This window comes from Micromys minutus, assembly GCF_963924665.1.
Source record: "Micromys minutus genome assembly, chromosome: 10".
Classification (NCBI taxonomy): Eukaryota; Metazoa; Chordata; class Mammalia; order Rodentia; family Muridae; genus Micromys; species Micromys minutus.
In genome coordinates this window covers 50,775,085-50,847,173 of record NC_137979.1, presented here as the reverse complement: position 1 = coordinate 50,847,173, position 72,089 = coordinate 50,775,085, and the positions used below count along the sequence as shown (strand labels likewise).

General features: G+C 41.5%; 2 protein-coding genes across 4 annotated transcripts in view; one reads left to right on the top strand and one right to left on the bottom strand.

Moving 5' to 3' along the window:
* Nucleotides 1-4,166, bottom strand: part of MYL4 (myosin light chain 4) — a 9,210-nt gene extending 5,044 nt beyond the window's left edge. The window contains exons 1-2 of the mRNA XM_080922218.1: nt 3,998-4,166; nt 1,159-1,186 (exon numbers count right to left, since the gene is read on the bottom strand). Of these exons, the coding sequence (XP_080778344.1) occupies nt 1,159-1,186; nt 3,998-4,120 (151 nt within the window). The 5' untranslated portion in view covers nt 4,121-4,166. The remainder of the gene's footprint in view (nt 1-1,158; nt 1,187-3,997) is intronic.
* Nucleotides 4,167-30,076: 25,910 nt separating this feature from the next.
* Nucleotides 30,077-71,805, top strand: CDC27 (cell division cycle 27). 3 transcript variants are annotated; one of them, XM_080924590.1, is made up of 19 exons: nt 30,077-30,187; nt 39,453-39,528; nt 40,759-40,906; nt 44,153-44,278; nt 46,307-46,404; nt 46,984-47,138; nt 47,242-47,453; nt 48,565-48,679; nt 49,348-49,463; nt 52,962-53,061; nt 54,202-54,409; nt 54,933-55,102; nt 57,653-57,805; nt 59,512-59,720; nt 61,820-61,937; nt 64,610-64,738; nt 66,483-66,557; nt 67,513-67,669; nt 68,884-71,805. In XM_080924590.1, the coding sequence occupies exons 1-19, from the start codon at nt 30,161-30,163 to the stop codon at nt 68,964-68,966; spliced, it is 2,475 nt and encodes an 824-aa protein (XP_080780716.1). In that variant the 5' UTR covers nt 30,077-30,160; the 3' UTR covers nt 68,967-71,805. The 3 variants fall into 3 exon arrangements, with proteins under 3 accessions (XP_080780716.1, XP_080780715.1, XP_080780717.1); XM_080924589.1 differs by having other exon boundaries at nt 54,930-55,102; XM_080924591.1 differs by lacking the exon at nt 40,759-40,906 and having other exon boundaries at nt 30,083-30,187; nt 54,930-55,102.
* The last annotated feature ends 284 nt before the right edge of the window (nt 71,806-72,089 follow it).

Genomic DNA, 72,089 nt, shown 5'->3' with positions numbered 1-72,089 from the left:
GGGTGATGTAGGAATCTGATTGTTAACTGAGTTCCCGGTCCTCACTCCTGCCACGGATTCGGCATCGCCGCAGCTGCACGTGTTTAACTAGGAAGCTCTAAGAAATCCATGGCCTCTCCAATGAATGCCTGGAAGCAATGGAGCCACGACATCTCCACAGCGTAGGACAGAAGCAGAAACCAGCTCCATAGCATGTGGGGCAGTTCTTAGGCCGTGTAAACAGATCCACTCTCTTAGAGAGGTGACTGACAGTTACCACTATTAACCTTACACAGTAAATACAGGCATCCTTTCACCCAGGGCCAGAAAGACCACACGTTAATGTCCTCCAAACATCAAAGTCTCTCTGATTGTTGAAGTACGGCCATGTGTGAGAAGTCTGAAGTTTCTCTTTTTTAAGACTTATTTCATTTTTAATTATGTGTAGATTTCGGGGACGGGGGGGGGGGGGGGCCGGGCCAGCACAGGAGCCAAAGTTACAGGTAGTTGTGAACTGCTAGACATGGGTGCTGGGAACTGAACTCAAATCCTCTGCAAAAATAGTACACACTACTAACCACTGAGCCATCCCTCCAGCCCTTGAGATTTACCCTAAAGTTGCATCTACTAACACTTTGTATAAGATTGAGAAATTGTCTCTGTTGAAAACGAGGATGGAGACCACAGAAGAAATAGTGTGCTTGCAAGCCACCTCTGGCCCTACCACCAGGACAAATGGACTTGTCGCAGACTTACTTCATCATGAAGGAATGAATGCCCATGAGCTAAAGAGGGTTTCCCGTATCAGAAACAGAGAGAAGGATTTCCAGATATTTGACAGATTAGTGGCATGATGGGGCAGTAAAGGGACCACCATTTGCTGAGCATCAACTATATCTCAAGCACTCGGAAAGTGCAGCTGAAAGTAAGGTACCTGCATCTGGGTTCTGGATCCCCCTCTGCGGGCCTGTGACAATGGACCCCTAACTTCTCTTAGCCTCAGTTTTGCCACCTTCTATATGGGAACAGTGAGAGCTACCATACCTCAGCAGGCCATTTGAAGAATAAAGTGACCCGATCTGTGTAAAGTGCCTAGGATTGTGCCTAACAGGTCTGATGGAATGATAATCTCTATGACCAAAAGTTACACAGAACATGCATGAGGTTGTTCACACGCACCTTCGATCTGGTCAGCACTGAAGTCTATCTGTAAGGAAAGAAACACAAGAGTGAGGACAGGGACTGCTAATGACTTCCGAAGGGAAGTCTGGACACCTCCAGAAGGCCACTTAGCAACAGAGAAAAGCTCTGAGCCGGGCTGAGGGTGAACCAGTCTCCTGATCAAGTCCCCCAGTGTCTATGAAACAATGTAGCCATCAAAGCTCAATGAGAGCAAATGAACCGTTCAGCAGTTAAGTTCACTTGTTGCTCTGGAAGAGCAGCCAGGTCCAGTTCCTAGTACTTACCTGGCAGATCACAACCATCTTTCCGTACCTCCAGTTCCAGGGGCACCCAGACACACACATGGTACACACACATACATGCAGACAAAACACCGCACACATAAAATAAACACGTCTTTAAAGAACAAAATAAACACCATCAAGAGGAAAAGAGAAATAAGTTATCTATGCCGTTCTAAAGTCTACAGTGGCCCACATTACAATCCCTTTGGATCTATAGTAAATCCCTTTCATCCTAGCCATGGATAAGCTGGTCTTACTGGAACCCCAAAGGTCTCCCCAGTTTCTAATCCCCTGACAAGATGTACCTCCTCTGGCTTTGGGTGCTCACCATTGCTCGCCCTGAGACTCCCTCTTCTGCCTGATGCTGCCTGTCCACCCATCTCACTGTATGAAGCTGCCAGTTGCACTGTCTACAGCACCCTCCTCCTAGGTCCTCAGGTGACTTACTTGTGTCTGGACTCTCGTCACTGCTGACCTGTACCTGTCTCATTCAAACCAGGTTGGGGATCGGGGGAAGGGGGTAAATTTTTATGTTTATCGATAAAGTGTTCCATGCATAATAGGTACTCAAAAATTTCATGTTACATGAATGAATAGATTTGGGGTGCCCCCCCAACACACACATGTTGCACAATGTTGAGCACAAAGCATCCGAGTTAAAAGTTCTGGAAATGAGCAGAAATAACCAAGGCATCACTTTAATAGGTTTTCAACTATGTCACTTCGATGTCCTCCTCTGCTCCACTTGACCCCGGCCCTCCTTTCCCTGACGGTAGTGGGTGCCACCCCCTGGCGCATGTCATGTGCCACCATTCCATGCCCACCCCACCTCTTCTCCCGGAACTGACACCACAGTGGCTTAGCCAGGAAACTATGCAGAAGTGGTTAGGCCAAGTGTGGAGGTAAATGAGGAACAGAAGTGACCCCTGACCTCGGGTGGGGAAGGCCTTGCTACTCTATCTTGCTGCGCTATGCTGACCCTCTGAGGCAAAGGTAACACTGCCCTGCTTTGCAATGCTTTGTGCCCCAGGAGCAGGCACGTAAAAGAAACCAGGACAGAAAGCTGCGCAGCCTGAGCACAAAGTCATCATGACACTGACAAGCTGGCTCTGTCCCTCCCTCCCCTCCCTCTCTCTCTTTTAAAGGATGGGCTAAGAGAAGAACAATGGTGTAAGGAAGTGGCAGGTGAAATGGGAGAGTGCTCCTTTGATGCCACTGGGCAGCTCTGGTCCAGACAGCAGGAGCCTAGCTAGGCGTGGTGTTTATTCAGACAAGTCAGAAATCAAGGCAGGTGGGGCTCCTGGGCTTTTAGGAGAGACAGGTGGTGCAGAAAGTCTCCACGTACTCTGGGGTTTCCACTATTCTCAGTTCCTCCAAGAGGGGCAGTAAAATTGCCTTTGTCTATCTTACAAGCCAAGCCTGCTAAGCCCCTAGGGTCTTATGGTATTGTGTGGAGTTTCTCATGTGGGCTGTGATCTGGAGAACAGTGGCCTCTGCCTGCATGATACAAAACCTTATCTGCATTTCTAATCTCCCCAGCCTTGTCTTGAGGCTGAGATCCCCCAGGGGCCCAGCACACCAGCCCTGATATTAATAGCTCTTCATAGCAGTAGCCACTTGACCTCTCTCAATCTGGGGCCTCTCTCCAGAGGCTTCAGAACCCCTCCCTCCCAGGCCCAGTCCTTCCCAGTTCATTCCTTCAACAGCTGGGCCAGATTGCTGGAGGCCTAAAATGACTGCGTCAGTCCACAGGGGCCCACACCAGCCCGAGGGAGAGGAGTGTTACCCAGACAAGTGGGGCCGGGGGAACATGATGAAGCAGGGCCTAAAACTGGGAGGCTGAGGAAAGCAGGCCCAGCTCCCCCACCAAGCTAGAGAGGGCCCAGCCAGGAGCTGACTAGTCAGGCTGGGGCCACAAAAGAGTGGCCCATCATTGTATGGAAAGGGAAAGAGAAGCCCACAGGCTCCCCTGGCCTTCTCTACCCCTCTTGCCTAAAGAGTATCTGTGAGTGAAGTCTCTCATACCCCAACACAGAACAGCATCATCCCTGACCCCTCTCCCCCATTCCCAACCTTACAATCTGTAACTACAGTTCCAGGGGGATCCGATACCCTCTTCTGTCCTCCATGGGCACTGCACACATGTGATATGCAGACATACATGTAGGCAAAATACCCATACAGAGAAAATAAAGTGATGATATGTAAAATACGCATCCATACCCTTACTTCGGGAGAACTCCAATCTTTCCGTCACTATGGTTACCAGGCACTAGGCTTCACAAAAGCTAGTTGGTTGGTTGCACCTGCCACCATTTCTGATTCTGCTGGACTAATCAGGAGTGGCCCGGCTACGCCCCTTTGCACATAGCAGCAACCTATTGTTAAAACAGAAAGCCTCTGACCCCAATCTCCTACTGGTTCTACTGGCCCTCGGGGTCATGATCTAAGGCTTACAGGCCGTGGTTCTCACCTGTCTGGCCTGGGAGAAAGAGAGCTCTCAGCAACAGGGAAAACAGGCTCCTGCTGTCCCTGTGCTGGACTTCACTTACCTTCACACTCTTGGGGTCAAAGGCAGAGTCCTTGTGGGGCTCAGCAGCTGGGGCAGCAGCTGGAGCGGGGGCTGCAGCTGGCTTGGCAGCCTCCTTCTTAGGTTCGGGCTTCTTGGGAGGCATGATGCCTGAGGATCTCTAGTGGAGGTGGGACCTAAAAAGGAACCAAACTCGGAAAGGTGGCTCCTGAGAGAGAAGATGGGAGACTGGGAGGCCTCCCCTGCTTTTATTCTGGGTAGGAGCCCCCACAGAGGGGCTGGTGAGAGCAGGAGCAACTGCTCCTGACTATAAAAGGAAGAGACACCAGCAGGGTGCAGCTGACATCTCAGTATTGTCACCAGTTCGTTCTCCCCCACCCCCACCCAGCCCCCACCCCCATGCACACACCTCACTCCTCAGCGATTGCACCTCTGGGTCAGATTGGTGCTTTCCTGCCAATTGGTGGAAACCCAGAGAGGGGCAGGAAAACAGACGCTCTCCAAAGTACCAGAGGAGCCAGAGAGGGATGAGCAGACTTTAGCTGTTGATAACCCTCACACTAAGCCCAGGGAAGGTTGAGGCTTTTTTTAGTCCCTCCTGATCAGGGGCAGCCCACCACACATTCCTTTTAAGCCAAGAGCCTTTAAGCTAGCCCGAGGCCCTGCCCTGAGGCTCAACACGCCAGGCTTGGAGCCCTGAAGCAACAGCTGGCTGAGCCCTGCATTGTCCAGGGCAGGCATCCCAAGAACTCCACAGACTTCAGCTCCCGAGATCCACCCTCTGCCCGCAGCTGCTCTGTAACAAGTATTGCACATGTGTGCCAAGGGCAGGAATCTGGTAAGAAACAGAGATAATGAAAAAAGCTGGGAGGCTGGAGGTCAGGAAACTCAAGGTCTCTCTGCTGCTTACTATGCTCCAGGTACTACTAGACACCATTCCTATAAAATATTACACCTTCCTTAATTCTATAAAACATGCCATTATTACTTGGGTAACACAAACAGCACACACATTAAAACAACTTGGCAAAGGTCACTTAAATGATTATGAGTTGGGACTGGAAGACCGGTAGGAAGGACTGATCCTAATGTGTATAGCTGAATAATTTATACTACAGTCTCATTTATACGAGAAAGAAAAGTGGGGTGGAGAGGGTGGAGCTGTCATCAGGAAGGGCAGGATGGAAATAGGGCAGGATGAGGGCTGGGGTCAGCCCAACTCTCAGGAGAAGAGACAGAGGCCAGTCTGGGTTCTGTAAGCAAGATCCTAATTCAATTTAAAAAAACAAAACAAAACAAAACAAAAAAAAAAACAGAGAAAAAGAGGAAAGGAGAGAAAGAAGGCTGGAAGGAAGGGCATAGGAGGTGAGGAGAATCAACTGTTCACAGGCCACACCCCTAGGGACCTGGGGCTTGAGGAGGGCATGAGGGGTGCAGGGAGGATAAATAACAAAAACTTCTTTTTCTTTTTTTCACTTCCCATACTAATGAAAATTTTTATAATATGTGATATTTTGGAAAGAAAAAAAAACAAAAGTCAACAATAATTCAGAAAAAAAAAACCAAAAGAAAAAAAAATGTGTCTAACACACAAACCTACTCTGAGCTGAGTGTTGAGGGTATAGCACAGTCGGTAGTGTGCTTACCTAACATGCACACGGCCCTGGGTTAGATCCCCAGCACCTCGTAAAACCAGACATGGTAGTGACCCATACTTAAAATCCAGAACACAGGAAGTGGAGGCGGGACAATCAGAGACTGGAGGTCATCCTCTGCTATGTAATATGCCTGAGGCCAGCCTGGGCTACATAAATTAAAAAAGATTGCTAGTTGGGAGTAGTAAAACATGTCTATAACCCAGCACTCAAGAGTTGACATAAAAGGACTAAGATTTCTGGCCTGGGCCACCTAAGGAGATTCTGCCTCAAACAAGAAACTCAAATTAGTAGACTTGACTACCACACTGAGCACCTAAATCTACAATTCCAGGCACCCTGGAGGCAAACATCTGCCTTTCCCCGAGTTCCCTAAGCACAACCCCAGATCATTGCTAGTAAAGCCTAAAGTACCCTTGGGCTAAGACTACCTTGTGCTGTACAGACTTCCTGGTGAGGACTCTTAGGTACAGAGAGGCCTTTGAGTTTCTTGAGCTGTCAGCTGTCGGTGCACGCTTGGCTAAATCCATCTTACAGCATTCTGCCCCTTCCCATGGCCTGTCTACATCTATGCTAAGTGCTGGGATATGTAGAAGCCTTCAAAGGAAACAGAAGCAGGAAAAGGGGGACTGAACCTCAATCTGGGTCAGTCTCCTCATATTGCCTCTTCCCCTTCCTTTGCCTCACCCCCCTCTCTTCTTACTCATCAACCCCGACCCCTTGAAGCCATCGGGTCAGTGCCCAAGGGAAAGGCATCTGCTGCTAACGCTGACAAATGGAGGGACAACTGCGTTCCTCAAGTTGTCCTCTGACAGCCACACAACTCCCACAGATACAAAGTAATCTATTAATTAATTTTGCAAACCTAACCCCTTGCCCACTCTTGATTTGCATCCTTTCGTATTCCCTGCGAGTCCCCTTCCTGACCCACTTCTCTGAGACTGAAGTTAGGTGGATGGAGATGAGGAAGGAAAATCTAAAACACAGCCCCTTCCATCTCTGCCTCTGCCTGCCTCTGGCAGCACACACCAGCTGATATGAAGCCCCCAACACTTATACACAAAGGACTGCGGGGTCTGAGTTCAGTCAGAGAAGATTTACCTAACCCTCAAGAGACTGGAGGCCCCAGGGAACAGAGAGGTCTGGCCAACTGAGTGACACACTTCCTCCAACAAAACCACACCTCCTAATCCTTCTAATCCTTTCAAACAGTTCAAGTCACTAGTGACTAAGCATTCAGATAAATGAGTCTATGGAGGCCAGTCTCATTCAAACCACCACACCCTATGGGCTCTTTACCCACTGAGCCATCCATCTCCTTCCTGTGTTTTACATACCATTTCTCACAACCATTTTCAAAGAAATGGTTCAGCTATTTTAAAGTCTTTACATTACTAATGAATGAAATACTCTCACCTGCTGAGCAATTTAAACACCAACCATTCTTGCGCTTCTGGAAAGAAATGTAGTAACGTGGTCCTCAAAAGACAGGGCTGGGTAGGGCTGTAGCTCAGAGGTAGAGTGCCTGCCTAGCATTTATGAAGCCCTAACTTCCATTCCAGCACCATAAAAGTAAATAAATAAGTAATCCAGAGGGGCTAGAGAGATGGCTCTGCAGTTAAGAGCAGTTGTTGCTCTTCCAGAGAACTGGAGTTTGGTTCTCAACACTCACGTCAAGAAGCTCACAACTGTTTATGACTCTGACTCCAGGGAATCCAATGCTCTCTACTGCACATGATCCAAACAGACAGACACATCTACACATAATTTAAAATGATACAAATAAATTAAAATATTTAATATTTCTATTAAAAATAGAAGTCTAGAGAGGAATAGAACATTAGGCCTGCAGGACTCTCTGGAGTAGACCGTGCTATCTCTGAAGCCTGTTTTTACCTTTTCCAGTACAGAGTCATGACCTTTTAACAAGCGACTGTGAGATTTGTAAGAAATGACAATCATCTCAGCAAGGGATCTTCCTTTCTGGTGGATTCTCCTGGCAGAGGAAGCCAGACTTCTCAGTTTTCCCAGGGGAACTCTAGGAGAGAGGCGCAAAGGGTGGAGGGACAGCATAAGGTGGCTAAAGGGATTGTGAGGTGTGGGTTTAAGAATTCTGACGGACAGACAGACAGACAGACGGGGCAGAAAGGGATGGAAGGGGACAAGGCGGCAGCTAGGAAAACAGCCTGTGGGATATTTTGGCCCAGAAAGCAGGTTGTGAGTCTCTAGGTCCAGGGAGCCTGCCTCCTCAGAAGAAAAGCCAGACTATCTGAGATCTCTGGCCATGGGGTACCCCAACGGGGCTTAGATGCCGTGAGAGTCCTTTACATCCTTTGACTCTCCCTAACAACCACAGGAAAAGAGTGCCTGGTATTTCTGAAGGAAGAGAGCTGTGGTTTCTGGGAAGGAGCCGTGGATATGGTTATGAGTTGAGACAGAGAGATGAACCTCATTACCTAAACTTGCTGTCTCGAGAGGGGACGCCAGTCGCTGGAGTCAGCCGTTCCACTTTCTGATCACTGATGTTGACTTTTAAGCCCCCCACAGGGACTCGCTCTTCAGCATACATTGGCCACTGTAAGAAAGGAAAGCAAGAGGTCCCAGAGAGTGGGCATTTGACAGCCTAAACTCGACCTCTGTGGGAGTTACTCTGCCACCTCAGCGCTCCTGCTGGAAAGACATCAAATTCAGTGGGTTGAAAATAAGATAGAATTTCACACCAGCCAGTGGATGTCAGAGATCAGCCCATAAAGGAGCTGGAGAACAGGCTGAAGCCCGCTCAGGAGCCAGACCACCTGGATTGAAACCCTGACTTGGCACTGTGGGCTAACCTATCAATTTCTCTGTTTTTGGCTTTGTTGTTGTTGCTGCTGCTGCTGTTTTGAGACAGGTTTTTCTCTGTGTAGCTCTGGCTGCCCTGAATTGTGTGCTGTAGACCAGGCAGTCCTCGAACTCACAGCACCCACCTCTGCTTCACAACTGCTGAGATTAAAGGTGTGACCCACCATCACCCAGCACCAGTTAAGTTCTTTGTGCCACAGTTTTCCTCTCCGGAAACGGAAAACTTTAATGACATAACTAGGACGTGTGTGAGTTTTCCTGGGGATTCGTGTGTGTGTGTGTGTGTGTGTGTGTGTGTGTGTGTGTGTGTACATTGGTGTTCCTGTAGAAGCCAGAGATTGACATCAAGTGTCTTCCTCTATTGCTCTCTATCTTATTGTATTTGTGTCTGTGTGTATGTATGCGTGTGAATGTGTGTGTGTGTGTGTGTGTGTGTGTGTTTGTGTGTAAAATGTGCTGGTGCCCAGGGAGGCCAGAAAAAGGAGTTAGACACCCCAAAATTTAGCACTGCATGCAGTTGTAAATACCTGATTTTGGCGCTGAAAGCTGACCTTCACAAAGATTGCTGAGCCAGCTCTCAGCCCCATCTCCACTTTATTTTACTTGTTGATGTTTGTTAGTTAGCTTGGTTGGCTGATTGGTTGGTTGGTTGGTTGGTTTTCAAGACAGAGTTTCTCTTGGTAGCCCCAACTGTCCTGGAGCTGGCTCTGCAGACCAAGCTAGCCTTGAATTCACAGAGATCCCCTTCCTCTGCCTCCTGAGTGCTGGGATTAAAGGTGTGCACCACCACACTTGACTCCACTCTTGTGAGACAGGTCTCTCACCAAACCTGGAGCTTACCATTTTGGCTACACTGGGAGTCCAGTCAGATGCCAGAATCTTCTAGTCTCTGCTCCCACAGCCAAGCACTGGAGTTATGAGCATACCCCATCACACCCAGCTTTTACATGAGGGCTGAGAAGTCCATTCAGGTCCTCATACTTTACTGAGAAAGCCATTTCCATGCACCCCAGATAGAGCAGGCAAGGATAGGAGAAGAAAGAAAACTGGGTCCACAGAGCTCATCTCTGACCTCCAAACACGTAGGTGCACGTATACACGTGCAACCACACAAAGTTGCTGTTGCCTTTGCTTCAGCTGTTCTAAAATACAAACCAAGAAATGGAACGTCTCACAACCACTTGTTAAGATGGTCACATTTTAACCCTCTGGTGAAAGATTTGCCACTGTTGACCGAAAGACTGGACCAGAAGTCCACAAACTGTATAAAGACAAAGTGCCTCCTGTGGAGACTGAGAAGTTATTAAGGTATCTGGAAACTGTAGGAAAATGGAAATGCAAAAATGAACTGGAAGGCTTTGGTCTAATAGTGACACATGGGCCACTTAGCCACATCCAACAAAACACTTCGAGGAAAGCTGAGCTGTAAGGAATGTCTGTGACAGCATCACTGAGGAATCTGGAAGAGATGAGCTAAACTGGTGCTTGAACCAGGAAGTACTGAAATATCTTCAGCATGTGATACACAGAGCAAAGGAAGCTCAGGCTATGGTGGCATGCTTGTAATCTCAATGCTGGGGGGTGGAACAGGCAGACCCCTGGGGCTCACTGGCCAACCAGCAAAGTCTACACACAAGGTGAATTCCAGGCCAATAAGAACTGTTGTCTCAAAAATTAATTAATTAAGTTAAGAAGTTGGACAGTGCCTGAGGAAAGATAACGTGCATCCTCGTATCAGCCCAGCATGCACATGCGTACAAGCGCTTATGAAATCTTTTTTATGAATGAATAAACATACACAATGAAAACCCTTTTTAAAGACCTTATACATATCTATGTCACATTTAATTGCATCAAAAACTAGTAAAACAGGTCTTGGACTCAGAATAAAACTGTAGTGGCCCTGGTGGATAAATTATAAAAATATTGGGCTCTCTCTGTAAAAACATTTAAGACTGAGCCCCTGGAAAGCATCTCCGGCTGTTGACAGCCCAGCCTCTGGGAACCAGAGTTGTGAGTACATGTGAAGCTAGTGCAGTTGCTCCAGAAGAATGCGCGGTGGTCACATGAACAGAAAATGATTCACTGCTTTTTCAGATGAACTAGTACCACGTCCCGTGATAAGATGTGACCTTAAAACAGGCTTTACTGACTATGAATCAAATCCCAGCAGGTGCAACTGATTCCTTTCTTCCATTGATCTGGGGCTCAGAAGTCAAACACAGCTGCTTGGGTGTTCGTTGTGGTAACTGCTGAGACCTTGGTTGAAGAAGTCTGACCGGCCTCTGTTCCAAGGGCATATCAGAAGAAAACAGACATTCCAACTAGTCAGGACAACATGGGATGTCTTCACTGCTTCAGACTCAGGTGACATATGCGTGTTGGGCATGTGTGGCTTTGGCACTGGAACTCATGATGTAACCTGAACTTCTCACATCACATGTGATGTTTCATAACATCTGCCTGATGTAAGAGGTCCTCAGCAACACATGATCTCACTGGAGACACAGGAGACATTCAGCAACTTCCCAGCTAACCATCACACAGTAAGAGATGATAGTATAGTATGTACATGATGAAGGGAGAAGGGAAAGGAGGGAGGGAGGAAAAGAGGGAAGGGAGGAGGGAGAGGAGGGAAGGGAGGAAGGAGAGGAGGGAAGGGAGGAGGGAGAGGAGGAAAGGGAGAAGGGAGAGAGGAGGGAAGGGAGGAGGGAGGGAGGAGAGGAGGAAAGGGAGAAGGGAGGAGGGAGAGGAGGAAAGGGGGAGGGAGGAAGGAGAGGAGGAAAGGGAGGAGGGAGGAAAGGGAGGAGGAAGGGAAGGGAAGAGGGAGGGAAGGGAAGGGAGAAGGAAAGGGAGGGGGAAAGGAGGAGGGAAGGGAGGATGGAAGGGCCAGGGCAGGGAGGAGAGGAGGGAAGGGAGGTGGGAGAGGAGGAAAGGGAAGAGGGAGGGAGGAGAGAAGGGAAGGAAAGGGAGAGAGGAGAGGAGGGAAGGGAAAAGGGAGGGAGGAAAGGAGGGAAGGAAAGGGAGGGAGGAGAAGAGGGAAGGAAAGGGAGGAAGGAGAGGAGGGAAGGGAGGAGGGAGGGAGGAGAGGAGGGAGGAGAGGAAGGAAGGGAGGAGAGGAAGGAAGGGAAGGGAGGGAAGAGAGGAGAGAAGGGAGGAGGGAAGGGAGGAGGGAAGGGAGGGAGGAAAGGAGGAAAGGGAGGAGGGAAGGGAGGATGGAAGGGACAGGGCAGGGAGAAGAGGGACAGGGAAAGGAAGGAGCCCAGAGTTGCTCTAACTCTTGAGGGAGCTTCTCCAGACTAACAGGCTGGGTCCTCCCAATGGACTGTAAAAAGAGTCAATAGCTGCATTGGTGAATAGGACGTTTGTGCTTAAAGGAAATGAAATCCAAAAGTGTGGCGGAGCCCACTTCACTCTGCCCGCCTGAGCAGTGCATAGTATTTGTTTCAATGTTTTCACAGGAAAAGGATAGTTTTGAGAACGTCCAGATACCCCCAAATGCACCAGACATGTAACCTTCATGGAACTCAACACACATTTACATTAAGAGGGTTTTAAAAAAAATAAAACCTTTTATTAAATTATTGATGAGTTTTTCCAGTGAATTTCATGTTAATGCTGAGCTGACACAAGGATTGGTTTCCTAACTTGGACAGAGATGGTTGTCATTTGTTTGGCTGGTTTAGTTTTTTGAGACAGGGTTTTACCATGTAACCCAAGCTGGCTTTGAAGTCAGGATCAACCTTGAGAGGGCTGGAATTAGGCATGTCCATCATGCCTGGCTGGATGGATATAGTTTTGAAAGTGATGTACTTCACATAAAACTCAATCTCTCCAAAATGAGTGAGGTCAATTCCCGTGTATATTTCAGCACTTGATTCAGTTATCACAAGACTTAAGTGTTCCTGGGAGAACTTAAGCAGGTGGACTTACTTTTCCAACTATGAATTTCATGAAATTCAAACACATATTAAATATTTCATATGAAAATATAAAATCTAGACTGAGATATGGCTTTAGAGTATGATATACAACTGTACTGGCTGGTTTTGTGTCAACTTGACACAGGCTGGAGTTAATCACAGAGAAAGAAGCCGCAGTTGAGAAAATGTCTCCATGAGATCAGCTGTTAGGCATTTTCTCAACTAGTGATCATGCCGGGAGGGCCCAGCCCATTGTGGGTGGTGCCATCCCTGGGCTGGTAGACCTGGGTTCTATAAGAAAGCAGGCTGAGCAAGCCAGGGGAAGCAAGCCAGTAAGTAACATCCCTCCATGGCTTCTGCATCAGCTCCTGCTTCCTGATCCGCTTGGGTTCCAGTCCTGACTTCCTCTGGTGATGAACAGCAATGTGGAAGTGTAAGCTGAATAAACCCTTTCCTCCCTAACTTGCTTCTTGGTCGTGATGTTTTGTGCAGGAATAGAAACCCTGACTAAGACAGCAGCTAAGCTTGATTCCCAGAATCCATGGAGGGAAAGAACTGACCCCTGAAAGTGATCTTTGGACTAACACACATGTCATTATTACACATGAACACACACACACCATATATCAGAATGACTAAGTCAATCCATGAATATAAAATTTCCACCCACCAAAGGAGGAGGGGGAAATGAGGGGGGGAAGTGAAGGTTTGGAGATATGTGTAAGGCCCTGGCTTTGAAGCCGAAGATGGAGAAAAAGAAAAGAGGGAATGTTGGGGGTTGGCTCTAATGCTTTGAATTAACCCGGACCCCAAAATCAGGAATCAGCATGTCCAAACGCTGAAGGTCCCTGTTCTCAATTAGTTTTTAATTGATCAATAAAGAGTCAACAGGCAATGGTTGGGCAGGTAGACTGAGGCAGGACCTTTGGATATTCCGGGGCTACGGACTGGAAGAGAGAAGGAAGGGGGTCATCATGACTCAATGGAGAAGGATGGGACGTATGAGCTGCAGGAGAGAAAGCCAACCAGCCATGTAAGAATAGGCTAGCAGGGGAAGATTTAGCAGTGCCTGTCCTTTGCTAGACACCGCTTGTAAAAAATTAGCTGATGCATGTGTGCATGTGTGTGTGTGTGTGTGTGTGTGTGTGCGTGCGTGCGTGCCTGCCTACCTGCCGGGAGCCAGAGCGGTATAGCTAAACTTGCCCTACAGAGGAATGTGCATGGAATTGAATATCTACTACTATTCTGAGAGGCTGTGCTCCAGCAGCTCAGGCTAACCTGCAAGGGTGACCTTGAACTTCTGATCTTCCTGTCTCTACATCCTCAGGCACCAGGATTACAGGCATTTGCTGCCTTGCCTAGTCTGGGTGTTGCTGGGGATTGAACTCGGGGCTTTTGCATGTTAGGAAAGCAGTCTACCAATCGGGCTATACACCCAGCTCCTAAAATCAGATTTCAAAGAGCGCGCAGTAGCACTGGCTCAGAACACTGACATTATGGCACCTGGCCTTTTGGCACAATCACTCAACACTGCCGCCTAGTGATGTGACTGTGAACTGCATCCTCTGAGGACGCCCCTGGGAGACCAAGGGACAGGTTGGATGAGACTCTCTCATAGGAGTTAAAAGCAGTGAACAGAGAGGCAGGACAGCTGGTTTTGAGCAGCAATCTAGTTAGCCAGACTTCACTGGCCCAGATGCGCTGCTAGCTACAGGGGACTACAAAGGTCCAAAGGAGAGGGGGGAGGGGGAGGTGACTTGTGCATGGTCACAGTTGGGTTGTATCTGCCAGAGACTAAAACCCAAAGAGTAGGCAGAGCTGAAGCTCCGTGAGGGGTGGTCCTGACACCCACTGCAGGGATAGATCTTGAGGAAAGACAGGAGATGGCTGAGCAGGCATCTTTTCTAGATGTTCTATTCTAGGAGTGGGCTGTTAATGCTAGGAGATGCTCCCCTCCACACCAGCTTCCTCTTTGGCTCCAGGAACTCTGCCCCGCCCCCCCAGCAGACTGCCAGTGGCTTCCCTAAGGCCAGTGTCAATGCTGTTGCCTCTGAGCCTTCTTCTGAGGCACCTGAAGAGCCAAAGTTCTCCCATTCCCCTTCTTGCCTTTATCTCCTGTATCTACTCCACAAACATTTATTTGTTCAACCAACAGGTACTGAGTACCCACAATGCATCAGTAACGTTGCTAAGGTGAATGAGAGGCCTCGGGAAGCACAGGAAGTGATCATGCATAGCTTATCATGCTAATACATACGTTCATAAAGATTTTATAAGGAATTGGTCCTGCCTGGGGATAGGGGAAAAAAATCTATATTTCAAAAGGCCAGCTTCTTTCCCAAGTTTCTCAAGCTCCACATTTCCAATTGACTTCTGGACATTGCTCATGTGAGACACTCCAAAGTCTGTTGTTGGTCCTCTGTATCTGTGGGAGCTGCGAGAATGGATCTAACCATCTGCGGGTGGAAAACATTTGGAAAGCTGGGTGTGGTGGATTATATTGATTATAATCCAAGTGCTCAGGAGGCCAAAACAAGAGGATCACCGGAAGCTGGAGGCTTAGACTGCATGAAGAGACCCTTTCTCAAACAACAAAACTCAACTGTGGCTGAACACATCCACCTCATTGTCATAACTCACCATAATTCGGACAGTGTCTACGTTATACTAAGTAGTCTCAATAGTGCAGAGATGATCTGAAGGATAAGGGAGTATATACCTGGGTTATATATAAAGACTGCACCATCTATGCTGCTTTGTATAAAAGACTTGGACTTCAGTAGATGTTGGCACCCACTCTGGGTTCTGGAACCTGTGAACCAATCCCATAGATACTGGAAAGGGTGTGTATTTAAAATCATCCACAATGATTCAAATTATACATTTGTGAGGGCATTTTTGTTCTGTTCTGGCTTTATTTTTATCTATCTCTCTGTGTTCCTCGGTCTGGTCTCTCTCTCTCTCTCTCTCTCTCTCTCTCTCTCTCCCTCTACTCCCCCGTCCCCGTGTGTGTGTGTGTGTGTGTGTGTGTGTGTGTGTGTGTGTGTGTGATATCAATGTCTTCCTGTCACTCTCTGCCTTCTTGCTCTGAGACAGGGTTTATCATTGAACCAGAGGCTGCCCATTTTGGCCGGATGGGCTGGCCAGTGACCTCTCTTGGGATCTGCCTGTCTCCACTGCACGATGCTGCAGTTATGGGCATGCACAGCCAAGTTTAGCTTCTGGTGTGAGTGCTGGAGAGTCAAGGTCAAGTCCTCAGACTTGCAGAGAAGGCATTCTTACTAAGCCGTCTGGTTTTTACTTTTTAAAAGACAATGTGTAGTGTAGCCCTGGCTGGCATCAGATTGTTGTTGTAGCAGAGGATGATCATGAAGCTCTCTCTCTCTGATCCTCCTGTCTCCATCTCCCGAACTGCTGAGATTACAGGCTTTGTCCACCCACCGTGCCTGGATTCCAAACAGCATATCTGCAACACCAGGAAAATAGCAAAGTCTATTCAAGCCAACTATGGCAAATACCAAAGACTCAAATACCAAGAGGAGTGGATTGGCATGCACTTGTAGACCTAACACTTGGGAGGTTGAGGCAGAAAGATTGAGAGTTCAACACCAGCCTCAGTTATAAATGTAGCTCAAGGCTATCCTGGGCTAAATGAGACTATCTAGAAATAGGAGGAGAAAACAGTTGTGCCTGAGTTTACTTCATTGTTCAGCTGTTTATCCAGAATTAAATGAAAGTGCCTGGAACCTAACTACCAAAAGAAAAAGCAAAGAATCTATTCAAAGAGCTTGCTCTAGATCAGTAGTTCTCAACCCATGGGTCCCAACCTCTCCGGGGGTCAAACCAGAAAGCACAGGGGTCTACCAGAAAGCACAGATAATTACATCATAGTTCCCAACCATAACAAAATTATAGTTATAAGGTAACAACAAGAATTATATTATGGTTTTGGGCACCACAACATGAGGAGCTGTATTAAAGGGTCATCACTTTAGGAAGGTTGAGAACAACTAGATATTTAAATGTTTTTAATTTTTTAATTAGCATACAAAGTAGTATGTTGCAGGTTATTTGAACCTGAGTCTAGTTAGGGTGTGGCTTGGCTCTTAACACACACCTTTAATCCTTCTGGCTAGAGTATAGACAAGCCCTTAGTACACACCTTTAATCCCAAACAGTGAAGGCAAAGTTAGTTTGTACAAGGAAGCACCCAAGTTTGAAAGTGATGTTTAGTTGAATGGCAGAAAAGATGACGAATCAGAGCAAGATTTAAAAAGAGAGGAAGAGGAAGGTTACTTAAGGGAGAGACAGATGGCACAGGAGGAAGAGAGGACAGTGCAGGGACACAGTAGAGGCTGTGGAGACCAGTGCAGTGGAGTTGAGACAGAGAGTAGAGCAGCAGATGAGGGAGAAGGAGGAAGCAAGTTCACAGGGAGAGTTTTACAGAGACAGACTGAAGAGAACAAACTAGACATAAGTAGACAGAGTGAGCAAGAGAAGGAGCCAGAAGATTAGAAAAGATTGCTAGAATTGGTTTGGGAAAAAGAGCCATTCAGGAGAGGGAGAGAGAGAAGGGTAGAGGTCAGAGTGAACCAGACAGCTTGGAGAGGAGTTTGAGCCAGAACAGCAGCTGAGTTGAATCAGCCAGCAAGAGCAGGAAAAGGTAGCAAAGGTGAGATTGTCCAGCAGGAAGCCTCAGAAGCTGAAAGCATCCTAGGCCTAGAATGTACAGCACTTGTATAGAGGCTAGCAGCAGGGAGGGGTGGCGAACCTCTGGAATGGCAATTGGAACTGGAGAGTAAAGAACCTTTCCAATAGCAGGTTTCCATATGACTTGTACATTAATCCCCCCTCTGCTCTGTCCTCTCTGCTACTTTCTAACTCCCATCCCCCCCATCCTTCTACTCCTTTCTCTACTTTTATATCACACATTTTCTACTATCCCTTCCTGTAAGCCCCACCCATGACCCTTTCTAGCTTCCTGACCTCTACAGAAACTCCAAGTCAAACATGGAAATCCCAAATTTTGAATGTAGAATGCCTCGTCCGTCTTTAAGCCTGGGTTACCTTACTCAGTATACTTTTACAGTCCCATCCGTTTTCCTGCAGAGTTCATAATTTCACTTTTCTTTACAGCTGAACGGAATCCCACTGTTACGTATCATGTTCGTCCGCTGATGGACATCTGGGCTGATTCCGTTTCCCAGCCACTGTGAACAGAGCAGCATTCACCATGGATGTGCAAATGATGCTGAGGGTTTTCATCTACTCATCAGACATGTACATGGACCCCGTCTGAGGGAGAGAAAAAAAAAGATGCTAGCCAGCGAATGATTCAACTTAGATTTTTGGTTCTAAGTCTATACACACCAAATAGCCTTCTAGTTAGATTTTGGATGCTTCCAGAATCTTTCTCAATACTTTCCATAACACACACACACACACACACACACACACACACACACACACTCCCTTAAAATTATATCTATCTATATGTGTGTGTATGTATGTATGTATGTATTCCCTATTCCCTTTATAATGCATAATTGTTTTGATTCCCAATCTTTTTTCCCCAGATTAAACTGGTTAGGATGTTAAGAAAATGAAAATTCAGAATGGCCTAGACTCCCTGGTTATCTCTGTGGCATTTCTAGCCATCTAGCCACTGGGCTTTCTCCCCTCCAATTCATATAATCCTCAGCTGCTAGTGTAATCTCCCTTAAATTCTTTTCTCCTGAGCTCATTTTCCAACTCAGTTACCACTACTCTTGAGTCTGTTTTGGAGTCATCAGCCTAGAGCTTAAACTTTCGACAACTGTCCCCCAACACCATAAAAAACACCATAACTTTAACCAAGTTCACAAGGCTTCCCTTCAGGCAAGCAAACTAGCTTACTTCCAGTCCCTGCCATGCTAAAATATTTATCTTCATTTCATGTGTGTGGATGTTTTGCTTACATGTATTTGTATGCCTGGTGCACAAGGAGGGAATTGAACACTCTGGAACTGGAGTTAAAGGTGTGTCCTCTGTACGAGCAGCAAGTGCTGTTAACTGTTGGTCCAGCCCATGGCCCAGACATCCTCATTTCATACTTTACCCGTGCATTTGCCACGCAAGCTTTAGGTCAAGGAGCTCACATCATAGTTCACTTCACTGAAGTGAACCATCCCACATACCAGGGGACACCTTGATTTGATTTGATTTCTTAACCTTTTGTGTTATTTATCCCCATATGAAAAATTCACAGACCCATGGCTCCAGCTGCACATGTAGCAGAGGATGACCTTGTTGGGCATCAATGAGAAGAGAAAATCTTGGTCCTGCCAAGACCCAATGCCCCAGTGTAGGGGAATGTCAGGGCTGGGAGGCGGGAGGTGGGGCACCCTCACAGAAGCAGGGGGCAGGGGGGAATGGGATAGGGGGTTTATGGAGGGTTAACATTTGAAATGTAAATAAAATATATTCAATAAAATAAAAAAACAATGAATTGCAAAATGATTTTTAAAAAGAAAAATATTCACAGTCACTGGAGATGACATCATTGCAAAATCTTTCCTTCTGCCTGGTTTTTTGTTTGTTTGTTTGTCTTTTTGAGGCAGTGTCATGCAGCTGGGCTTGAGCTAACTGCACAGTAGAGGATGACCTGGAAGCCCTGCTCCTTCCTCCTGCCTCAGCCTCTCAAGGCTGGGCATGCATCTCCACACCAGGCTTGACTCCTTTCTAGCACTGACCCTGGCCCTCACAGCCCTCCATCACAGGGTTCTTACGTTTCTCCCACTCTCCTTCAGGACCTTTGTTTCCCATGAAAGGCCATGTCTTTCAAGCCTATGTCTGGCTCATTTTCTCCCTATAATTCAGAGAATCATAAATCATGCTACAGCCACCAAAATGGATTCTGATCTACTTAGATCTACTTAAATACAAAAGCACAGACATCTGGTATGGTCATATATATTCGAGCTCATTTCTGTGTTGTCTAGTCCTGGTGCCTTCTGGATGAAGGGTAGACTCTATGTGTAAGAATATGAATTTGTGCGCGTGCATGTATGTGCATGTATGTGCATGTATGTGCATGTGTATAGAGGCCACAGAGTCAACCTTGAGTTTCATACCCCAGGAGTTATCTACTTTGGATTTGTGGTTGTCTTTTTATTATGTATGTGGGTATTTTGTCTGTATAACCTGAAAACCAGAAGACAACATTAAACAGTTGTGAGCTGCCATGTGGGTACTGGAAATTGACTGAACCATTTCTCCAGCTCCTAGTGGAGACTTTGGATTTTTGAAGGAAAAAACAGAACAAAAATAAAAACCTCCAGTAGCCTAGAACTGACTGCATAGGCCAGACTGGCTGGCTGGTGAGCCCAGGTTCTGCCGTCTCTGCCTTCCCTGCACTTGGATTACAAGCACTCACACCACCAAACTCCTGATGCCTAAGAGGCAAACACTTTGCCAACTGAGCTATTTATCTCAGGCTCCACAGGATAGAGGATATTGACGACCACTTGATTCCTCTAAAGTAGGTGGCTGGTCATAACAGTTCCTGGTCTGTGTAATTATAATGCTGTTCAAGACAGCAATCGGTTCTCAAGCAGTAAGGAAGGAAAAACTGCTTTTGTTCTAAAACTCTTCGGATCTTATATGCCAAAAAAAAAAAAAAAAAAAAAACAATGTTCAAAATAGTATCTAGAATAGAAGAGAAACCAAGCAGTGTGAGACACGCCTTTAATCCCAGAACCTGGGAGGCAAAGACGGAATCTCTCTGAGTTCAAGGCCAAGCAGAGAATCCAGGGGAAATTGAAAGAAGCCAGTGTGAATCAGTTGTTGAAGAAAGTTTTGAGCCAGAGCCACTGAGTTGAACCAGCCAGTCTGCAGAAAGAACTAGGAAAGGGTGAGCTTGTTCAGCAGAGTCTCAGGCTGGAAGCACTCTAGGCCTAGATTAAATTGTACGGAAGCTAGAAGCTTCCAGGAGTAGGCCTAGGTTAGCAGACTGAGGCAGTAAGTCTCTAAACAACAGTTACAGCAGGAGAAATAAAACATATTTACAACAAACAAACAAAATGAAGGAAGCAGACAAAGAATACCAGAGATAAAATCAAGTATCCTAGTCATGTAGCCAGCGGGTGTTCCAAAACATGCATCTTTCACCTCTCACCAGCTGTGCAGAGCGATGGGAAAATCATGATTGGCTAACAATCCTACCTTCATGAAGTTTTGATTCTTTTTTTAAAATACAATTACTACATCTGTGTGGGGAAAAAAAAAAAAGAGCACACTGTTTCGAGAGTGGGGGGTAGGGTGGGGCTAGTCATTCAGATGAGGTAGGACAGGGTGCACTCTGAGGACCACATGGACCTTGAGGATGAGAAGACAAATGGAGCCCCACTGCTAAAAGAATAAAGGGAAAGCGTTTTAGGGAGAAAGGGTAGCATGTATGAAGGATTCTGTTTTAATCAATATTTCCAATCTTCTATACAGTCAATGCTTTTCAAAGAGCAGTACGGAGAATGACTAGGCCCTGCCTTCCTACAGGGAGACGTAAGACTTAAATAGAATAGCCATTGTGTCTGACTGCTATAATAAAGTTTCACAGACTGTGTGACAAGAGCACTGGAAATTTATGTTCTCTCAGTTTTACAAGCTAGACATCCATGAGCAAGGTGCCAGCAAACAGCTCTTCCCAAGAGCTGTCTTCCTGGCAGCTTTCTTACTGTGTCCATGTATGACCTTTCCTTGGTATACAGGGAGAAGGGGAGGGAAGGAGAAAAGAGGGGAGAGGAGGGGAGGGAGGGGAAGGGAGGGAAGGGGAGGGGAGGGGAGGAGAGGAGAGGGAAGGGAAGGGGAGGGGAGGAGAGGAGAGGGAAGGGAAGGGGAGGGGAGGGGAGGAGAGGAGAGGCCAGCCTGGGCTACCTGAGACTCCTGCACAGCAGAAATGCTGCCTGTAAAGGCAAGAAAGGTAAACAGGGCTGAACCAACAGGTGGGACCAAACCCGGGCAGGTCTTAGAATCAGGCATTTGGAAGGTACTCCTGTGGTGGGGGAGATAGGAAATCCTTATGGTAGGGAGAGAGAAGGTTCGGAGATGATCAGACTTATTTTGGGATCTAGGAAAGACTAGACGCAGAAAGAAATGAGAAGTTATATTTGTAACTAGATGGAGGGGTGTAGAGAATCAAATATGCTGCCTTGACACACTGGTTATTTTTAACGAAAGGGACTTGAAAAACAGCAGATGCAAGAAGGGCGCTCTGACCTTCCTTTTTTTTTTTTTTTTTTTTTTTTTTGTGGTTATGGGGATAAAACCCAGGACTCAAGCTCTACCCCTGAGCTACACTCTTGGGCCCTGGACCTTCCTTTCCACCCCTAGAAACGGGGTGAAAACCCCACATACAAAGCAGTCCTCTGCCCCCACCCCACCATGCCAAGAGAAAGATTATTTATCTACCTCATCTACATTAGTTTCTGTTGCCCCAAGAAAGGTCATAACCAAGGCACTTGGAGAAATGGCTGGAGAAGTGTTCAGAGCACTGGCTGTTCTTCCAGAGGATCTGGGTTCAATACCCTGCACCCACACTGTGGCTCGCAACCATCTTTAACTCTAGTCCCAGAGGCTCCAACATCCCTTCTGCCCTGCACCGGCACCAGGCAAACATACGATGCATGACAAGTCATAAATAAATATTTTTTAAACAGACTAAGACCTAAATCAACTTGGAGAGGAGGGAGTTTACTTGGCCGACAGACCATAATCTATCACTTGAGGGAAGCCAAGGAAGAACCTCTGGCAGGGCAGGAACCTGGAGGCAGGAACTGAATCAAAGACTAAGGAGGAATGCTGCTTACTGGTTTTCTCCTCATAACTCACTCAGTTCTCCTTTTGAAATAACCCAGGATGTGCCCAAGGGTAGCACTACCCACAATGGGTAGGGCCCTCTCATGTAAATCATGAACCAGGAGGATCCAGTTGACAGAAGCTAACCAGGGTACCACCCAGCTAGCCCTTATCCCCCTGTCAATCTTGCGTTATTAACTCCCCTGGGCCACACGCTTTGTCTTGCTACGTTTTCACAGTGTACTGTTCTTTGTCCAATCTGCTATCAGTGGGTCTAACTCTGCTGATGTACAGGGATTCCCATGAATTCAAGGCTGAGCTACTAATGATCGCCCAACCCCAATATCTTCTGTCATGAAAATAAGTAGATCAGCATGGTTTTTCCCCTACTTCAGATATAGATTACCTTCTTAAAACAAGGCAACTCAAAAGCCCCCAGATCATTTACATAGGTGATGCAGAGGTACTTAGATGTACTGCTCTCCTGATGCCCGTACTTGGCTCCCCTCAAATGTATACATACTCTTCTCCCAATCAATGAATTCCATGGCTTCACATCACCAAGGCCTGCCCTGGAATTCTTTTCTGCAGAGTTAACTAAGCATTCTGGTCTCTCCTCAGGGAGGCTCCCCAAGCCACTGAGGAAGGTCTCCTCGGGGTGCACTATCAGCAACGTTGAGCTGTGCTTACCCACAACAATATCAACAGTAAGACTGAACAATGTAAAAGTACAGTGATGTCTTGAATCGGGGTTAGGAAACATTTCAAGTATGGTGTGCAGGTCCCATTCCGAGTAAAGTGCCTATGAAATGTCCTAATACAAATGTCTAATTGGCAGTCTATTCGAGCCTGGTGTTCTAATAAGTGGTTGACCACAGATACCATTTCTTTAAATGATTTGCACATAAGAAACGGAAACCACAAGAACAGGCAAATTTGCCTAGAAAGAATATGCAGGGTAAGAAAAAAGCTAAGGCAGGCAGGCCCCTGACACCTCAAATGTCAAAGGGGCTGGCGGAGTACTGCAAAGGAGATTGATTTTAAAAGAAAAAAAGAAAAGAAAACCAGAGCTGTGGGGGGGGGGGGGCCTGTAGAGATAGCCATCAAGGCACTGTGTTATCAAAGCTACAGAGTACAAAGTGACTAAGTCAAAGGAGGAAACGTAGTGGGGTGGGAGAAACCATGAGGTCAAGTAAGATAAAGATAGCATAAGGTCTTACACAACAGGAACAAGATGTCAGCTACAGACAGGAAGTGAGGGAGTCAGAAAAAGAGCACACTTGCTGGGTATGCTCTAAGCTGTTTCCTGAGCATCTCTGACCTTTGGCAGTAATAATGTACTGGCTTTTGGATACAGGGTCTCAAGTAGCGTAGCCTGGCCTCTAGCTTGCTATGTAGCCAGTGATAACCTAGAACTTTTGATCTGTCTCCAGTTATCAAGTGTTGGGGTTACAGGCATGCACCACCAAACCCATCAATTGACCCCAGGGCATTATTCTGCCAACTAAGGTATATCCTGGCTCCTACAGCTGGCTTTTTGACATAAGTTCGGGCCTTCAAATTTAGCTGAATGTTAAGTATATTAGGATTCAGGCCAAGGAAAAGAAACAACTTGGGTTGCAGGTGTAGCTCAGTTGATAAGAGTGTCTGATTAGCATGCAGGACAGTCTGGGTTCTATCCCCAGCACTGCATAAACTGGGTGTGTGGTACACCCTTATAACCCCAGCGCTCAGTGAGGTGGCAGCAGAAGGGTCAAAAGTTCAAAGTCAGCCTCAGCTGTATAGTGAGTATGGGGCTAACCTAGGCTACATAAGACCCTGTCTCCAAGAACGGTGTATAGGGAGCCTGGTGATATGCCTCAGTAAGAAAGAACTTGTTGTATGTCCCAGCAGGCCTTATCTTAGTCCCTGGAAGCCATGAGAAAAGGCTGAATGTGGTGGCTAGAAGCCATTGTGGGAGACAAGAAGAAAAGTAGGAACTGACTTTTGACTTTCATATGTGCACCGAGAGGCCAAATCTTCTAAGTTCAGACTCCATTTTAGAGAACCTGACCTAAGTTTGAACTCGGGTAACCTAACAGGCTCGTACCTAACATTAATTTCTAAGTTCCCCCCCCCCAAACAAAACCCAAACCTAACTCCAGTCTCTAGGCTAATCCCCAATAATACCAGTGTCTCCAGCTTATTTCTCCAACAAACCTGCACCCCCAGGTTACAAGCCCACCCCTTGCCTAATGACCACCAATGCTGAGGGGAGCAGAAATTACGTTTATGATATGATTCCCAGCACCAGCCAATTATGTTAAAGGCCACAGTAGCTTTCTAACTAGATGCTTGCACACTTACCCCCTGCTTGCTGCTTACTAGAAAGCCTTGCCCCATAGATATTCGGGGCTCCTCACCACAAAAATTGTCCTGTGTGGTGGAAGTGCATTGTGTGGAGGGGGCTGGAGCTAGCTCTAATAAAATAAAGACCCGGCTGTGAGTTGCATCAAATGGGCTCCTGTCTGTTTTGTGGGCATCATTAACTGTAGGGTTAATGTTGGGGGTTCCACATCTGTTATGCTGCGAGGCACCCGGACACAGATAGGGGAAATTTAACTGCGCTTACCCCCACGCTGTCACTGGGTGGGTGTCAGGCTATAGGGAAGCCACAGGGCACTGCTTAGGGGGTGGGAAAGCTCTGAGGTGTGGGACAGACAGCTGGAGCTCACTTGGGAGTCTCCAAGCCTGCGACAAGGCTGGGCCCTCTGGTTCACTGGCTCTAGAACACTCAGGCAGTGCTGGATGTCTCTAAAGAGCTGAGAATAGAGTGGGGACCCCCGAGGACTGGATCTAGCCCAGAGCTGAGGGGGAAAGAGGGGAGCTCCAGCTGGTTCCGGGGGGGGGGCGGTAGAATCCTTTGGCTTGTCAGAGGTTGGCTGCAGGCTTGGGCTTGGTGGAAGACAAGGCTGGAAGCTCAGCAAGGCCTTCTACTGGAGATTAGACATGGCTCTGTAGGCAAAGGGCTTCTCTACAGCTCCCTATGGTGGTTCATGATGGAAAGAGATCGTCCATGGTTTTAAGATATTTATTGTCATGGTGGGACATGAATGAGTAAAACCTATTGTTTCTCAGGATGGTCTTGAGATTAAATACTTTTTTCAGGGAGGGGTGTCTGGGAAGAAAGGCTAATTGTCTAAGCCTCCAGGCCTTTAGGTATCTCATTAAAATAAAGAGAGCCTACATGACCCGTGGTCACATCTTCACCTGTGGAGGGGCTTGGGACATTACCCTTCCATGACTATAGCCACAAATTATGGAGGGCTGTAGCTAATGACGGGCCTAGTTTTCTGGGAGTTTTAGGGAAACGCCTAACGTCCCTTAGGGTCACCAGGGTTTCAAACCTCATCACAACCCGGAACCAGAATAACTTTCTTAGCCCAAGGCCCCACAACTAGCATTTCCCTGGCACTACACACCATGGCATGCACACATTCACCCATGAGCACATGGAGAGATGGCTCAGTGGTTAGCATCACTCACTGCTTTTACAGATGTCCTCAGTTCTGAGTTTCACTCTCAGCATCAACACCAGGCAGCTCACAATTAATTGAATGTAACTCCAGTTCCAGGAGATCTGAGCCACACTTTTGGCCTCTTTCAGCAAACACACAAACACACACACACACACACACACACACACACACACGTGTAGCATAAACTCATACCAAAACCACCCTCATATATACATAAATATAACTATTTCAAAATAATAATACAAACTTTAAAACAAATCATCTACACTTGGGAGCTAATGCTTATTGTAACCTAACTCCACTTACTAGATAAGCATATGGGATACTGGATAACAACAGGGTACCAAAGGCCATGACCAAATGCAACTTCAGGTAACTGTCCATCATTGAGGGAAATCACAGCAGAAACCCCAAGGCAGGAACTGAAGCAGAGACCACAGAGGAACACTAGTTACTGGCTGGCTACCCCAGGCTCAGTCAGCTATTTTTCTTATACAGCCCAGGCATACTTGCCTAGGGTTAGCACTGCCCACAGTGGGCTGGACCCTCCTACAGCAATCAGCAATCAATAATATGTTCTACAGACTTGCCACAAACAGTCTGAGGGAGGCAATTCCCTTACTGAGGTTCTCCCTTCCCAGGTAGCTATAGTTTGCGTCAAGGCGACAAATATTAGCCACCATACCCAAGAACAGAAATAAGTAAAACATTCTAAAAGAGCTTATTGGATAGGCTGAAGGGATGGCTCAACCATTTAAGGCTAGATGCACAACCAAAAGGACAAGTGTTCACCAGAGTAGTTCAAATAATGTGGGTTTGCTGTGGCTCAGTAGAAACCCATTATAACAGTTTATTAACCTGGGGAACAGTAATCAGAAGAGAGGCTGTGTGTGTGTGTGTGTGTGTGTGTGTGTGTACATGCATACATATGTATACACACACATCTGTGGAGGTCTCCAGTGTCATTTCCAAGCACCATCTTCCTTGGTGGGACTTTTTATTTGGGAAACTTGTTTTGTTTGTTGTTGTTGCAGCACCTGGGCCCTGTAGAACCTAGAACTCACAGGGATCCCCCAGCCTCTAGCTCCCAGGTGCTAGAATTAAAGGCGTATACCACAATGCCTGGCTCCACCTTGGTTTTCCGAGCAGGGCTTCACATTGGCTTGGAGTTTGCCACATAGACTTAGCTGGATGGACAGTGAGCCCCAGGGATATGCCTGTCTCTTCTGCCTTAGCTCCGAGATTGTGTGCCACTACATACATCTTTCCCCATGAGTTCTAGGGACTGAACTCGGGCCCCCCTGCTTGTAAGCACTTACTGACTGAACTCACTCTCTAGCTTGATATGTCCTTTTCTATAGGGCAGGAGCTTTGGTAAAAATTAGATTCTAAGCTCAAAATCCACAGTGACACCAAAGATCAAAGACTGTCCTCTGGTAAACCTGCTTTAGGTTTACAAAACTCCATTGAACAAGTCAAGACTTGAGTTGACACACCCTATGTAATAAAAGAACTCAGTGTATACAATAACCACAAATTCAGCGTTAATAGTGTTGTGTGGTTGCTACAGAATGCAAACACAGCTTTTGATTGTTTAAACACAGCTTCTGACTGTCTCAATAAAGGTTTCCAAATAATTAATAATCAGTGATGGCAAGATGACAGGGCTTAAATGACCAACCACAGAAAAGGACCTCTGGGAATGTCTATGAGGGGGGATTTCCAGATTGGGTTCATCGCAACTCCTAAATATGGGTTGCAAGACTCTTTGAGGTGGGGTCCCAGCATGAATTAAAAACAAGTCAGAGAGCTGAACAGCAGCCTCCCTCCCTCCACTTCCTCACTGCAGGTGCAATGCGACCAAACACCTCAAGCTCTTCTTGGCATGCCTTCCCCCACTAGAATGGACTGGACACTCAAACATGAGTCACAACAACCCTCTCTCTTTTGTGAGACAAGATACCTGGCTGGTCTGGGTCTCACTATGTAGGCCAGGCTGACTTCAAACTCAAAAAAAAATCCACCTGTGTCTCCCAAGTGCTGAGATTAAAGGTGTGTGACACCACTCCTGATAACCCCTTCTATCAAGTTGCCTCGTCAGTTAGTCTGTCAGAGCAGCACAGAAGATGGCTAATGCATCATCCCACTGCATTCTAAATTACCAGACTACATCTACAGTGCTGCTTAGCTCACAGGGTCAAATTCTGAGTATCTCACCTCTCATCCTTCCTTTTCTTCCCATTCCCACTGACACACTCTCTCATCTCATACAATATGGCAGATCTATTCCAAGGATGGCCCGAGCTGAGGGTGTACCTCTGTGGTAGTGCTTGCTTAGCCTTTGCAAAGCTATGAGGTCTGATCTCCAGTTCAAGGGTGCTGGGGGAAGAAATCAAAGATGACCCAGAAATCCCTCTCATAGCACAGACCTTTTACAAGGTCACCTCACCACTCCCTCATAAAGAGATGGGGCTTATTTTCCTCCTAGGGAATCCAGACTGGTCCTGTGTCTTAAACTGATCATTAATGGGTTGAGTTATTGATGTAGGCTTGAAAGGACCTCACAGCTTCCACTGTCATGATCTTGCTTGACAGCCACCAAGTGAAGCTAGGATAGGCCACTACCTAATGAGCAACCATTGTGGGAGGCCCCAGCTAAGAGCAAGAACTAGGGATAAACATTCTACATCTGTGTGACTCTCAATCATGGTCATCTCTTGCCACATAAGTCTTTGGAATGTGACAAGAATATCTGAAGAATTTCATTTGATTTAAACTGAACTTTAAATAGCTAGAGACTGTTGCATAGGTCAGCACAGATGCTTGTTCCCACTCTAATTCACCCAACACAATCCTACTAAAAGAACAGGGTATGGAGCAGCTGAAAATTGCCTTAGCACCTGTCCTTGGGGCTACAGTATGTAGGTGATGTCTAGGGATGGCTGGTGGAAAAGGGTAAAGATCTATCAGAAGGAAAGAAAGAAGATGATGGCAACCATGAAATGAATTCCCTTCAGCATCAGCCAAAAGTTGAGAGGGACCCATGCTAACTTGGTGGAAATGAGGAATGGGGGGAATTGAGAGTGAATGATTCTAGACCTAGGCATGGCACCAGTAGTAAGTAGTCTAAAAGGCTAAGACAGGGTTTAAAAGCTCAAAGACAGCCTGGGCAACTTTGGTAAGACTATGTTTCCAAAACTTTAAAAAAAAATAAAAATAACAAGAAGGGGGATACATTTCAATGGTAGATCACTTGCTTAACACATAGAATTGAGAGGTTCAATCCTCACTTCAAGGGAGGGGGGATTTCCGGTTTCATGTCTACCTTAGAGCAATCCAAACAGAAAATTAACTTTCAATAGTTTATTTTTTAACAGTTCCACGATTTATTCTGAGAATGTGACAAACACACACACACACACACACACACACACACACACACACACAAACACCAGAAAGTCAAACCCTGTGTGTTAACATTTACATCCGTGATTTTAATCCATATTTATTTCCCACTTCCCTGAAGTTGAAGTTTTACATCACCTATAACGGGTAGCACATAATATAGTTCTCACTGGTATTTTTTTTCTTTTATAAGCTAGGGTATCACGTAGCCCAGGCTTGCCTCGAACTTGCTATCTAGTTAATATCATGTACTCTAGATCCTTCAGAGTTCACCTGCCAAGGCAAGCATGTAATGTCAACACATGTCAGGTTTAAGTGGTACTGGCAGCCCACCTTGTAGCTTTATATATACTAGGCAAGCAATCACCCTAGTCATTTTCCTTTGAAACAAACCATAATCTTTTTGACTACAAGAATCCCGTGTATTTGGGGAATGGCACTGTTCCAAATGTTCCTAGAATTTCCTAGAGGTCTGAGTAGGAAGTCCAAGAGTAATGATCTAAATTCAGCCCCAAACTAGTATTTTACCCTTCGCTGAATCCACCGTGCACCACTAAGTAAAACAGCGGAGACGCAAAGCCAGACCTAGACTGCACCGTGTAACACGGGTGTACGGAATTGCTCCCTCCAAGCCGATCCTACCGGTTGCTCTTTGGGCGTGGCCCAGTTAGCGTATCTGATTGGGCGAAGGCGTGGCTGAGAAGAGACACTTCCTATTGGGTCCAACCCAACAGTTTCCGGTAACACTCGATAATTTCCGGCCACAGGCTCCGCCTCCGCCGACTCACTTCGGCTGTTTCCGATACCTTTCGGGATTTTCCGTCTAACTCTCGTTTCGCTTTCTCCACTTCGGATATTTCCGTGTCTCGCTCGGAGCAACTCGGCAACCACTCGGCCTCCCCCATCCCCCGGTAACGGTCGCTGGTGAGTTTAAATGAGCCGGGGCTGGCCGGGCTGGAGCCGCTACGGGGGGGGCCTGAGGCACTGCAGAAAGTGGGTCTGAGCCTCAAGAATGACGGTGCTGCAGGAACCTGTTCAGGTAATGCTAACCCCTGCTCCCAGGCCTGGAGCCATGCCTGGGTCGCTAAGCGAACAGCGACTTCGCGGCCTGCTGCGGCCTAGGCCCGGCTTCTCCCGCCTCCCTTTCGGCGATCCCTGCTTGTCTTTCGTCAGTCCCGAGGCCTTACCCGCGGCCTCAGCCGAGGTTAGCCGGGTTCCCGCATTACTTCTCGCCCCCTGTGCGAGCAGGGTTCGGCAGGAATCACTCGTTTTCCGTCGGCACTGGCGCCCGGCCATCCTCCTCCTCCTGTTAGTCGCGGGCCCTGCCCGCGGTGGGAGACTAGGGGTTCAGATGGAGCCCCGGGGGCCCGGCACAGAAGCGCTTTTGAACGGAGCTGGTGGGATTTCACACTAGTGGGGCAAGTTTGCTGTTTTCCTGGTTCTGTTTTACGTGAGATGATGGAGGGAGGAAGGTAAAATCCAGATTTCTGATACTAGTTTTTGTTTCGGTAGCACTTTCTTGTCCACGGTAGATCTCGTTCTGTGGATTTCCCACCGGACAATGACGATCTGAGAAGGGAACTCCCCTTCTCAGGCCTAGTGCCGCGGTGCAAACACCCAAGCAGGGGAGTGGGCGAAAGGGCAGGTCTGGATTTTTAATTACCTCGGTTGGGTGTCAAGAGGCATTTTATCGTACAGGTTTTAGAAGGTGCTTAGGAAATTAGAGATAATAATTGCTTTCCCATCCATTTCAATATACGTCCATTCCTGAAACCACACCAGGGTGTGCGTTGACGTACACGGAGCTGTTGTCATTGAAGAAACCCTATTGGGTTTTTAAGTGTGTGATGCAGTGCCAAGTCATTTTCCCCCCCTGCCAGATCTGAAGAAGCTGAACCTTTTGTCCGTTGGTGGTTGGTGATAGATCAGGCTTGGGGGATTTTCATCCTACTGTATGATCTTTGACATGATCGAAAGAGTTGGCCTCCATTAATTACTGTCATTAAGTCATGAACTTTATTTTGAGGTTATAAAGCAAACCGATTTTAGAAATTGTGAATGTCCTTAGGTAAGTCTCTGACAACAAATAGTAAATGCTTCTAATACATCAGTACAGCATTTTCTTAATTTCTCATCGCAGCATAAACCGGTTTCCCTAGTTTGGCCTTGTTTCCAGCTGTTTATATAGTGACAGCTATTAGTATTTGAATTACTATAACTCAGGATTATAACTTCTGAACTGTTCATGTCTCTCTGTTGTATCAGTTCTTCCAAAACTGCATTTCTTTCCAAATTTCCTAGTGTAGAGACCCCTTGTAAGGCCCTTTTGAGGCCTATCATGAAATTAAACAGATAAGGAGTTTATTCAGATGTTTCTTTTTATTTCATACTGTAGTTTGATCTTAATGATTCTTTTGCATTTTGTGACCAAAAATACTTCTAAAATGTTATGGTAGTTGTAGTGATAGCACTTAAACCACTATTTAGTAGTTTTAATCTATATAAAAGCACGAGAGAATCAAATATATTGTTCATGCTAGATAGGATCCAGCATGTTTCCTGTTCTTTACTGTAAGCAATTACACACTCTATATCTTTAAGACTAAAAAGTAAAATTTACTTCCCTTTTCTCCATAATACGTCCACTAGATTTTAGCATAATGGTGAGGAGTTTTAGGGTCTGAAAAGGTAAGAATTGGGATTATATTTATAGTATAGCAAGGAGGCAAGAGGATTTGGAGTTCACAGGCATCCCCAGCTATGTAGCAAGTTCAAGTCAACATGAACTGCTTGAAACCCTGTTTCAAAACAAACAAAAAAACCAAAATGACAAGAAATAAGCAACCAGTTTTGACCAGAAATGCTGTTGAAAATGGGCAAGAAATGAGATACTAAGATTGTTGTTTTTTTAAGACATTACTTGTTAGATGTATTAGGGAAAATATAGTGTTGAAAATTTTTGCTTTGTTCTTGGTGTTTCTAGGTATAGAAAAAAGTGAGTAGAAATAATGGTCAACTGTTTGTTTCTACTTTTCTTCCTCCTCTAATGTTCTTATATGGAATAACCAATGGGTTGTGCCAAACCCTTTCCCATGTTAGCTCTCATAGGAAAACTATTACTTTGTATTTGACTCTTTACAAAAAATCTTGCATGTCAAACTTTTTTTTTTTTGTAGCTTGGTCTCACTGTGTAGTCCTGGCTGGGATTAAAGGCATGCACCACATTACTAATTTGGGTGCCTGTAAAAGTTTACTTAATGAAATAGGTGGCATTTTTGTTTGTAGGATGTTTTGTCTAAAATTTACTTATTTATTGTGTGCCTATGTGCTTCTGTGAATCTTGGTGGCAAGCATCTTTACCACCTGAGCCATTTCACCAGCCCTGAAGTTGCTTTAAGAGACATTTTATATAGATACATCAACTGATAAAACTGTACCAATTATTTTTGCAAGTTAACCTTCATATAAGTATTAAATGGAAACAAGACTTTTGAAAATGATTTTAATATGCAATAGCATAACTGGATGCAAAAACCTGTGTGCTAGCCTGCATCTGAAACCCCTACACTTGGAAAGTAGAGGCAGGAAGATAAGGGGTTCAAGGTCAGCCTTGAACAAGGTTTCATAAGATCTTGTCTCAGAAAAACCATACAGTAATGTGGGTACTGTATTCATGTCATTCTTTTAGAGCTTGATTAAATAGTGAAAAAGTACTTTTGGCTTGAGATCACATGTCTGCAGAAGCATGTAAGATTGATTCAAAGAGTATGTGAAAGGTACAACGAAACAGACCAAAGCACTATCTTGGGCTGAAGGCATCTGAGTGGAATGGGAAAGAAGTAGATAAAGGTTTTAGAGATTCAAGAAATAACTTGGAAAGTAGAACTTCTCAAACATTGGCTAGGAGTGAGGGTGGGTTCCTAGGGTTGGTGTCCAAAGCTACTGGCTGGGTGTGGTGGTACACACCTTTAATCTTAGTACTTGGGAGGTCCAAGCAGGCGGATCTCTGAGTTCATCTGTGTGATGAAGCCAGAGCTGCATCGTGAGACCCTGCTTCAAAAAAACAAAACAAAACTCATTAGCTCCTCAAAACTAAAACCAACCCCTCAGAAAAATGCTTTTCTGCCTGATAGGATTGGGTTTAGATTAAGTTGTATTAACAGTGAATCTTGGGCTGGCTTTGTGCCCTCTTTGTAGCCCAGGCTGGCCTCTAACTTACTATCTTCTGGAATGCCACTACCCCTGTCTGCAAGAGAATTTTAAAGACTATGTAATGAAAGCAGTGTGTTGGAAATAGTAATCTGATTTTATTGGTAAGGAGGAAAAAACAAGACTTAGATACATAGACTAATAGGATGAGCCAGCCAGTGGTAATGTGGACCATGTTTTTTTAAGTTTGGCAGGATTGACTTTTGGAGAAAGTGGAGTGGGTTATGTGTGTGTGAAGGAGTGTTTTATTTACCAGATCTCTACTATTTGTGATAGCCAAAAATGCCTCCCACCAAACATGGCTAAATGTGAGGTCAGGAAACCACCTAGATAAAGAGCTGGTAGAACCTAAGAATCAGCTGTGTATAGTGGCAGCACGCCTATAATCCTTTACCTGGGAGGTAGAGGCCAAGAGGATCAAGAGTTCAAGGCCTGCCTCAGCTATGTTGTGAGTTTGAGACCAGACTGGCAAAATAAGTTAAGAGCTAGAGTTGCAGACTTAGAAATTAAATTCTGTTGTATAAAATGAAAATTCTACAATGACTTTCTTGTTAGGGTTCTGTTCTCCCTCCTTTCCTCCCTTTCTCATCCCTTAAGTTGTGTGAAGCTTTTCTTACCTGTTGCTGCATTTTGTTTGTTTGTTTTGTTTTTGTCAAATACAAAACCAAACAATTTATAGCTATTCAAATCTGAGTACAGTTTACATTTAAAATACTTGAACTGGGTGTGAGGGTGCACACTTGGACTCCCAGAACTTAGAAAATGGAAACAAGACCTTGAATTTAAGGCCAGTTTAAGCTACTTAGAGAGAGACCCTATCTTAAAATATAGATAAAATTCTACAGTGAGTTGTGATGATGTGAGCCTGTAATCCCTGTGCTTGAGAGGCAGGGGCAAGAAAGGGAGTTGAAAGGCATTCTCTACTACTACATAACAACTTTGAGGCAAGTCTGTGCTACAGAATTCCTAAAAAAAAAAAAAAACTACAGGATTTAAAAAAAAAAAAAAAGCCTCACTTTCAGGTCTCTTCCTTAGTTTGCTAGCCCACTTTTATTCTTGGGAATGCCTTTTGTTAAGAAATGTTTGAGTGTTTATATATGCACATGCCCCACATGTTTGTTTGCAGGTGCCCTTGGAGGCCAGAAGAAGGTATTGGACCACCTGGAACTGGGATGACAGGGATTTATAAGCTGCTCCATGTAGTGCTCTAATTAAACTTAGAGTCCCTCAGGAAGAAAGATCAGCAAGCACTTTTAACTACTGAGCCATCTCTCCAGCTCTCTTTTTCTTTTTCTTTCTTTCTTTCTTTCTTTTCTTTCTTTCTTTCTTTCTTTCTTTCTTTCTTCTTTCTTCCTTCCTTCCTTCCTTCCTTCCTTCCTTCCTTTCTTTCTTTCTTTCTTTTTTCCTTCCTTCCTTCCTTTTTCTTTCTTTCTTTGTTTCTTTCTTATTATTAAGCTACCTCTTTCTAGTCCATGCTTAACATAAAAGACACAGCCTTTCCTCCATCTCTTTTCGTGGTAGTTGTGAGAATTTTCACCTAACTTATACTTATTTTTTTCCCATAAACTCTACTTAATAAAGTTAACCCCAGGCTTGAAAAACAAGGCCAATTCCCCATCCCCACCCCCAGAAAAACTTTAGTAATCAGAATAGGTGGTGGGGCCAGGGAGATGACTCAGTCAGGAAATGAATTGCTACATAAACGTGAGAACCTGAGATTGGATTGCTAGCAAACATGCAAAAAGCCAGGTATGGCTGAGCTGCCTAGCTGAAAAAACAAGGATCCAGTTTATCAAGAGATAAGGCAACACAACAGAGAAAGACCCCAGATATCTTTCTCTAGCCTCTGCACATCTGCCCACATCTGTAATCTATATACATGTGCACACAGTAATGTACAGCTTTTAAAAAGTGAACAGCAATTTAGGAAGACACCTGTCAACCTCTGGCCTTCGCCCACATGGATACATTATACAGTGCACACAAAAAGCACATAGCAAGTAAGAATTTGCAGTTCTGTGCTCTTGGTTTGCCTTTTTAATGAATACAGCCCAGGACTAAAACATTCGTTTCCTCAGTGGAATGTCTCCTAAACATTTTGTAGGATAGGAAGAAAGAAGAATGTTGCCTGCTGTTTGGCTTCCTAACTTTGTTTTAGCAACTTGTCACCCATCTGGCTTCAATCTGTAGAACGGGTGCCCTGGGTGCTGTGTTTGGGGGAGCCTGCACCATCTGTCGGACAGGGTACTGAGCTAGACTTTGTGCTTATTGTCAGCTACTACTCTGTAGTGATAATAGTCTACTTCACATCCTATCGCCCCAGTGAGCGTGTCACTCAGGCACTGGGAGACAACTGCACATTTGGGATGGCCCATCTCTTTGCTGGTGCTTATAAAGAATTGTTCTGAGCAAACAAAGCTTGATATGTATATTCTTCCTCCTCCTCCTCCTCTCCTCCCTCTCCTCCTCCTCCTTCTCTTCTTCCTCCTCCTCCTTCTCCTTTTCCTCCTCCTTTTTAATTTTTTTATTTTGGGACAAGATATTATTACTTGCCCCAGACCAGCCTGGTTCTATTTAGCTCATGTAATGGAGGAATGACTGTCATCTGATTAATATCAGAGGAATCATCTTTATCTGCCTGGGTTTAAATACAAGGATCATTCTCTATATAGAGAACATTCAAGAAATAATTGCTGAGTCAAGTTAGAATGAACTCCCCTCATCCTGTTGTTTTCTGAGTGACAATCTGACAGATTGTTATGTAATCCATACATTAAAGTTCTCTAAGGAAAACATCTGCAGTAATCATTATATTTTACTTATTGTATGGCATTGTATAAAACCTGAACCCTTACAACAGAATTAGAGAGTAAAAAGCAGTAGCTTTCTATTTCATAACCCGTGTCTGATGCCCATATCCATTCCTTCTTCCTCCTCTTATATTTTGCCTTTTTACATTTCTTCATGTAATACTGTACCTACATTGATGTTTGTTTATATGCATACATTTATTATTAGCTAGGTTTCATATATGAGAGAAAACATTTTGTTTCTGATTGTATGAACTCAACATTAATATATTTTACAATATTAGGCAAATAAGTAATATTATTTTAGTATGATACTTGGGCCATCTATTTTCCTCCAGTTTTTTTAAACTTTATTTTTTAGAGCAAAGTAGTCCATTTTTATATATACCAAATATATAAAATTCCATATATACCAAATTTTCATTATATGTTCATCTGTTGGTGGAAAACTAGGTTAGTAATTTTTTATATCAAACAACAAACACAGTGTACAGATACCCTGTGGTAGGGTATGGCATTGTCTGGATATATAGCCCAGGAGTGAGTAGCTCCCTCCCTCCCTCCCTGCCTTCCTGCCTTCCTGCCTTAACATGGATTCTGGGGATTACCTGACAAGTGCTTTTCTAGCTAACCCATCTCCCTATCCCTGCACAAAGGTTTCTTGTTTTTGTTTGAGATAGGTTTCAAGTAGCCTAGGCTAGTCTTGAAATCCTGATCCTCCTGCCTCCTAAGTTCTGAGGTTACAAACATAAGCTACCACACCTGGCTACAAAAATTTTGAAGACTGAAAATATATTGTTTTAAGTGAATGATGGAGAATTTCTCTAGTTTAGACAACACATCTGAAATCCTGTTAAAAGGAAAATGAAATTGATTTGAATATCTAAAAAAAGTTTGTGCTTTATTAGGTAGGTATTTATTTTGTAAACTCTGACTTTCCAAGGAGAATAACTAATTTGATGAGGGAGGAAAGAAACATGATGGTATCAGAAAGACAACAGTGACAGTGGCTCGAACACATTACACAGTTACCAGATAAGTGCTAGAAAGTCCTGTTCTTCTGTAGTTTTCTTTCTTATAGTCTGTTTTTAATTGTGGGGACATTATGTGTACATGAATGCAGGTACCTGTGGAGGGCAGAGGTTCTATAGCCTCCCAAACTGATGTTACAAGGAGTTGTGAGCCTCTTGATGTGGGTGCTGGAAATTTAACTCCATTCCTTTGCAAGAGCAGTAAGTCCTTAATTGCTGAGCCATATCTCCAATCCTTCTTTTAAATGAAGAAACACAGCACTGTACAAAATATAGTCTTCCTCTAAGAGTCATTAAGTTACTTGTTCAAACACAGCTGGTTCAGGGATTTGAACCCAAGTCTTTGGCTCTTGCGTTCTCAGTGATAATAGTGAGTTTAAAGAAGGTAATGCTGAAACAGGATGATTACAGTACAGCTTTTGGATAGGAAGATGGCAAGACTACTGTTTATAAGTTTAAAGAATTCTCCATAGTCTTATATGCTTGACTCACTTAATCTCTATTCCTTCTCAGAAATAGAAAAACTGGTTCCTGGACAAAAAAACAAAACTAAAAATTATGGGCAAGAATATGGTAAAAATACATTATACACACATACAGAAATGACACAAAGCTATTATTTTGCATGATTAGAAAATGAACTTTGAGGAGTTTGAGAGATGGTTTGGGGTTAAGAATACTTGTTGCTTAGGACCTGGGTTTGATTCCCAGCACCATGTGATAACTCACAACCTTCCGTAACTTCCAGTTCTGGGGTTCTAGTGCCCTCTTTGGACTTTCCTGTGTACTAGGCACACATGTGAAGCACATACATTTATTTAAGCAAAACACTCATACACATAAAGTTAATCTAATTTTTTTTTTAAACTGAACTTCAACTTTAAGGTGTTGGAGAAATGTCTTGGTAGGTGCTTCCCACACAGGCCTGAGAACTTGAGCATGATTCCTGACATCTATGTAAAAAGTCAAGAGTGGTAGCACACACCTGTAATCCCAGTGCTGGGAGAGAAAATATAATTGGTCCCTCTGGCTTGGTGGCCAGCTTAGCTGGATCAGTGAATTCCAGACTGAGGAATTCTGTCTTAAAAACTAAGGTAGAGAGTAATTGAGGAAGACTATCAACCTCTGGCCTTTGTGTAAGCACACAAGCAGAAATGTATTTTGGGGGCTGAGGATATTGCTTAGTGGGTAGAGTGCCTAGTATGCACAGAGTCCTTGGTTCTGTCCTAGCGCTGTGTACCACAAGTGACGGTGCATGTCTATAATCTTTCACTTAGGGCACAGACAGAAGAATCTAAAGTTTATCCTCAGCTGCATAGTAAATTTATAGCCAGCTTGAAATGTAAGATACTCTGTCTCAAAAAAAAAAAAAAAAAAAAAAAAACCAAAAGCAAGCTGGAAAGCAAATCCATCCTATGCTGCAATAGATTTTAGTTAAAGCTGGTAGTAAACAAATACTTAATTACAACCTTAAAAAATGTAGTCGTATACTTTTATGCAAAAATGCTGAAAATTTGTACATTTATCTTTGTTTTTTAAAATAAAGTAAAAAAGAAAAAAAAAGCTGGTAATAAAACCAGATAGAATTCCAAGAGGAGGCTTTTTTTAGAATAATAATTGCATGAGACAATGAATACATACACATTATATATCTGGTGTCATATTACATTACTGTTGTCAAGCTGAAAATACTGCTATGGTCTGTACAATGCGACATCTTTTGGAAGGCTTATTTTTCTCTTTCTTCTGTTTGAACTATAGGTTGGCTCAGAAACAATTGTATGGAAACTCTAAGGGAAATTTTTTTTAAGGAATGAAAATTCTGTTATGGACTCAAGTTTGTGTTTTAGTTTATCTTGAGTCAGTGTCTTTATGTTCCTGGCTGGCTTGGAATCTCAGAGATCTTCTTCCTCTGTCTCCTGAGTGCTGGAATCAAAGACCTGTCCTCTGGACTTAATCTCTTTGTTTACGAGCTGTTCTGTAAATTATGTTTAGATTCACTGACCAGTCACTTAAGACCTCTCCACTATAGACTGCCTTGGAATCACTAGTGCACTTAGCCAGCACCTGTGCTTTGGTGTGAATAAAACCATTTCTTCTCTGTTCTTAGCAATTGTGTGACTTTTAAGACACTGTTAATATAGTTGTTTTTAAAATACAAAAGGGAAAGGAATTTCCAGGGCTGGAAATAATAACTTCAGTTATTACGTTTAAGACGGTGCCAGAAGTTACTATGTGCCTTCTCTTTTTACAGGCTGCTATATGGCAAGCACTAAACCACTATGCTTACCGAGACGCAGTTTTCCTCGCAGAACGACTATATGCAGAAGGTTTGTGATCTATTCATTTGTTTAGAACCATAAATGAATAAAATATATGGAATTCCATCACTTTTTATGACTAGCATAAAAAGGCTCTTGTTTTATTCTTGCCTCTAATTTTTTTCTTATTTCTTATTATGTGTATATATGTGTGTATGGATACTTCTTGAAAATAGTGTTCTCAAATACCAAAGTCATCAAATCCCCTAGAGTTAAAGTTGTGAGCCTCCCCAAATGTGTTTGAAATCTGAAATCCAATCTTCTTTAAGATCACCATATGTTCTTAATTGCTCAGCTATCTCTCCAACTCTTGTGTGTGTGTGTCTGAAAACATAAGGCAACTGTGGATGTTTTTCCTCTAGAACCTTTTGGTTTTCTTTTTGAGATGATTTGTCAGCGTAAAACCTGTCAAGTAGGTTAGGTGTGTCAGCTTTTTCATAGGGTCCTAAGAAGCAAGGCAAGCACTTTGCAGATTGGTTTTTGTTTTGAGACAGGTTTTCTCTATCTCCTGCTGGCAATAAACTCAACTGTCCTTCAGCAGTCTCCGGAGTTCTGGGATTAGGGACAAGAGCTACCACGCCTGCTTTGTTTGTTTGTTTGTTTGATGGGCTGGGCGAGTGCTATGAGCTATATGGATGTCAGAAAATATCTTGTTGTTTCCCTTCTTTTTTCTTGTGGGGTTTATCTCAGGTCCTCAGACTTGGCAGCAAGCATCATTGCCAACTGAGCCATCTCCCAGGCCCTAAACTTTTGTTTTGTCTTAATTGATGTTAGAGAGGAACGATGTTTTTTTAATCTGTTCATTTTAATGTATAAACATTCTCACCACAGAAATGAGGTTCATTTTTCCTTTGTAGTAAAATTTAACTTTCATCTTCCTAAGAGGTCTGTTAAGAAAATATTATCTAAAATAAGATGCTTTCCTGGTAAGACTGTTAAGGGCTGAGGTGTGTGCATGTGTGTTTGCATGATCAGATCTGGCAAATTGGCTTTTTTTCTTTTTTGTGATTTATTTGCTTCAGCCCACTGAACGCTGAGATTACAGATGAAAACCACCAACCTTACCTGTCTGTCAACAACTGATTTCTCCATAATTCAAATTTGAATTAAAAATCGTTTTGAGTTAAATGACAAGTACATGCTTAGTATTTTTTGTTGCTTAACTTATTTATTGGAAAAGTGAATAGTAGCTAATTTCTTTTTCTTTCTTTCTTTCTTTTTTTTTTTTTAATGCCTTAGTACATTCAGAAGAAGCCTTGTTTTTACTGGCAACCTGTTACTACCGCTCAGGAAAGGCTTATAAAGCATATAGACTCTTGAAAGGACACAGTTGTACCACCCCACAGTGTAAATACCTGCTTGCAAAATGTTGTGTTGACCTCAGCAAGTAAGTATTAAAATCTACTTTATCTAGTTTGGTTAGACTTTCATTGAATTTTGGATAAAATTCTTCTATCATTAAATTCTTGACTGCCTTTTCTCTTTTGAGTAACAGTTGTAATGTTTGCACCGTTGCTTTGGTCATGGAGAGATTTCATTGTAGTGGTGATAAATAACAGTTCTTTTTTGGTGCTAGAGATCTTTAACCCTAGGCTTCATATAAGCTAGCCAGTCACTCTTACCTTACACAGAGCAGGCATGCAGTGGTGCAGGCGCTTGCCTAGCATGTGTGTGGCTACAAACAGCTGAGTCCCAAAATAATGCAGTTTAAGAGAAGTTGTAACTAATTCTTTCCAGCTTCCAAAATGATCCTTAGTCTCATTTCCTCTGGCTTGGTTTTCATGGCTAGGCAATTTAAATAAGCCTAGAAGCATGACAGTTGACATGAATAAGGTGATAAATGAGGTCCTTCAGAGATCTTTGGAGAATGACTGCCCATCTATACTACTCAAAGTAAGGGACATACCAAAGTTTCACTACTGTTAAAGTCGTCTGACCATATTCCAGATCTGGTGGCAGCTGGAACTACAGATTAAATTCTAGCAAATATATTCATTTACAGATGAAATACTGGCAAAAGTGTCTAAACAGATATTTAGTCCCATATACGAGTTGGGTTTTTTGAGGTTGAGGTGGGTTTTTTTCTAAATAGGGTTTCTCTGTGTAGCCCTGACTGTTCTGTCACTTGCTCTGTAGACCAGGCTGGCTTCAAACTGTCAACCTCTGCCTCCTGTCTGCTGGGATTAAAGGCATGAGCCACCACAACAGGGCTCCATATGTGTGCGTTTTGCTTATAGTTGTATATAGAGGTTATAGGTAAGTTTCATAAAATGACCATGTAAGTAGCTGTGTTAGTCCAGAAACTAACTTTAAGGATTGTTGTGGTAAATATTATTTAAGGGTTTCTACTCCACTGTAGGTCATTTAGTTACCAAATAAAATACACCATAATCTTGATATTTATAATAAGCCTTAAGGCACTAGAGCTGGGAGCATATCAGCCCTCTTTGCTGTTTTGTCTACTTCTCAGTCACCCCAAGATAACACTTGCTATGTTCCCCGTGGGGCCAGGGCCGGACTTACTCTTCTGCCTGGCCCAGGCTGCCAGCATCTTTATTGACCAGTCAGTGGTAACGTTGGGGACAAGGTTTACACAACAAAGGCTGGTATACCTTGGGATCTACTCATCTTGGAACAACCAGATCTTGGGGTATAAAATTTTGGCATTTGAATATAAGCAGCACCAGACCAAGCCTTATAAAGTGTAATTGAATTAGCTATTTATTAGTAGATTATTTAAAAATCTAAAAATTTTGCTGGGCATGAAATGACATGTGCCTTTAATCCTAGCACTTGGAAAACAGAGGCAGGTAGATTTCTTGTGAGTTGAAGGCCAATCTGGTCTACACAGTTCCAGGACAGCCAGAGGTCTGTAGAAAATCAACTCCCCCCCAAAGGTTTTAATGTTGAAATCTTAAAAATCAACTTTTTTTTAAGGAAAGAAAAAAAAAAAGAGAGAGAGAGAGAGGAAAATGTACCATTGAAGTCAAAAGGTATTTGCAGTATGTTGTATATTAGATAATTCCATATAATGGCGCACTTGCTGCCAAATGTAACAACCTGAGTCTGATCCCTAAGTTGACCTCTGACTGCCACAGATACATCATGGCTTGTGCATGGCTCCTCAGTAAATCTTACCACTTGTAATAAAAGTGATTCTGTTTTTCTTGAATACAATTTAGTATTTGTTGTTTGAGAAGAGCAATTTTTAAAAATTCATTCATTTTAATGTAGAAACATTTTTCAGCCTAGTAATGAGGTTCATTTACCTTTGGTGTAAAAAAGCCTGGTATGGTAATGCATACCTTTAACTAAAGCATTAAGGCGGTGGATCTCTGAGTTTGAGACCAGCCTGGTCTACACAGTAAATTCCAGGCCAGCTGAGCCCTGTCTCTTTCTTTTAAAAGATATAGATGGATGGATGCGGGTGTGTATGTCTGTGAGAGAGATGGATATATATCTATAAATGTGTGTGTGTGTGTGTGTGTGTGTGTGTGTGTGTGTGTGTGTGTGTTTATTAAGAGAGATTGCTCTGCAGTTAAGAGCACTGGCTGCTATTTTAAAGGACTTGGATTCAGTTACTAGTACACACATCATCTGTAACTCCAGTTCCAAAGGATATGATTGATGTTCTTTCTTAGCCTGTGCATGCACACACATGTATGGTATACAAACATACATGTAAGCAAAACATTCATATGCATAAAACTTTTTAAAAAGATATTTATTTATTTTATATATATGAGTACACTGTAGCTGTCTTCAGACACACCAGAAGAGGGCATCAGATCCCATTACAGATGGTTGTGAGCCACCATGTGGTTGCTGGGAATTGAACTCTAGAAGGGCAGTCAGTGAGTGCTCTTAACCACTGAGCCATCTCTCTAGCCCCATATGCATAAAACTTAAAAATATATAAAATATATTTTTACATAATGATTGTAGTTGTTTTTAATCAAACACATTAAAGATCAAACCATCTTTGTTGTGCTGAAAATACATAGTGGAATCATGCAGTTATTTTTAATTTAAAAACTACTTTTCTTATGAAGAAAATTTAATTGACAAAAGGATATAAAGTGATACTCATACATCATTCTTAAAATCGGGCTGCTGTGGTAACTTAACATGCAACAACACTTGACAACAAGCCTGAGACTCTTGTTTTTGATCTCTAGAACTTACATGGTGAAAAAAAGAACCTGTTGCTACAAGTTTATAATGTAAATTTTTATAAAAATTCAAATGACTGTAAGCGTGTATCTTAACTAAGATCAGGTTTTGCATGCACGTTTCTATTTCAAGAAATTATAAAATGGGGAACAGTCATGTTTATAAAGTCATTCATATTCCCTCACATAAAATGACCACCTGCTTCTTTAGCATGAATAATGCATATGCTGCTCAAATTTAGATTTGTCCATATAGCAATTAAATTTTAATGAGCTCTGGCATAAAAGCAGGACTTTAAGATCATAAATCTTTAGCTTCCTGATGATCCCAAGTACATGATTGCCACTAGTCTAAAAGTACCATTACCTCTTCACTGTGTGTCATTAGACTCACAATGATGATGAAAGATGTTTTCATGAAGTGCATTATATTGACATTAAAATAAATTTATATTTTAAAGGCTTGCAGAAGGGGAACAGATCCTATCTGGTGGCGTGTTTAATAAGCAAAAAAGCCATGATGACCTTGTCACTGAGTTTGGTGATTCAGCTTGCTTCACTCTTTCCTTGTTGGGACATGTATACTGGTAAGTTCGAGAGACTCGAGGGGCTACTAGAGTCAGTCTCCTGTATAAAAATGCTCTGGACTGTGCTCATTTTGATATAGCCTAGATTGATGATGTTTACACACACAAGTAGGCTTTCCTAACCTTCCCCATCATGACCTCATTACAGATAGTCAGTAAGGGTTGCTGATCCCATTTTATACTCCTTAGCCTAGTTAGTGATAATAGCTGCAGCTGCTCTAGCACTAAAGAAAGTGAGTGGTTTGTTTTTCTTAACATTACCTATCATCGCTGTTTCTTAGAGTCTTGGAGGCAGGTTTCAATAGTGTTAATTTTTTTTCCAATATATAGTAACCTTTGAAGTGTTTAAACAAGAATTTTTAACATGCATGAACTCAGAATTACCATATAATAGTTAACATGGATCTCACTCCTGTTTAAAAAATACTTTTGAAGTTGAGTAGAAAAATAGAAAATATTCAAAACTGCCCATGGGAATTTTTTGCATGTCATAAATGCCATCTGTCATACATTATATGATAAGTAATTAAAGCCTAGTTTCCTCCAAAAATAAAAATTTTTAAAAAGAAAGGAAAAGAACTGCTTTTTAAAAAATAAGTAACCAGGTATGGTGGTATGTACATGCCTTTAATCTCATTAAATAGGGGTTTATTTTCAGGTAATGTCAAATCATACTGCATTTGTGAACTAGAATAAAGATAGTATCTTCACTTACTTAAAAGTGGAGTTGAAAGCCAGATAGTGGTGATGCATGCCTTTAGTCCCAGCATTTGGGAGGCAGAGGCAGGTGAATCTGTGAGTTCCAAGACAGTCAAAGATACACGGAAAAACCCTGTCTCAAAAAAAAAAAAAAAAAACAAAAGAAACAAAAATGAAGTTGGCTGCTATTGTCCAGCCATTTTGGTCACTCATTCAAGGGATGCTTGAGGCTCTTCTTCCATTATAACTAACCACAGTAAGAACTTGGCCCAGGGGATATAGAAGGAATAACTCACAGTCCCCACCATTATATTTTGTGATGGAGAAGAAAGGAACAGTAAATGAAATTTTTTATTATTATAAAAAGATATAGTAAAAAGGTTTGGGCAATATTTTGAAGAAGTGAGAGCATGCTAGCTTTCATTGATGAGGAATAAAGGCTCGGTGGCAGAAACCCTGCCCAGTTTTAATGCAGCAGGCCTTGGGTTCCATCCTCAGAGCTGAAAGGGAAGGAGGAGTAACAGAAGGTACCTGGGAGAGAGTTGATAGCAAAAAGAGTCATTTCTTTCCTTTGACTTCTCAAAGAAAGTAGATGTTTGAGGGCAATTAATGATATACAGGGAGTGATGGAGAGGGGTTAAAAAAAATCTTAAGAGAAAATGTAGAAAGTTTTAAAAATATGATTAGGTTAAATAGAAAAAATACTCATATTTTGGAATTGCCTCAAGCAAATATAGGAAGGCTAGTCAGAAGTTCCGGTCAATCCTCAGACATTGAGGTTTCATTGGAGTTTTCCTTTAACATATTTTAATGGATGTATTTTTTTGTGTGCAATATGTTTGCACTAAGGCCAGGGGAGATATTGGTTATCCTACATCATTCTACCTTTTAAATCAGGGTCGGGCTCTCTCTCCACTCACTCACACTCTCTTACACACTCACACACACACACTCTCTCTCTCTAAGGCAGTCACCAGATCACTTCTGTCCTCTGTCTCCACTCCCACAGCACCAAGGTACACTCATGTTCGGTCACACTCAGCTGTTTGCATGGGCACTGAGGTTTGAACTCAGGTCCTTATGCTTGTGCCACAGCCCCTGTATTTTTCTTTTCCTTAACCTTGGATTAATATTAGCTAATTCATATTAATACCCATGGATTGATTTGCTATTTATGACTTCTATTGCTTTTAGAAAATTAGAATTTTAAGAAGCACCAAAAAGAGAGCTTAAAGAATTTATATAAGATTTATGTGGTTTTTATACGAAAAATTATAAGAAAAGCTTTGGGAGCTTATAGTTTGTTTAATCCATTGTTTCTCTTCACAGCAAGACAGATCGGCTTGCCAAAGGATCAGAATGTTACCAAAAGAGCCTTAGTTTAAATCCTTTCCTCTGGTCTCCCTTTGAATCGTTATGTGAAATCGGTAAGCTCATGAAGCTGGTGGGAGGAGTCTTTCTCATTCCTTCTTTTTTCTGTTTTTCTCTCTTTTTTTTCTTTTTGTTTGTTTTGTTTCGTTTTATATTTTTTGAGTCCGGGATATTTTTCTCTGTAGCTTTGGCTGTCCTGGAACTCACTCTGTGGGCCAGCCTGACCTTGAACTCACAGAGATCACCTGCTTCTGCCTTCCTGGTGCTGGGATTAAAGGAATTTGCCACTGCCTCCTGTCGTAAAACAGGTGGCCCTATCTCAAAATGAATCTTAATTCACCTAGAGGTTTTCAGGTTGGAAAGCAGATACCTTTAACTGATAAACCTTGCTGGCCCTGATTTATGATATTTAAAACTAGTGATTTAGTTTATTTTCCAAATTACATCTTTAATGTAAGGGTTAACTTCCACAATAAATTACTGATTGGGCTTTTGGGGAAGTAAGATTGGTTACATAGTGGATAGGAGAATTTTGAAACCCCAAAGCTTTATTTGCACCTAATTATGTATACTTAAAAAGAGATTACCCCTCAGAGGCAAGTTTTTTGTTTTGTCTTGTCTTTTGGTCTTCGCAGGTGAGAAGCCAGATCCTGACCAAACATTTAAATTAACATCTCTACAGAATTTTAGCAGTTGTCTTCCCAACACGTGTACAACTCTAGTATCTAATCACAGTTTATCTCACAGACAGCCTGAGACAGTCCTTACAGAAACACCCCAAGACACAATTGTAAGTGCATTTCTTCTAATGTTCAAAGTATTCTGAAAGTTCACAAGAATGATTAGAACTAAACAGTGTATCATAAGTGACATGCTAGAAATTTCTTTTTCAGGAATTAAACAGACTGAACTTAGAATCTTCCAATTCAAAGTACTCCTTGAATACAGATTCCTCTGTGTCTTACATTGACTCAGCCGTGATCTCACCAGATAATGTCCCCCTGGGAACTGGCACTTCCATATTATCTAAACAGGTTCAAAATAAACCAAAAACTGGTCGAAGTTTATTAGGAGGACCAACTGCTCTTAGCCCTTTAACCCCAAGGTAAGTCAGACAAGATATTTTCAAATGTATTCTAATATATAAATGATTTTTGGTGAATCCTATTATTATAATTTAGACAGCATCTTCTCATCAGTATGACAGTGGCATTCTATTTTCAGAAAGTAAAGTGAAAGAAACACAATACATCTATAAAGTTTTTGAATTAAATATTGAAAGGATGAGAAGGTAGCTCAGTTGGTAGGATGCTTGTGAAGCATGCACAAAGCTCATGCTTGGTTCTCTGTAAACTGGGCAAACTTTCAAATGCATGTAATTTTAGCACTTGGGAAGTAAAAACAGGAAAGTAAGTGCAAGGTAATCTTTAGCTATGAGTTAGAAAGTCAAAGCCTGTGATATTTGATAATATTTTTCAATAAAATTAAGCAGAGACAAAATATTAAAGCTTTTTAAATACACATCGATTAGTATATGTATTAAAAGATACATCTTCATGGCTGTGCATTACAGATAGTAGTGAATCCCTCCAAATGTATGTTTGTGGTATGGTTATGGTAATATTTCAAATTCTCTTTTCTAAAACATGGAGGAGGGATTGACACCTGTTATTGGGAAATGATGTAAAAATTATTGAAAGTATATTATATATGTATACAATAATGTAGCACAAAGGTTACGTATCAAACATCAGAACTATTAAACAAAACTCATGAAAGAATAGACTATGAATGGAGCCTCAAAGCCAGAAAGCTATTAAAATAGCATGACCAGGAGATTGATTAAGGCATCTGCAGAGACCAATGGATAACTGTATCGATAATTATTAAGTAATTACCAGTAATCTCTAGAATATTGTCTTCATTGTTCCAAAAATTGGAGTTTATTTTTACCATTTGGGCCTTAGCTTTTAAACAGCCAGTCTGTTTCTAAGATCAGTAGCCACTGTTCTCTTCAGGTCCTTGTCCTGTCTCTGTGGTTCTGGGGGGTGGAGTCCTCTACATTCACCGCTCATGTTGAATCTGCCCCTCAGGTCCTCTCTGCCCTGAAGACTGACTTGCCATTCTCTTCCTTTTAGACCTTCTAATTTAAGTATACTGCTGCTTTATATATGCCTTGATGACTTTTTGACACCTTGATTTCAACCTCTTCTCAGTTTTGGGATTTTGCCATTAGAAACCCCAAGCCCTGGAGATGGATCCTATTTACAAAACTACACTAATACACCTTCTGTAATTGACGTGGCACCCACTGGAGCACCTACAAAAAAGGTATTTTCTGTGTAAAATGTACTTTGGGTATTGATTAAAGAAATTATTTAAAACTACAATCTATTAATGTAATTTCAAGAGAATCCACTTTATATATTTACAAACCATAAAAGAGTGTCCTTGTCATCCACAGCCTGCTGCTTGTGTCTGAATTATCAGTGTTGGCTTTTTCAACTTGTTCTAGTTCTTTGCAATGTTGACCTCTATAAATGTTCATAAACTAAATTAAGGTTGTTTTTGTCATGTTGAACAATTATGTCAGAAGAGGCAAGCAAAGGGTTATTTTCTTCCCCTTCCAGGCAAGGAGAAATAAAAAATTAGAAAAAGTCAGAGCAGTATCTTTATAATTTAGAAAGGGACCAGGTGATTTTTTTTTTTTTTAATCTTCCCAGACTTCTACTTAACTGTTTCACTAAGTGTAAAGGAATAGTATAAAATCTTGCTGTTTTATTTTCTTTATATTTAGCAAATTAATTCACAAATATTGAAAGTAATAAATGTCTTAATTTTTTAACACAATATAGTGATATTAATGGTTGTTTTAGGGTGACATTATCTATTCTGAGCTATTTTCATGGAGAAAGTGTAGACAGGAGCATCATAGTGTCTTTTTTATCATTTGCAGTGCAATCTATAATCACAAACCTTAGACTTTTTGTGTTTTACAGTCTGTTGCAAGAATGGGCCAAACTGGAACAAAGTCTGTCTTCTCACAGAGTGGGAATAGTCGAGAGGTCACACCAGTACTTGTTGCACAAACACAAAGTTCTGGTCCACAAACAAGGTATTTATTACGGTGTCTGTTTCGTCAAAGTAATGTATGTGCTCCTTCAAAATTATTTTGTTCATAGACAGTTGACCTTTAGAGCAAGTACAGATAGATTTCTTTCTTTTTGTAGTGTTTGGATTTATTTGTTTGTTTATTTATTCATTCATTCACTCATTCATTCATTCATTCATGGGGGATTTTGGGGGCATGGGGATGGGGATAAGGTTTCTCTGTGTTAGCCCTGGCTATCCAGGAACTCACTTTGTAGATCAGGCTGGCCTCAAACTCAGGCCTGTCTCTGTCTACCTCCCTAGTGCTAGAAATAAAGGCCTGCAGCACCACAGCTGTTTGTTTTGTTTCTGAGGCAGAGTCTATTTTATGTAGGTTTTGGCTATCCTGGAACTCACTATGTAAACCAAACTAAATCTGGCTACCTCTGCCTTCCGAGTGCTGAGATTAAAGGTGTATGCCAGCATGTACAGCAAATACAGATTTTATTCTCTCTCCACCTGTTATTTCTGTACACACACATCATAAAATTGAACCTCAGATACAGAAGCCTTAAAACTGTCACCATTACAGATACAGTCTTAACTATCTTAAAGGAATCAATATACCTGTAATGTTAGGGTCCTAATCAGGAGTACAACTATGGTTGCCTAGGGTCCTGTTATAACAATTACTTGACTGAGTGGTTGGCTTGGGGTTTTGTCAGGGCAGGCAGTTATTACTGCTTGCTCGTGAAAGAGTGAGCGCCTGGGCATGGCAGGTCCTCATCTGTAACCCAGCACTAAGGGGTGTAGGCAGGAGGATACAGAGAACTCAGGGCAGCTAGCCTAGTAAGAGTGAACTTCGGATTCAAAGAGAGACCTCATTTATGAGAATATGATAAAGAACCACAGAGGAAGCTCCCTGAGACCCTCTTCTGACTTCTGCTTATACACTTAGAGGTGTGGATGTGCACAGACACCTTTAAACTGGGGTAGAAAGGAATAAAAGGAAGATATTTTATTACCTGGCCCTGTGGTTAAGAATGTTAACTGCTCTTACAGAGGACTTGGGTTTGATTCCTACGTGGTGGGTTACAACTCTGTAACTCCAATTTCAATGACTCTGATGCTCTCCTATGACCTTTGCAGGCTCCTGCATGTGTATGGTGCATATAACTCACAGGCAAACACACATGCATTTTAAATTTAAAGTAAATAATTAAAGCCTTTAAGAATGAATTGATTGCCCCAAAATGTTCCCTCCACTCCACTCAGAGATCCCTCCAAAGCTGTCTCTGAGCATGTTTTACCCACTGGTTGGTATCTTATTTTTAGAAATTTTTTTAGCCAAGACAGATGATATGAAGGTTGATCTCGCTTGTCAAGTTGTAGCAGGTTCTGAAATCACTCGTGAGGGGTTGTCTAACATAGGTTGCCCCATGGGCATGTCTGTGAAAGGTTTTCCTAATAGGCTTAGTTGAGATGGAAAGACCCACCCTGAATATGGATGGTAGCATTTTGTGGGCTGGGCTTTGGACCAAACCAAAGAGGAGAAACTGAACACAGCTCTCTGCTCCTTGGCTATGAGTACATTGTCCAGCTTTCTATAGCTGCTGCTGCTGTGATGTCTCCTAACCCTACCATAGTCTACTTGTGACCAAAATAAAACTCTAAGGTTGCTTTGCAAAAAGTGTTCAGAAACCAAGATAGATAATTAGTAGAATTACCCATGCTTTATGAAGAATTCAGTCCATGAGCTTTCTGCCTTTCCCCTTTTATACAGGATCTCATGTGTCCTAGGATGGCTGCAAACTTGCTGTGTATCTTGAGAATGACCTTAAACTATTAATTCACCTGCCTACATCTCTAAAGTGCTGGGGTTACAATCGGTGCAGCAACCTACCAAGTTTATGGGATGCTAGAGTTCAAACCTAGAGCTTAGTGCACACTGTGGGAGCACCTGCAGTCCTTCTCATCTGTATCCTCAGACCCATTCACTGCCTTCCCTTCTCTTGTCTGTTTGAAACACTGTCTCTTTATACCCCTTATCTGGTCTTAATTATCAGTTTAAGGTTTAAGTTTACTATGTTTTCTGTTTGTTCATTCTGTTCTGTTTTGTTTTTGAGATAAGGTATCTATTTCAGACTTGTCTGTCTCCACTTCCCTTAGTGCAGGGATTGCAGGCATTATTACTACCACACCCAGCTAATTCAATTGCATTCTAAGAATAGAATCCTTGGTGCTGAAATGATGGCCCAGCAGGTAAGATTTGGCTTCACTTTCCAGCACCCACTTTTGGTGGCCTACAAACTAACTCCAGGAAATCGGATGCCCTCTTCAAGCTACTTGCATACCTGTGGTGCTATGTGCAGGCACTGGTACATACTCATAAAATAAAAACATCTGGGTGTAGAAGTATATGCCTTTAATCTCAGCACTTGGGGGGGGGGGCAGTGGCAGTCAGACCTCTGAATTCAAGTACAGCTTGTACTACATAATGAGTTCCAGGACAGCCAGAGTTACATAGTTAGACCCTGTCAACCAAATCTTAAAAATGGAATTAACTCTAGCTAAGCATAGTGGCATGCACCATTAATTCCAACACTCAGGTGGTAGAGACAGGCAGATTTCTTGGTTCGAGGCATATTAGTCTACATAGAGAACTCCAGGCCAACCAGAGATACATAGTAGTAAGACCTTCTATTTTAAAAAAGAGGAAAAAAGCTTCATTTGGGTCAGACCATTGCCTTAGCAATTATGAGGACTTTCTTTCTGCTCTTGTTTCCAGCACCCACATGAAGGTTCACAATAGCCTGTAACTCTGTCTGTGATTCCAGGGGATACAGCACTCTTTTTTGGCTTCTATAGGCACTAGGCTTGCTTGTGGTACACTCAAACATGTAGCCAAAACATTCATAGATATGAAAATAAAATTTTAAAGTAGATTTCTTATGGTTTGCATTTCAAGTAAATCTATGCACAAGTAATGATCATAGTCTTGTTTTAGTAGAATAAACCTTTGTTTTAGCTGGTTAAATTTGTTTATTCTAGCAGTGATTTTTGTTTGTTTTTCTAATATTGTTTATTGACAGATACCACATTTAAGTGATTAGCGTCAAACTTTTTTATGTAACATTTTGTAGTTACCAACATGTACTCTAGACAGTTGTCTGTCTGCCTCTTTCTCTTTCCCCATATATATATATATATAGTTGTTGTGGTCTGTGTGTGTGTGCGCGCGTGCGTGGAACTAGATTTATTGGCTGATGTGAGCCACCAAACATGGACACTAGGAACAAAGCTAGAATCCTTTGGAAGAGCATCAAGTACTCTCAACCAGGGATCCTTATCCTCTAGCCTGGGAAGTTTTTAATCCTGAGTTTTCATAGAGACCCAAAAGGAAGTAACCAAAAGACCAGTTTTATAACATTTATATGATAAATGCATATTTCGATGAAGCAGAATTGAGAAAATTGTTAATGGTCATAAATTAAAAGTTAAAAAAAATATCTTTGTTTTTTAGTACAACACCTCAGGTATTGAGCCCCACTATTACATCTCCCCCAAATGCATTGCCTCGAAGAAGTTCCCGCCTTTTCACTAGTGACAGTTCTACAACTAAGGTAAAGCTTTCTGTGTGTCATGTTTATTAAAACTTTCTATGCTGAAATTTCTATTCATTGCTAACTTCATCTCAAATAAATAAAGGGTTTTGTTTTAATTTTTTTTGGAGGGTCCATTATATAGATCATGCTGGTCTGGAAACTGCCATCCTCCTGCTTTAGTTATCATCCAGGGTGCTGGGGTTATAGGGATGCACCACCATGCTGAACTAAATAATTATCTAGAGAGCTAGCTATAATTTTTGTGACTCTCCTTGGTTATTGATAAATATGTCAGTCTTGAAATGACCAAATCATAATAAAAATGTCGGTGGCTTTTTTCAGGAAATAGACTGGAGGAAGGACACAACAATTTAAATGTACAAATGTATTTCTTTATTCTAGAAGAATAATTCTATATCATAACGGTTATGGTTGGTTGCACAGTGCCTTTGATAAATTACACAATTCTATACATACAATCACATGCAAAAATTCATGGAAAAACTGGGAAATGTCAATGAGGTTTGTAGTTCATATCTTATCACTGAGGAAAGAATGAGCAAGAATTTGGTCTTGTTACTGTCTTTCTAGAATAATTTTTTTAAAGTTAAAGAAGATGAGAGGACCTTTTTTGTCTTCATCTGCTGACTGACATGAATAATTTACTTTTGACAGATCCCAGTGAGTGACTTTGTGCTCTGATGTAATGTGACGGTAGTATTTTGATATAGTGTTGCGTTTTCTTATTTTTAAATAATAAATGGGAATGTGATGCACTTTCAGGAAAGATCTGCCTTTAGGGCAGACTGACCTCGGTTACTGTTAGTTGTGCAATGTACTGTGATGTTTAAAATGAAGTGACTCGGCATGCTGGTTCATTCCTGTGATTCCAGGACTTGGGAGAGTGAAGCAGGATTGCTTCAAGTTCCAGGTCAATATAGGCCAAAAAAAAGTAAGGCCCTGTTCAAAACAAAAACCAAACAAACAAAACAATTGGTTTTGAAGACTTGCTTTTATAAAACTTGTGATGAATACAGCAGAAGGACTAATGAGGATCACACCTTCATCTTTTTTCTGTGTAGTACTGTAGGAAATGTTAATGGAGAGACACCTAGAAGAATGAGTATGATGAGCGTGGAATTTTATTCCTTTTTACAGGAGAATAGCAAAAAGTTAAAAATGAAGTTTCCACCTAAAATCCCAAACAGAAAAACAAAAAGTAAAACTAATAAAGGAGGAATAACTCAACCCAACATAAACGATAGTCTGGAAATTACAAAATTGGACTCTTCTATCATTTCAGAAGGGAAAATATCCACAATCACACCTCAGATCCAGGCATTTAATCTCCAAAAGGCAGCAGCAGGTCTGTTTGTAAATGCTTACTGTACTTCTGTGTTTCTATTTTATACTTATTTTGATTTTTCTTCATGCCTTTATTGTTTTTAGATTAATAATAGCATTAAAAATTGTTATAGTTGATATTTTTATGTTTTAACATTTGTGTCTCTTATCTATTTCTGTGGCTATGTTTATCCCCAAAGAAGCCCAGAAAGGGCATGAATCCCATGGAGCGGGAGTTGTAAATGGTTGTGAGCTGGCACGTAGGTTCTGGGAACTGGACAAAAAAAAACTTTTAACAACTGAGCCCCTTAACTTAATTATATTTTATTTTTATTTCATTTAGAGAGAACGTGAGTGATTGTGTGTGTGTGTGTGTGTTCCAGGGATCAAACTCAGGTCATCAGGCAAGGACTTTTAACTACCAAGTAATCTTGTCACCCCAAATACTGGAATTTTTTTTAAGGAATAATTTTTAGTTAGCAGTTTTAGAAAACCAAAGTTTTATGTATTTCTCCTTTGTTTATCATATTCTTTTCTCCTAGAAGGTTTGATGAGCCTTCTTCGTGAAATGGGAAAAGGTTATTTAGCTTTGTGTTCATACAACTGCAAAGAAGCTATAAATATTTTGAGCCACCTACCTTCTCACCACTACAGTACTGGTTGGGTCCTGTGCCAGATTGGACGGGCTTATTTTGAACTTTCAGAATACATGCAGGTAAGTATACAAAGATACATAAATCGTTCTAGAATTAACTTTTATGCTTAAGGCTGATCATAAAAGTTAATATTTACTAATTTATTAGGTGGTGTTCATATAATTATTTTCTTAGTATGTATAATTGTCTTAGTTAGGATCACTATTGCTTTGGTTAAACACCATGACCAGAAGCAACTTGGGGGAGGGTTATTTTGCTCACCCTTTAACATATAACAGTTCATCATCAAAAGCATTGAGAGGCCTGGAGAGATAGCTCAGCTCAGTGGTTAAGAGCACTGACTGTTCTTCTAGAGGTCTTAAGTTCAATTCCCAACACCCAAATGGTGGCTCACAACCATCTGTAATAGGATCTGATGCCCTCTTCTGGTGTGTCTTGTACTCACATACATAATTTCAAAAAGCAGTGAGGGCAGGAACTCAGAAAAAGCAGGAGCTGGAGGCAAGAGCTGATGCAGAGGCCATGGAGGGGTGCTGCTTACTGGCCTGCTCCTCGTGCTCAGCCTGTTTTCTTAACAGAACCCAGGACCACCTGCCCACAGATGGCACAGCCCACATTGGGCTGGGTCCTCCCCCATCAATCACTAATTTCAAAGATGACATTGAGTAGGATCTTTATGGAGGTGTTTCCTCAGTTGGGGTTCCATTTTTTTCAGATTAACTGTAGCTTATTTCAAATTGATATAAAATGAAGAGATATAATAATTTATAAATAAAATTACTTTTTATTGAGATAATTTAAACTTAGTGGGCATTTTTGAAAAGAATTTTAGAGAACAATCATCAAGTTAATGTAAATTCTTTATATTGTTCTTTATAAACTTAATGCTATGAAGAATCTTATATTTAGTTGAAGATATGATGTCTTAATAACAGACTCTTTTGTTTTGAGGCAGGATCTTTTCACCTTGTCGCTCTGGCTGATCTAGGTTTCATGTAGGCCAAACCATCTTTGAACTCCATAAACCAGGATTACTCAAACTCCTAATTCTCTTTCCTTCTTTCTTAGACTGTGGCGTTATAGATATCTCCTACCATCCCTGATTTATGAACCCATGTAGGAGTTGATTCCAGCACCCAAATGGTGATTGATACATGCTACCTTAGCATTGGAGAGAGACCCCCTGTCATCAGTCCTTCAATTAATTTATTACTTTCTTTTTTGTTCTCATAGATCATAATCACCTGTAAAGTTTAGTTTGTTTCTTTTTGGGGTTTTAGGGAGGTTTTTTGTTCGTTTTGCAGGGGGAAGGTTGTGTGTGTTTGTTTTTGAGAAAGGTTTTCTGTTTAACCCTTGTTAGCCTCATACTCAGATCCACCTGCCTCTGCCTCCCAAGTGCTGGGACTTAAATCATGTGATGCCACCACAACTACCTGGCTTTATTTTATTTTTGAGACAAGGTCTTGCTATGTAGTCAAGGTCCACCTTGAGTTCACTATATGCCCCAGGCTGGCCTCAGTTTGCTAGTCCTGTTACTTTTGTATTCAGTCATAGCTGATAATTGATTTTGAAAGGTGATAATAGCTCCTGAAATTTTAGAAGACAAAAGTATCTGTATGGTTAATTGCTTTGTTATGTTATATAACCTATGTTTTTTAGAAGCACTCACAACTTTTAAAGAGATTTGAGGGGAATTATAAAACAGCAAACTGATTCTACATGACAAGTCACTGTTTTGGGGGCAGAAGTTCCCAGTTTTATAAGTGTTCTTTCCCAGGGCTGGAGAACAACTCAGCAGCTAACAGCACTTGGCATACCTGCAGATGTCCAGTTTCCAGCACCTACAGTTAGCTCACAGTAGTCTGTAACTCCATCTCTAGGGCCTTGATGGGTTCTTCAATCAAAAAACATTTCTTAATTTCTGTCATTTTCATTAAATACAACCCAAATTTTTTTTTTCTGAACTATGACTTTGCACATTTTGAACTTACTAAGGTGTCAAAACTAGAAGATACATTGGTCTTATAAATGTGAAGTTTTTATAAAATTTCTAAAAAGCACAGTTCTAGAAACTGCATTTGGAGAGAGAAAAAAGTGACCTGTTAGCTATGGGGAGGCCTCAGGAAGGGGCTTTTGGTTAGTAGGTACTGCTCCTCTAGCAGACATAGTGCTCAGTGCCCTTCATCACTCAGCGTGCAGTACAGTTGGTAGCCCTTCACCTCTTTATCCTCTAAAAGCTTCAGCTTGGCTTTTCAGTAAGTTCATGTTCTCTCTCTCCCTTTAAAATTATAGCTTATGTGAGTGCTCACATGTATGTGTGTGTCCCCTGGAACTGCAGTTCCAGAGAATTGTAAGCTGCCATTGAGTGCTGGGAATCAAAGCCAGGTCCTCTGCAGGGCAGCCAGTGTTCTTAATCCCTGAATTCCAGCCCCATTTTATCCCTAGATAAAATTCAGGAACCAGGCTGTGAGTGTGATTTCCTCAGTGTTTGACCTCTCACAATGATTTCTCCCTATACTAAGTCACAGAAAGCACTTGCAGAAATTCAAGACAGTAATATGCACTACTAGCCTGTGTGTGCAGTTTCACTTACAATTCTTTAATTCCAGGCTGAAAGAATATTCTCAGAAGTTAGAAGGATTGAGAGTTTCAGAGTTGAAGGTATGGAGATCTACTCTACAACACTTTGGCATCTTCAGAAAGATGTTGCTCTTTCGGTTCTTTCAAAAGATTTAACAGACATGGATAAGAATTCACCAGAGGTATGTTAACAGCAGTCACTTTTCTTTTTCTTGTTTGATTTTTGGGTGCAGTGCTAGGTTATGCTAGGCACATAATCTTTACCTTTGAGTTAGCATCCATGGCTCCAACATAGCTTTTGATCATCAGAACAAATATAGTCCTGTATCACTTAATGACACATTCTGACAAATGCATTGTTAGGTAATTTTGTCATTTTTGCAAAGCATCATAGGATATAATTACACAAGAGTTCAGTTATTCTTCACTACACAGCATGATCAATACTAACTCTAGACCTCATGAGATTGATTCGGAGAAGACTCTTCTCACACATGCAAAAAAGTCATGTTTGGCGACTCATGGCTGTAACCTCAGTTCTTGGAGGACCTGTCCAAACAACAGAACCGGACTTTTATCTTCAAAAAAAAAAAAACCAACCAGATTTTGTGTGGAGCAAATACATGCCATAGTGAGTGTATTTGGACAACATTTGGGAGTCCATTTTTTCCTTAAATTATGTGGGCTCCAAGGATTTAACTCCAGGTCATCAGGCTTGGCAGCAAGCCCTCTTTCCAAGTCAGCTTGCTGACCCTTAATTGCCATTTTTAAGACATAGAGTGGATTCATATATACTAATTTTATAAGTATTTTAGGACTTCTCTAATGTATATGATGAGGGTTTATTTGAAGGTCTTTCCCCTCTGGTTTCAGGATCATGCTGTTTTCCCTAGACTATTCTTTAACTCTTGCCTCCCATTTGGGTCTCCCACTGCCAGAGTTATAGGCACTCACCTGGCTTTTAGTGATACTTTTGTGAGGTGCACATAAACCTGGATTCAAATTGCTGTTCTCTTCTGACTCACAAGAAGACACAAATTAAATACTAACACTAATATTTATCTTTAAGAAAATCACAAAACAGTGCCATGCCAGTAAGATAACTTCAAAAGGTATTGTGGGCGTGGTGAGATGACCCAGCAGGTGAAAGGAGAGAGCCAGCTCCTGAAACTGATTGTGATGCGGAGTACCTTTATCCCACACTCCGAAGGCAGAGGCAGGCAGATCTCCAAGTTCAAAGCCATCCTGGTGTCTACTAAGTGAGTTCCAGGACAGAGGACTACACAGAGAAACCTATCAAAGAAAAATACTCTGCTCTTCCCTGAACATGTAGAGCTTGTATGAATAAAAGTTTTTTAAAAGAGAAAATGATAGGAATTTCAATTTCTTCAAGGTTTTGTTGTTTTTTGTTTTGTTTTGTTTTTAGTCTTCTAAATAAAATCGAGACCTGACTTTAGTCACAGGATTGGTTTTGTTTTGTTTTGTTTTTTTTAACAAAAAAATGAAATAAAAGTTTGATCAGAAAAAATGGCTTAATGGGCAAAAAAATGGTTGTGCTAGCATGAGAACTTGGATCTCCAGAACCCATATAAATGCCAGGCATAGTGTAATAAAACTGCAGTCCCAGCAATCAACAGGGAAGACACAGGAAGCAGAGACAGGCAAGCCTCTGAAAGCTTGCAGGCAGCTAGCACACTGCACACAACAGGCCACACAGATCCTGTCTCAAACAAGGTGGAAAGCAGATCCACATTCACACCACACCGTTTTTTAGGTAAAAATTAAATTCAAATACAAAAAAATTAAAATCATAAGTTTTTACATTTGATGATAGTTTTCTTTATAGAGCATAAAAGCTTTTAACTGGTTTTTGTTTCTGTTTTGTCAGGCCTGGTGTGCTGCAGGGAACTGTTTCAGTCTACAGCGGGAGCATGATATAGCGATTAAATTCTTCCAAAGAGCTATCCAGGTCGATCCAAATTATGCTTACGCCTATACTCTATTAGGACATGAGTTTGTGTTAACTGAAGAACTAGACAAAGCACTAGCATGTTTTCGAAATGCTATAAGAGTAAATCCCAGACATTATAATGCATGGTAAGTAAAGAAACAAAGTCTTACTAAAGATCTTTTACTTATTTATTTAGTTTGTGTATGTGTGGGCCCTGTGGGCCACAGCAAACAGTGGAAGTTAGAACATAACATTAAGGGTTGGTTTTTCTCCCAGGCTTGGCAACAGGCACCTTTACCCACTGAGTGGCTTTTTTTCTTTTTAAGATTTATTTATTATCGGTATGCTGCCTATTGTGCTTGTGTATATGTATGTATTATATAAGCACATGCATGCCTGGTGTCTTAGTTAGGGTTATTATTGTTGCAACAAAATTCCATTACTAAAACAAGTAGGGAAGAAAGGGTTTATTTGACTTAAACTTCCATATTACTGTTAATCATCAGAGGAAGTCAGGACAAGAACTCAGAGTAGTAATCTGGAGGTAGAAGCTGATGCTTGCCTTACTTACATAAAACCCTGGATTCTATTATCGTCCCCGAACCACACACATATGCTGACTGGCTCAGTGGCTCATGCTGTAATCCCAATACTGGTGAGGTAGAAATGGGGATTAAAAGTTCAGTGTTATCTTTGGCAACATAGTGAATTGGAGGCCAGCTACCCTATACCGCATAAGCCATGCTCTCTCTCATAAATAAATAAATAAATAAATAAATAAATAAATAGATAGATAGATAGATAGATAGATAAATAAATAAATAGATAAATAGATAAATAAATAAACAAATAAGTTGATCATATATAGATCAAATATTTATTAATAATAAAGCATAAAGAAATTATAAGAAAGTCTGTAGCATATTAATATATATGTGAACATGTCTAACTATTTAAGTAAAGTCTAAAAATTTAGAAAGGAGACCAAGAAAAGGTACTGTTAGGTAATAAGAAAGGACAAGGTTTGGACAAAAGGATACATTTTCCAAGAACTGAGGATTTGTACTTTTCTGTTTTACCTCTATTGTAAGTTTTTTGTTGTTGTTCTGTTTTGGTTTTTGTGGTGGATGTGTGAACTCTGCTTCTTTGTACAGATATACTAAGAACCATTTTTACTTTCCAAATGAATCCTTGTGTTGTTATTACTTTGAGACAGTGATTATGAAAAGTTGGTCTTTTTTAATTTAATGACCCATTAGTCCAATAGAAACGAAACATAGCCAGTCAGTGAATAGATTTGTTGCATTCACCCATGTAGAAAAAAAAAGCCATAGTAATGGTGACACATACCTTTAGTCACAGCCCTGAGGAGGCAGAGGCAGGCAGAGCTCTGAGTTTGAGACCATCCTGGTCTGCAGAGTGAGTTTCAGGACAGCCAACACTGTCTTAAAAAACAAAAGAAAAACATTCTGGAAGAAGAGTTTTTCTAACCAGCAATTCCTACCCTTTTTTTCTTTTTGTTTGTTTAAACCACCCTATGATAATATTTTTAATATGTAAGTTATGTTGGTATATAAACAATTGGTCTACATATAATAAAGTATAGTATAGAAAAAGAAGGAGATTGAATTTACCAGAACTGGACAGCCATAGCAGGACATACAATTATTTCCCAGCTATTTGGGAGGAGATCGGAAGATTGCTTGAGCTAGGAATTCAAGGCTAGTTTAGTCAAATTTTAAAAGAGAGAGAGAGAGAGAGAGAGAGAGAGAGAGAAAGAAAAGAAAGAAATTTAGGCCGGGCAATGGTGGTGTACATCTTTAATCTCAGCACTGGGGAGCCAGAGGCAGGCAGATATCTGTGAGACAGGATAGCCAGGGCTACACAGAGAAACCCTGTCTTAAAAAAAAAAAGAGAAAGGGAATAATTCAGCAAAGTGTTTGCATACATAATCACTGCAGGAATTAGCTGTTCCATCTGTGATAGAATGGTCAGTTTAAAGGTGTGGCTTTTCTATTATAGTTTTCCTGTTTGGTTAATTTATTGTTTTCACTTATAAAAATGTGTCTTCTAAAATGTTTCAGTGATTTTTATTATGATTAATACTTTTTGTCTCCCCATAAGACATTATTTTTTCCTATTGTGTATTGAAATGTCAGGGGTACGCTAACTGTCTTATAAGTAGAAGAAATAAACTAGCAGCCAAAACGTGTGTTCTTAACATCATACTTTCCTACTATTTCAGGTATGGTTTAGGAATGATTTATTACAAGCAAGAAAAATTCAGCCTTGCAGAAATGCATTTCCAGAAAGCACTTGATATCAACCCTCAGAGTTCAGTTTTACTTTGCCACATTGGAGTAGTAAGTAACTTTGTAAACATGCTCTGTTACCTCTCTATTAAGAGTTTAGGTAACTTGATGGTTACTGTAAAAATTGAACTGTTTTGTTAATGAAGCAGTGTCTCAGAGTATTTACCAGCCTAACTAGCACCTTTTTGACCTCTAGTGAGGAAATATACCTTGTGGGGCTGAGGATGTGATTCAGGAGCCACAGATTTCACCTTTAGCATCCTCACACTTATAAGTTTAAGGCTAGCTTGGGGCTACTATGAGACCTATCTCCATATTCAGAGAGGAGTTGGAATCCTCTGTGTGTTTGTATATTCTTTTTTTTTTAAGATTTATTTATTTATTATATATAAGTACACTGTGGCTGTCTTCAGACACACCAGAAAAAGGGCATCAGATCCCATTACAGATGCTTGTGAGCCACCATGTGGTTGCTGGGGTTTGAAATCAGGACCTCTGGAAGAGCAGTCAGTGCACCTAACCTCTGAGCCATCTCTTCAGCCCTTGTATAGTCTATTTGTTTTTTCTTTTGTTTTGGAGTGTTTGTCTCAAATGCTGTTTTGTTTCATTGATTAAGACTTGTTTTATTTTTAATTATGTGTATGGATGTGTTTACTTGACTACAGATGCCCAGAGAAGCCAAAGGCATCAGATCTCCTGAAGCTGGAGATGTAGGCAGTTGTTAGCCTGGGAACCAAACAAACTGCACCCAGACAAAAGCATTGGCATCTCTGCAGTGACTCGTTTTGTTTCTTTGAGGCAGTTTTATGTAGCCCAGGATGTAAGGTGTAATTGAGTGGCACAGGATTCATGACCAAGTTCTTTGAACATAGGTTAATATTTAGAGGGTCAAAATAATCCTGTAGAAATGTGTTATCTGCATAAATGATAAATGCATTTTCTGTGAAGGGTAAAACCAAGTTTTACTTACTTTTAGACTTGGTTTTACCCTTCTATCATGGGGCTGGAGAAGTGACTCAGTGGTTAAGCAGAGGACCCAAGTTTGGTACCTAGCATCTACTGCAGGCAGCTCACAACCACCTGTAATTCCAGCTCCAGAGGATCTGAGGCTCCTGGCCACCTCAGGCACCTACACACATGTATGTGTGTGCACATACATACACACACCATTATGTATACATAATTCAAAATCAATCTTTTAAAAAATATTTAATCATGAGTATTGTCATAGGCTCCCTCCCAGTGGTTGGATTAGAAGTCTGAGGACCAAGGTTTTAATCCTATAAGAAATTTTGTAACATCTCTTGAGTTCAGGATGCTTTTTAAGAAATTATTGTTATTGGTGAGGGACAGGGAACAGTCATATTGGTTCTTTCTTCTACCTTACACAGGTGTGTGTGTGTGTGTGTGTGTGTGTGTGTGTGTGTGTGTTATATATATATATTATATATATGGGTTATTATATATATTATATGGTTGTTATATATATAATATATATATGGGTTCTGGGAATTGGACAAAGATTAAGCTCTTTACCAACAGCTCTTTCTGGCCCTCAGTGCTATCTTTGAAATGGAGCACTTGCTAGACTCAAAAGAGAATTAGAGATAATCTGTTAATCACTTTGTGTCTTGGGTATTTTGCTATTGCTGTGATAAAACACCAAGACCAAGGCAACTTAGGAAGTGTTTAATTTGGCTTATGGTTTCAGAGGATTAAAGTTCAGGATGGTGGAGCAAAGGAACGAGAGAAACTTGGGACAGAATGGTCTTTTGAAACCTCTAAGCCTGCCCTCAGTGACATCCCCTCCAACAAGACCAGGTCTCCTAATTCTGTCCAAACAGTCCAACCAACTAGGGACCAAATATTCAAGCATGAATTGTTCTTATTCTAAACAGTGCATGTAGTAATGAATTACTTAATATACTTAAACCCCTGTAGACAATCCAGTTAGATTACACAGCCTCATCTCTAAAAGTTTAACTTGATAACTCAGATTTGTAAGCTCTTTAAGTTGGGATAGATGATAGAGTGCCTTATCTAATTGACAATTATGATGGACTGGGTGTTAATTATATATCATAGTTCGTAGTTGACATATGCTCAGTTTATATATAAGAGAAGAGGGTTTTTTGTTTTGTTTTTTTAATTTGGACAGAAAAGGTGAGATGTTGGAGATTGGTCCTTATGCCTTTATTTTGGTTCCCTAAAAGACATGCTTCCAGACCTGAGGATCCCTGCCCACAGCTAACTTAGATTGATAATTTTTAAAAATTGCCATACAGCGAATGGCTGGACAGAAAGACAGGGGTGGGACTTTTAGATTATGCAGGCAAGGGGCCAGGAGAGAGGGGAAAAGAGAACCACCATGACAGACAAGGAGAAAGATGAAACTTAAGGCCTTCCATCATGTAAGAATCCAGGAAAGTGGCCCTACAGTTTACTTCCTCAGTTAGATCAAGAGTAGCAGAGACAAAATAAAGATTTTAAAAGATATTAACCCAGGAATACCAGAGAGGCGTGTTTGCTAGCTGTGGGGAAATTTAGATGTGCCTAGCCATTGAACTAGTCAAGGCATATCAAAATTAACTTGTGTGTATGTCCTTTCACTCAAGAAATCAGAGGGCTCTGGAGGGTGGCTAGAGCGACCTGCTAGGGCCAACGCAGTTTAACCAATTCTTTACTACTTCAGTACTATCAAAACCAATCTTTATTTTTTACAGGTTCAGCATGCGCTCAAGAAGTCTGAAAAGGCTTTGGATACCCTAAACAAAGCCATTGTTATTGATCCCAAGAACCCTCTATGCAAATTTCACAGAGCCTCAGTTTTATTTGCAAATGAAAAATACAAGGTGAGATTTATATAAGTTTTTCACACTGTATTATGTCTCATTAAAAACAAAAAACTTCAAGGCCAAACTAGCCTACAAATAAAAATTAAAAGTTACATGTTATTTAATATGGGGGATTTTTTTGATTTTTGTGGGTTTGTTTGTTTTTTTGTTTTTTATTTTTGTTTTGGAAACTGTTTTTTCTGCTTATAAAGGCCCAGGGTAGGGGGCATAGTTTCATTTTATTTTATGAAATACTCATGAAATGAGGTATAATCCTAGTGCTTAGGAGGCTTAGATAGGAGGATTGCCACTAAGTCCACTTTAGCTACAGAGTGGTCCCTATACATTTTAAGCTACAGAGTGATAATTCGGTCTCATAAAACAAAGTAGCATTGTCCCCTAGGAAGGATTGTGTGAGGTATTCAGAAATGTTTATGAATTCCACATCTAGAAAGACTTTTTTATGCACACAAAACTGTCTTAAAAGAAAGACTTAAAGCATCCTCCAGAGACTAAAGTAAATGAAGTGACAGAGAGTGACTGGATGCTCACTGTCATCCTGGGAGGTGTCCGCTCATTGATGGGTACTTGTCCAGGAGGCACAAGGCCCTGGTGCAAGCCACCACTTCCAAAAAGTGGGAAGAAAAGACTTATTGAGTACCTGCTATACTGGATATATTAGCACACTCCCAATCCCAGGGCAGGGAAGAGGAAAGCAAGAGGATCACAAGTAGTAAAACAGGTAGTAGAGCACCTACCTAGCAGGCACAGAGTCATGGCTGAATTCAGTGCCCAACACCACATAAGTCATGTGTAGTTTATACCTGCATTCTCAGCACTGGGGAAATTAAAAAAAAAAAAAAATCAAGAAATGTCATTTGGCATTAGATGTTATAACCAAGAAACAGAGATTAAAAATTCAGAAATGCAGACTAGAAGTGATATTCTTCCCATTTATACAATGCACTTTCAACAATAGCTATATATCCCAAGCTGGCTTGGAACTCATAAAGCCAAAGATGACTTTGAACTTCTTCTCTGCCTTCCAAATGCTAACATTACTGAAACCGTCATGCAGATTTATGTGGTGTTAGGATAAAACCCAGGGCTTCTTGCATGCTATGTAAGCACTCTACAGGCTGAGCCACCTCCCTAGTCTCTATACCCTTCATAGTATTTGTGCTGAAGTTTTATATAAATAAATTTGCTTATGTTATCTGAATTCCGTAATTTCCTGATAGTCTTCTGAGCATATCACCTTGGATCCCTGCTTCACACTGTCTTTGAGCTTTTTATTTAGAAGTCAGTGTGTTTGTCATCTTTTTAAAATATATCACGGTTAAAAAAGTTGAATATGCCTCACAAGCTTACTTTTCTATTAACAGTTACTATTTTTATTAATAGTTCAGAACATACTTTTCTTTGTTCATAGATACTTTTTTTAATTGTTTTTTTTTTTTTTTAATGTATGTGAGTACACTGTCATTCTCTTCAGACACACCAGAAGAGGACATCTGATCCCATTTAAAATGGTTGCGAGCCACCATGTGGGTGCTGGGAGTTGAACTCAGGACCTCTGCAACAGAAGTCAGTGTTTTTATCCACTGAGCCATCTCTCAACCCCCAACATTTAATTTTTTAAAATCTCTATATTTAATGTTTGTTTTTAATTTTTTGTGTCTATATGTGGTACCTGACTACACTTGTTTAGTCAGAATTTTGTAAGACTTTTCTTTAATAATTTTTCTCTTCGTTTTTTCAGTCTGCTTTACAAGAACTTGAAGAACTGAAACAGATTGTCCCCAAAGAATCCCTTGTTTACTTCTTAATAGGAAAGGTAAAAATGGCCTCATGTTAGGCCACAACTTTGTAACAAATAATAAATTCTTTTTCTTTCCTTTTTTAAAGATTTGTTTCTATTTCCAGGCAGCAGTGGGACCTGCCTTTAATCCCAGCACTGGGGAGGCAGAAGCAGGTGGATCTCTGTTCTACAGAGCAAGTTCCGTGACTGCCAGGTCTGCACTGAGAAAGGTTCCAAGACCCAAATTTAGATCTTCTAGAAGAGCAACAGCAGTTTTAACTGTTGAACTATCTCTCCAACCTCAACAACTATTAAATTAAAAAAAAAACTATATGTATTATATATACAATACTTGCTCTGTAGACTAAGCTGTTCTGGAACTCAGAGACCCACCTGTCTTGCCTCTGCCTCCCTAGTGATAGGATTAAAGGCATGTACTTAGCAAATCTAAAAGCCCTGGAAAAATTGGATTTAAATTAAAAAGATGGTGTTTTGCTGTCCCAGCTCAAGATCAGCCTGGACTATATTCAAGAACATCTTAAAAGACCAAACTTAGAGAGCTAAGGACAGTCTCATGTCTGTGTTTTTAGCTGTCCTTGACATGGATCCAGGCTTTGTGTCTTGCACCTGTAATCTCAGAGCACAAGCAAGAAGTTCTCAGTTCAAGGACAGCCTGAGTGACGATGTGAGACACTGTGCAGTTCATTAGTAGATTATGTGCCTGGCTCGCATAAGGTTATATAAACGAAAGCTACTCAGCTTCTCTAGTCCTTCCTTCCATTGTCAGTGTTCTAGTTGGTGAGATTTATTGGAAACTCCTACCTTTTGAAAAGTAAAGGAATTCTGAACCCAACACCTGATTATATAAAGAATGTGAAGTCATGTGTTGGAAAAAAACATCCTCCAACCTGAATGGACTCGAAGTACAAAGATCAGAAGCCTAATTTATGTTTCAAGATTTTTCAATTGAATTGAGTGCTCTGTTTTTTAGGTTTACAAGAAGTTGGGTCAAACTCATCTCGCCTTGATGAATTTCTCTTGGGCTATGGATTTAGATCCTAAAGGAGCCAATAATCAGATTAAAGAGGCAATTGACAAGCGCTACCTCCCAGATGATGAGGAGCCTATAACGCAAGAGGAACAGATCAGTGAGTAATCCACATAAGATGTGTAGCACACAGAAAGCTAGTGTGCAGAACCTGTGGGTGCCTCTGCACTTTCCAAACTGGCACTTTCTTTACAGGCAGTGAAATTACTTCTAAATGCAATTACAGAAAATGTAACTACTTCTAAATCTGATGTACTCTGTGACTTTGAACCTCAGCTCTGTAGTAGCTGTTGTTTACATTCTATTTCATCCTGGACAAAACCAGAAATCTATATGTGTGATTAGTGCATACTTACTTACATATATTAATACTAAGAGAATTGGAGTTTTTCTGAGATAAATTCTGACTAGCTTTTGTTCCATAAATTTTAGTGAACATCTTATAAGTAAAATTTACAATTTCATTACTGCTTTTATAAACTGAAGGTTCTATTCCACATTTCTTTATACTGTCAGGGACAGTCTACAATGTCAGTAGTTAGGAGTTAGCAGAAATGTTAGCCTCTTTTGATGTTGTTGTTATATCTATTTTATGTTTCAGAGAGCTATCTCTAGCTCCTAGAGTAGGAATACAGAGTTCATAGGGAAAACAGCAGGAGGCTAGAAACATTGTGTAATTAGTGGAGTTGTGGAGTATGGACAGGCCTTGGTTGGATCCCAGTACTTTATAAACCACATGTAGTGCTGCAGGTGAATACAAGGAGGAGCATCAAAAGTGGAAAGTCGCCCTTGGCTACTTAAGTAGGTTCAAAAGTTTAATACAGCAAGTTAACTTGTAGGCATGCTGTGAGACAGAATTAATATTGCATGCCCTTAATCCCAGCACTGGGGAGCAGAGGCAGATGAATCTCTTCTTATGTAGCCTGTCCTGGAACTCTGGTCTACATAGTGAGTTCCAGAACAGGCTATATAAGAAAACCCTCTTTTGGGCTGGAGAGATGGCTCAGTGGGTAAGAGCACTGACTGCTCTTCCAGAGGTCCTGAGTTCGATTCCCAGCAACCACATGGTGACTCACAACCATCTATAAAAGAATCTGATGCCCTCTTCTGGAGTGTCTGAAAACAGCTACAGTGTACTCACATAAATATAATAGATAAATGGGGGGGGGGTGCTGAATTGCTTTTTTTAGATAACATTTGGAATTTTCTGGTTTGTGGGGGGTCTCATCTCTGAACATAATGAAGTCTTCCTTATTTTGTGAGCCAAGAAGTTGTATTTGTCCTACACCTTGTTTTTTCTTTCTATATGCATAGTGGGAACAGACGAATCCCAGGAGAGCAGCATGACAGATGCAGATGACACACAACTTCATGCAGCGGAAAGTGATGAATTTTAACTGTGGAAGTCAAACTCTGACTGTGGCTAGTGCTGACATGTTTCTGTCCCTCCATACACTGACTCTCAACTCTTGAGCCACCATTGCCGTCATTCATCACCTAGACCATGAGTGTGCCCTTTCGCTGGACCCTGACTGTACTGAATGAAAGGCAGTGCAATACTTAGCTGCTAACAAGACTGGCTCTGTTACCAGTATGAACGACAATTTGGGGGAGGGGTGAGGAACTTTTCTTTTTTTTCTTTAATCTCCTCAGTTGGAAATCTATCATGGAAGGAAGAGTTATGTTTTATCTTGAAGGAACCATTAGATACAAAAATGGTGATGAACCAGAATTTCTCGGTCATTTTTCCAAAATTGTTTTTTATTTGTTTCTATTCCTGATAAACAGAGTGACTGACCTTCATTCTAGGTTCTTCGAGAATGGTGTTAGCAAGTGCCAGATGGAACAATAAAAGACATTGCCTATAACAGAGTAAAGTTCATTGCCAAGGAACATAACTTACCTTAAGCTTGGAGTGTCTCCTATAAGCAAATGCAGTGGGCCTGTTTGGACTCATGTAGGAGTCAAATATCCCTCCATACAGTGTACACTTATTCTTGGCAAGAATGCTCTAATGTCTAGCCAAGAATTTTAATTTATTATCTTGCTTCAAAGTGTTGATCATTGTTGTCTTGGTATTGGATACTTTAAAATTGGTCTTGACGGTACTGGCTTTCCTCTTTGAGCTCTGTGAGATTGCCTTCAACACTCAAGAGATGGTAGATTGGTTCCCTGATGAAAAGCCAACCAGGCCCTACTAACCACTGTGCTTACCAGAAGAATCAGTATGAGAACACTAAAGAGAGACCTTCGAGATCATGATAGAGAAGCCTTAATACAGTTGGAGCTGCGCCTAACCGTGAGTCTGCCTCTTCCCGGGAGTGCGAGGATGTGTGTGACCTCTGTTGAAGTCAGCGCCGTTCTTTTCAGCTCTGTGCTTCATATTGTCAGTACTGTGCGTCACCACAACTTGTAATGAGCGTAATTAATTGGGTTTAAAATACTGAAAATTTTTAGCCTAAGGAAAAGTTTCTTATGAAAGAGACAAATTCTCTCCTGAGTTCATCATAATATGGGTTTGTGTGTTTGGGGACTGGCCACAATTTTAAAGATCTAATTATGCATATAAAATGGGAATTATTGGAATTTCACAGTAACAGATTTAAACAGTCTTAAATTGTGTATCTCCTTTATTGTAATGTATTGAAAATTTTAGAGAAACTTTAGTTAACATTTTATTAAGTGCCAATGTCAGAATATAACAAATTATAGTTTCTTATGAGTGACAGGCCTACAGTTATTATTTTGGAATATTTGATGAAGGAAAAACTTAACCACTGGTTACTTGTATATGTAAGTCAAGCTGTGAAAATAAGGTGGATTACAAAATATGTGGAAAGAATGTTTTAGCCTGTAAACTCAGTCATTTCCTGTCGGTTAACTTAATCTTCTCATCCAGATGTGAATTAGATACCACTATAAAGTCAATTCTTGGGTTAGGTATTAGGTGCCAGGGAAACATTTAAGATAATTTTCTACCTAAATCTATGTATGTGTGCCATTTAAAAAAATAATTTATGTGGAAAAGGAAAGGTGGGAATAAATGACTATCATAAAAAAATTCCCATAGGCTAGCACTTCACTTCTAACAGATATTCCATTTTATTATTCATTAGTTATGTAAAGTTTAAATTTTCCTTTCTTTTTTTAATTAGCAAATCATAAGCCAGCTTTATACATATATATATTACATTATCAGATCTAGAGTTTCCTAGAAGGCTTTTACCCTCAGTTCTGTTGCAGACCTAGAGAAAGCTAAGCTCGGAGCATAATTTGCTGAAGTGTAATTCTTTTAGTAGGAATTTATGTCCTGTGCCAGAGGGACTTTCTGGTGCTGCTGAGTTTGAGACAAAGGAAGGGGTGGTTGTGGCCATGGCTGAAAGGCTCACAGACACCTGACCTGCTCTCACACTTTCCTCACTCCTGCTTCTAACAGCATTTGCAAATGGACGCCTTATTTCCATGTAGTAACTGTTTCTTGGGTTTCTTTTTATTTGTGTCTTTGCTTTCTTTCTTTTTTTTTCCCACGGAATAGGGATCAAATAAGCAAACACATTTTGGTAAGCAAATTGTTTCAAATTTCAGGCCTTGCTTTGAAGGAAATTAAGGATACTAAATACTTCACTGTCTTTTTCACACTTATACATATGCACACGGATACAAATACACACTCACAAAAGCATATTAGAGCATTGGATTTCATTTTCCTCATAGAAATGGTTATTACTACACCAGAATGAATATTTTTTTCAGGAGAACAGATGGTACTCAGAATAAGGAAAGGTGGGGCTCTGTATTTCATTACTTAGAAATTTTTATTTTATCCAAGAACTGCAAATAACACTTGAACCATGCTGCTGTTGTACCTTAAAAACTCAGTGATAACCAGTGTCTAGTCGATTAAAACACTCTTCGAAGAAAACAGTTCTGAAGTCCCTAATTAGCCAGAGTATAGTGTGGGTCTTCACTGAGAAAAATGTTGACCCACTTTCTTTGGGAAAACCTGGGAAAATCCAAGTGTGGGTGTGCCATGTGTGTTCTATTTGCATTGAAACAATGTACTTTTGTGTCGTCTTTTTGCTTTTCCTGACTTATTTCAGAAATTGTATAGTCTTTGGGGGGAAAGTCTTTTCTGTTAATATATTTACAGTTCATTAAAGGATATGGAAAATCCAAATAAATTACTTTTGAAAGCAGTTTATAATCAAGGTGTTAAAACTATGTAAAAGCTGTGTCATCTGCATTTTTATACTGAGTCACAGCAGCATAGTGGTGAAAGATCACATTTTATGTTCTACACGAGCCTAGGACAATGTTTCTCTAATTTTTACTTACACTTTTTAATATATATTAAAGTTCATACCCTTTTTAGTATTATTTGGAATTTTAAAATAAATATTATGACAAAAAAACAATGGTAATTTTTAGAATATATTATTTTGAAACTGCAGAACCTCTCTTACCAGCAGCTCCAACTTAGGTCAACAAGTTAACAGCTCATTCTTCAATGATGTCATTTC

Excerpts from the sequence above, each read along its gene's own strand:
- CDC27 (XM_080924589.1), top strand. The coding sequence starts at position 30,161 with ATGACGGTGCTGCAGGAACCTGTTCAG. Across the intron at positions 46,405-46,983 it reads TGAATCGTTATGTGAAATCG|GTGAGAAGCCAGATCCTGAC; the intron begins GTAAGCTCATGA and ends TGGTCTTCGCAG. Across the intron at positions 55,103-57,652 it reads AACTTTCAGAATACATGCAG|GCTGAAAGAATATTCTCAGA; the intron begins GTAAGTATACAA and ends CTTTAATTCCAG.